Raw genomic sequence first — 72,089 nt, forward strand, 5'->3', positions numbered from 1 at the left:
CATCCTATAATCAAAACCATGTAGTGATTAAAGACATGTAGAAAAAATATTTAAGTTTAAGAAGAAAGTCTACTTTTTGTTTCAGAAATACGCATATGTAGGTAGAAAATATCTGAAAGCTGGAAGGCTCTTCAGAAATACTAACAGTAGCATTCTCTAGATGGAGAGATTAAGTGCTTTCTGATTTCTTCTTTTTGCCTTCTTTAAATAAAATCCTTCTTTGAAGCCCAATCTACAAAACAGACAAAAATAGAGCCATTCTTGCAGGGGGACAGAGCTGATCCTGTCCGCTTAGCCTTCTTCCTTGCCTCTCAAAGGCTGCTGTGCAGTTTGAAAACTACAATTCAATATATTCAGCTTACCCTACATGCCATGTCAGAGCTAGAAGAGAAAGCAAAAACATATTCAATCTAACATTGACGTATTTTATTTAGCTTTTTTTTTTGCAACTCTAAATTACAATCACTAGTACACCTATAATTCTTTATAGTGTGTTCAACTAAAGAGTAAGCAGACACAGCAGAGGTCAATTTAAAAGAAATCACAGTACTTCTTAGTGTAATCTGCAAAAGAGGGAAAAAGTCTTGGGCCCACTCCTCGGAAATAAATATCAAGTAACCATAAAAATATTCAGCCATTTTCCAGGTATTCAGGGAGGTTCAAGCATGGTCCCAGGCAGAGCATCAGAGTTCCTCTTTGAAATATCCCAGCTTTGCCAATGACATCTCTTTTCTCAACTGCATAACTTCCCAAAACATCTGATCAACTATACAAATAGAAAAGGAGACACGTAAATCATAAACTATCATTTTAATTATTTTTTAGCTGTTTCACTGAAAATTTAACATTAGCTGAAATGCCAACTGGGCATTTCCTAACGTCGTACCTAATGCCTCACCATTTTACTGCTAATTCACAGAAATTTTTTCAGGTATTTGTGAGCATCCCAGTTTTGTGAATAAATGAACAATATTCACCTATTTGTTAGATGCATCCATGACCACGTTAGCCCAGCAGCATCTGCTTCAGTACCCTGAGTAAATGGCAATCGTGTTGCCATTTTAAGTAATTACACTCAATCCTCAATTATTCTAATTTAGGGATCTTCTTGCTTTAGTTTGCTACATCTTGGCCATTCCACTGTTTATTAACACCAACACAGAGTAAAACAGGAAAAAATGGAAAACAAAAGACAGTCCAGGGAACTCAGTAACATTCTTTTTGAGAAATAACCGAGAAAAATGGTTTTGTATATGGCTCAAATTAGAAATAAAAATAAATGTAGAGGCTGATCTGTAAATTCAATTATCTCTACTTTGGCAAGCCCTCCCTGTAAGTGGAAAAAAGATGGCTTTATATTTCAGATAAAAAGTCTTCCTCTGACATATCATCAGATTAGAGATTGATTTAGATCAGCAGTTTTCAACCAGTGGAGATTTTGTTTCCTCAAGGGTACATCTGACAAAATGCCTGGATACATTTTTCATTACCGGCATCTACTGAGTAAAGCTTAGCAATGGTGTTAAACATCCAACAATGTACAAGATAGCACCCCCCCCAACCGTCCCCGACAAAGTTTCTCCAGCTCAAAATGTTAATAGTACCAAGCTCGAGAAACACTGCTTTAGATTTAGCTGCCCTAAATCCTTTTTGGCACAAGGCACGGATAATACACATATTTTAAAATTAGTAATATTTATCTGCTACAAACCCACACATTATATGAAATGTACCAAGTACCATGAAGTGGAAGAGTGACAGAAACCAGAGAAGAGGCCACTTTTATCACCATCACCCCCACTACTACTCATGACAGTTTCTCCCTATTTTCATAAAGGAAATTATCTTTCATCTTTCCTACAAAAACTTATTTTAACAAGGAGAAAAAACACACTTGACAATTTAACTTAATGTAAATCATCTGTTCTGTAGCTTAAATCCTATTTATTATCCACCAACAGGTATTCAAAAATATTTCAATTTTATTAAAGTCATAAAAAGTATTGTACACTTTAAAGACTACTTTATGCTACTCAGCCTTTTCAAATTCAACATTAATGAGAGGTTTCACCCTCATTCTTTTAGGCATTAAAATCGTAATTACATGGGATTCCTAAATAAATAGGACTCTTCTCAACATACCAGACCTGTGAAATGCTAAATTAAGTTTTTATCGGCATGACTAACCTTTCCACAGAATTAAGATTCACTGGTTTGTTTACATGACGGAAGATAGCAGGCTCCTTCTAGCTTTTAAATATAAAAATACTTTCAGTCCCTAAAAAAATATGAATAGGAAATTTCCTACAACTTCAAATACAAAATGGGTATGGACTTATCCCTAGCTTAGTATCTGCTATTTGTTTTAAAACAATCACATGTACTCAAGAAACACTGCTTTGGAGTTGTTGGGCCGTATTCATTCTCATGCCTGGCATTTAAGACATTTGGCTACAGAATCATCAGTAAACATGAAAGACTGTATTAAAAATATTCAAACACTTGCATGAGGTTGGCTCTCTTGGATATATCATCTATATGTTTCAGCTGATTGAGAATATAGTAATCTTTATTCCATTCCAAACTATCCTCATGACTGCTTTATTAATTCACATGTGAAAGTACAAAATACAGAAAAAATTACTGTTAGAGCAATAAAATAAATCTGACCATGTCTAGAGCTTACTCATTTTTATTTCTTAGGAGCAATTTCAATAAGCTTTTTACTCCCCTAACTTTCGCCATGTGGTTTATCAATATACCTCCCTTAAGAGTTATATCTGATTCTGCTTAAAACTCCTATCAGAGTAAAATGAGGCAGTTTTAAGGGTTAAATACATTTTAAAAGACATTAGTTCCCAAATACTCCACACATTTTATTAGAACTATGAGAGATTCAATATGAATGTACCAATAATAAAGTTTATTTGAGCAATACTACTGTGTTCTATACTTTTTGCTGAAGGTTTATGTAAATATTTTGTAACCAATGAAGAACACTCACCATCCTGCTGTTTCACGAGCCCCTGCTGAATATATCGAATGTATGTAAAAAAGTTACATACAGAGGTGATCTAGGCCGAAAGGGAAAAAAAGTCATAAATAGTCAAACTTCTCATATCAAAGTGAGTTTTGTTCATATCAAAGTGGTTCAGTTACTTACCCTGTATCTGCAAAAAGGAGAAATATAATAATAGTTGCTTGAGTCCCCTAATTTAATTCTGTGTTTACAGGACTTACTCTGGCCAGTTAGAGCACATTTTCTGTAAAAGAATGACAAAATTTTAGTTTTTTAAAATTGAAAGGGGTGCCTGGGTGGCTCAGTCGTTAAGCATCTTTAGCTCAGGTCATGGTCCCAGGGTCCTGGGATCCAGCCCCACATGGGGCTCCTTGCTCAGCGGGAAGCCTGCTTCTCCCTCTCCCACTACCCCCTGCTTGTGTTCCCTCTCTCGCTGTGTCTCTCTCTGCCAAATAAATAAATAAAATCTTAAAAAATAAATAAATAAATTGAAAGCATTCTGCTCCTACCTTCTGTAGAAGTTTCATACTCACTAAGACAACAAATATTTGAGACCTAGTACATACCAGGCACTATTCTAGATGCCCACAGGCCTGAGAAAAACAAAGGAATAAGCCACCTTACAAAAATACTGACTCTCAATAATTATATAAGGGGTGCACTATATTCAGACATAACATCCTTTCTATTTGCACACTACTACAGACTCTCAGACTTGGTATGATGGCTTTCTGGTTGGAATGAGGCTATTAGTCTCTAAAGGGCAGAGACTGTATCTAATTCAACTTTAACTGCCGGGCACTGAGCAGGTGCCTGGTACACACCAGACGTTCAATGACTGTTGGTTAAGTGATGAGCCACCTGTCACTCTACTGCTCAATATAGTGATGCTGGCTTGTCTATCAGGGCAGACTGTGAAGCAGCCCAGCTATTACCCTCCTAAGCTAGGACCATGGCTGAACACAACTACCACTCCCTATCAAGCCAAAATGAGTACAGCTGTAACTAAAATAAAGTGCCAACAGCATTTTAAATAACATTATAGGGGGTGCCCTGGGTGGCTCAGTCGTTAAGCGTCTGCCTTCGGCTCAGGTCATGATCCCAGGATCCTGGGATCAAGTCCCGCATTAGGCTCCCTGCTCAGTGTGGAGTCTGCTGCTCCCTCTGCCTGCCGCTCCCCCTGCTTGTGCACTCTGTCAAATAAATAAATAAAATATTAAAAAATAAATAAATAACATTATAAATTACAAAGAAAAATATGTTACATGAACATTAAATTTCAGCTATACTTAAAAGAAATGATACAAACGTGCCTCCATATTAAGAAAACAAATGGAGACTGTGTATTTAAAATAGGATCATTTTGGGGGCGCCGGGGGTCTCAGTCGGTTAATCGTCTGACTCTTGGTTTCAGCTCAGTTCACGATCCCAGGGTGGTGAGATTGAGCCCCATGTCAAGCTCCATGCTCAGTGCGTAGTCTGCTTAAGATTCTCTTCTCTCTTCCTCCTTCTCCCTCCCCCCAGCTCACACGCTCTCATTCTGTCTCTAAAATAAAATCTTAAAAAAAGAAACTTTACAAATAGGATAATTTTGGAGATGGCCATTCTGACCACAAAAGAATTCTCATATTTTCAAAGAAAGTCTGCTTCATTGTTCCTTTCTTAGAAAATTCCTTTAATGATCTATAACAATATTTTTAAAACACTAACTACTAGCTTAGGGGGGATAGAAGATCAAGAAATTAAAAAATGGCACAAGTGTTGGAAGTCCTTGGAACTTCCAAAAGTATAATTTACACAAGAAGGAAAAGTAAGCATTTAACTGATAAAAATCAATGTATACACTACTCTTCTGGAAACAGACATATACCTGTCTGTCTAGTATTCTAATTTTGAAAGGGCTTTGCTAAAGTCGTATTAAGCAACAACTTCTGAAATAACGAAAGTGTTTCTTACCTCATTTCTAAAGCCAGCTTTGAACTGTCACTGCCAACACATTCTTATTTAAGCTAAGGTTCAATGTCAAGTCTTCTGATCTCCAAGGCCAGAGTTTTGTTAACATGCTACACTTCCTCAGTACCTCTTAGCAGCTCTAGTCCCCAGATTTTAAACCCTTACCTGGCATTTTCACTTAGTGATGTCAACATGTCTAAATCTAGACCCGCCGTCTTCTTTCCCAAACCAGAGCCCTTCCCACTACGTTCCGAAATGTCACACCATTCTTCCAGTCGGCCATCTTTAACTCCTTTCCTTTTACCAGCCCCACCTGAATCTCTTCCTCTCCAAAGTTCTCTTCAGATTTGTCACATCTTTCCCTCCATACACTTACCATCCTCTGAACACACAGTTTCTTGTTTCTAGGCCTTCAGTCCTATGTACTCTTCTTTACCCAAATTCCACTCCTGCTTCAAAAACCGAGATCAGATTTTCCTCCGAGAACACCCCTGATCACCACCCACGGGATGGGTCTTGGCTTCCTCAAAGTTCCTACAGCATGTGCCATTTACGTTGTGATTATCTTCCCCACCTAGTCCATGAGAGCCTTGGCCAGGGCCGAACTTCACATTTCAGAGAAGAGAGTATCTTCCTGAAGTTTCTCCAACATGTACTCCAAACACCTTGGCATCTAACCCCATTCCTACAAGCACGATATCCCTAAACTACCTAAACTGTTCCCTAAACCTAATCTATATGATTATTTTACTAAAATACTATATAAATCCACTAACTGATATCCTCATTTGTCATCATTTGATATTTGCACGTTATATATAATAGAAATTTAAAATTCTATAATAAAAACTGCTATATGCTATATTTAAAATAAGGTATACATAGACCTTAAAAGCACAAAAACTGTTATCACTGATGATCAGGATAAAAATATTCGGGAGCTTGTGGAAAGAGTAGAATTTAAAGATTTTATTTATTTGACAGAGACAGCGAGAGAGGGAACACAAGCAGGGGGAGTGGAGAGGGAGAAGAAGACTTCCTGCTGAGCAGGGAGCCTGATGTGGGGCTCAATCCCAGGACCCTGGGATCATGACCTGAGCTGAAGGCAGACGTTTAACTGACTGAGCCACCCAGGCGCCCCCAAAGGAGCAGAATTTAGAAATGTAAATCCCTTCCCCTAGATTCAGAGGCCACTGTGCCACAGTCACGGCACAGAGGGAGTGTGGTGGATGTTTGGCTCAGAGAGCAAACATGTGACCAGGTACTCCCCACAGACAGCTACCTGAACACTAACACTGTGTGATCAGGAAGAACCACGTGACTCCTACAACAGGCTTTCACACAGACCTATTAGTTCATCTCAATCAGCCCTTTTCTCTTCTGTCTTCACTGTGACCCAGACAGGAGTCAATTCCTGCTTTCTAGGAGCTTTCTCAGACTTTCCGGTCCCCTATACAGATCTAGTTCTTAACACCAACTAAGCAGCTTCCTCCAACTCTTTCCATCACTTCGCAAACAGCTTTGCCAAAGGTTCTAGGAACCACTGGTTTCAGTCTTTCCTCCTCCTAGGACTGGAGAGTAAAAAGCCTGCCCTGCTATGAAATATGGAAGTCTTACCTCTGAAGGTTTATAACTGCCAAGTATCTGTCATGTATGAAAGATAGAACTGGTTATTTACCAAAGTGAGAATCCTTTATATGATAGTATGAAAGGGGAGGATTACGGAAGTCTTTTTGGCACCCTGTTTTCATGCTTGATAAGACCTGGTCTAATTCACTATCTTCCCAAACTATTTTTAGTGGCAACCCTCAGGAACAAATATTTTACACCAAAACCTATATGTGTATGTGTAACAAACAAAAATTCTGCTTATGACCCACTAAACTGATTTTATGAATTGAATGAGTCACAACATATGGTCTAAAAAAATGTTTCTAATAACTGGTCCAAAATATATGTATATTTTTGTAATTAAAAGGGCTCTCCTTTGATGATAGATTTGAAATGCTATTATCTCACACTGAGGATTTAGGCTGCACAAACTAAATAGAAAGCTAACAAGAAATTTAATCACATTTAAAACTAGAAAAACTAAATATTTACAACATATAAAATTTTTAAAACTCAGTATCTTCCACAAGACATGGTTCTGAAAACGTACTTTGGTCCTCCACATTCGACTGCAGAAGCTTTCACAAATCGAACAGGTTGTAATCCCACCGGTTCAATGCTTAGAGTATTGTTTTCCACAGCCTCCAGAACAGCTGAAGCCAACTTCAAAAAAACAAAAAGTATCAGATACTACGCTGGCGTAAGAATCTTAAAGTTGCATTCTACAGTAAACTGGATTTTAAAAAATTATTCTTTCCCCAAGCTCCACTAGTTTGGTCCTAGGCCAATGAAAAAGAAATTACATAATCTTGGTTTGAATTCTTTTATAATTCAAATATCGTTATGAAAGGCAATTCAGTTATAGCTAAGTAACTTTTCTCATTATCTAGAAGAGGACTGAAGGCATTAATTCCAATCTGTCCACCTCCTACCCACAATTAACATCCATTATTAATGCCACTTCAAAATGAATACCCTAATGCTTTATTTTGCTAAATTTATACATATTTTTAAATACTGGTCATTCATAACACAGCAATATATACAATTACAGCTACATATTTTCTAAACTTGTATTTACATGCACAAGAGTGACCTACAAAAGAACTAGCTGGATTATCAAATATTAAATGCCCAGATGGAGATGGTAGCAACCGGTAAACGATAGACGAAACCAGCAAAGTTCTTCAGTCTGGCAAGACTACTAATCCGGAAATGGACTACCCAAAAACAGACACAGAGCCACAATGAATACCATGTACCTATCAAAAGTGTCTTACTGTCCATTTTAACTTCTCCTTACAAGTAATGTTAAAATTAAATCCTCTAAAGACTTAACATAAGACTCTTAGGATTACATTTCTTAAACAATGATTGACAGGATATTTATAGACAAACCTTCTACATGTGAGAACAAATTAAAATTATGACGTTACATTTGTATAGTACCTTGTATTTTTTTAAAAGTTTTTGTACGCACTTAATTCACTTCATTTCATCCTCTTAACAACGCTGTGACATAAGCAAGGAAGGCATTTTTTATCCATTTTAAAGATGAAGAAATTAAATACAATTTTTTGTCATGTACAGATAAACCTAATAAACGCCTTGGAGTATACAGAACTTCCCTTACACTGAACCTCAGACCGAGAATCAAGAAATAAGCCTGACCCCCAATTCACATTTACTACTTCACTCTGGTGCAACACATACTTCATTGGGAATGAGCCTCTGCTCAAGTTAAGCAAAGATGTTCAGTAACTGAATGCCAAGAAATGATTGTGATCTTTGTTTGGAATGGAGAAAATGATAAAACATGACATGTTACCATAACTTATTCATGTAAGAGAAAATATATAACATGATTTAGCAAAAGGTCAGGAACAACTTTAATGCATTACTATTAAAATTTTTTAAAAAATTACCTCACTTTTTGAGAATGTTAAACATGGAAAGATATCTTCCTGATAAATTTTGTCTAAGAAAGGACACGATCTATCCATTGTAGGATCATCCTTCCAAGATCTGAATTCATTATACAGAGATAAGTCAGCCTGACAAACAAACCAAAAGAAAACACAAAATAATCTTTTTAAAGGTACAAACATAAAACCAAAACCTAATATAAACATTACTGAAAAAGAAATCTTCATTTAAAATAATGAACTGAACCATTCTTGATGAGTTAGAATACATGGTACCAACTTTCTTTTTTAAAAAAATCCAAACCCCAAATGACTGACTAGCTCTTTTCAATGGATCTACTATGGTGTCAAATGATGCTACCTTGATCCCCACCCACCCCCCAAAAATGTTAGAGCTCCTCTTAAGACACATGTGTACACTGCTCTGAATATAAAACAAGTGATGAGAAGTCTTTCCTGAAAATAATCAAAAAGTAATTTGGAGCCAAGTTAATTAAATAAAGTGTCTGAATAAATGGAGACTAAATTGTGAAACCCAGTTTGGGTCAAAAATGACAATAATTGGGGGCGCCTGGGTGGCTCAGTCATTAGGCAGCTGCCTTCAGCTCAGGTCATGATCCCAGGGCCCTGGGATCGAGCCCCACATCGGGCTCCTTGCTCAGCAGGGAGCCTGCTTCTCCCTCTGCCTGCTGCTCCCCCTGCTTGTGCTCTCGCTCACTCTCTCTACCCTATGCTCTCTCTCTCTAGCAAATAAATAAATAAAATCTTAAAAAAAAAAAAATGACAATAATTGTTCTGCTATTACCTGAGGGCATTTTCAAAAGAACTCTGAAAATGTTTACTTGTAAGCAGCAAGACTAAAAGCAGCACATATATAATCTCCTAAACTGACTATCTTAAAAGAGAACATTTATTAAGATATATTTTGGCACAGCGACTGTCTGAATGACCAACAATAATCCAGGCTGGCACCCATCTTCCTAGTCACTCTTCCAGTTGTCCCTCCTTTCCCCTCCTTCCTTTAATAAATTTCCCCAAGTATTCTTCCCTCCAGATGCCCTCTTCTCAGCTCGATCCTACCTGTCACATAGCCACACCTGCCCCCGGCTGCCCACTCACGGCAGTGCCCCTCATCCTCCTGCAGCCCCCCCTCATCCTCCTGCAGCCCTAAGCCACTCTCATCCAGAAGAGCTGGGCACACCATAAACGACACATTGACCACAGCTATGGCCTTTAGGAGAGCCTAACCTCACATGCAGGTGATTTACATGATGGTAATAAAAGGCTGAGTGTATCCGAGCTTTCCTACAGACCTTCTTTTAAGGTATATAATGGCAACTTCAGTGTGAATTTTTTTCATCCCAATCCATAAAATTTTTTGAGTCAAAACTAAAGGCAAAAGATTAAAAAAAACAGCAGACAAATAATACTTACATTTCCAAATTCATTTTCTTTGTAAAGTTTACCCTTCCATGGACATAAACCCCAAAGCAGGTAAGTGGTACTCTACGAAAAGATTCTAGTTCAAAGGCAGTCATTTAAACTATTAATAGCTGACCCTGCAACAGGAACTGGCAAGCGCTCCACAGACACTTAATCCTCACAGCCGTGCAAGACAGACACTATGATCTTCATTTTTTTAGATAAGAAAACTAGGGCTTAGAGAGGTAAGTAACTTGCCCGAGGTTACAGATCAAGACACCTGTAAAAGTTCAAATTTGTGTCTAAGTAACTCGATCACAAAGCCTTGCATAATGCGTGTGTGTGTACTTGCACAGACATGTGTTTTAAGTGCTTTCAGAAGCTACGCTGCAAATGTCGTTTCTGACTGCCTGTCACATTTTCTACAGAAACAAGGACATGGTTCACTTTCTTTCCAACTCTTTTACCTTTTTCTAAGGCTTACACAGGTCAACCTTATGTGTTTCCTTTGTCTAACAAAACTTTTTGATAAGTTTTCATAAAACATTAGAATACAGGATATATCTGAAAAGCAGAAAAGTTATCATTCTGAAGTTGCTTGCTGCCTATTCATATTTCATGAGACCTCATAAATTAAAAACAAAACTTTAAATAAAATGTCCCATGAGAAAACATTTAAATTTTGTTAGTGTAAACAACAGAAAACAAGGCATATAATCATACACACTGAGAAACTGCAGCAAAATACAAGTTGTACCAAGCAATTAAAAATGCTAATTAAATTCAAAGAAATTAAAGTTATGACTAAAAAAAGTTTCTGAAATATTTAACCAACATGGATTTTAGATTCTGTCACATTCAGATTTGGCCACGTATTCAACTTCTCTCTCACTAGCACCTTTTTTATTAATAAGTAAACAAAATCCAATTCAATTAAAATAAGTAATGACCTCGGTTATTCAATTTAATAAAGTCCTGGCTTCCACACAAAAACTTAACCAAATGAGCAGATTCAGCTTCTTAAAGATCAATGATGAACCTGAATACAACAATGTAAAATATAGCTTTCAGGAAAAAAAAGGGGAAGGGCTGCTCCATGATCAATCCCCTTGGAAATGCCTTCTCATAGTATGCAATGATAAAATGAAAAAATATTTTATAATTATACAATTTTTACTAAAAACAGCTCAAAATATCTCCACAGTATCTCAGTTACCTTCACAACATATCTTTTAAAATGATAAGGTTACCATTAGTTCTATTTTTTGTTGCTTAATTATCTGAATTAACTCAAGACCCTCTTACTGATATAAAACTCTACCTCCCCCAGAGTTTAAGTAAAAGCAATGTACTGTTCAAGAAAATCACCTTATTTTCACACATTTCTTATATTCATATTGTTAGAATATCTTACCAATAAATTTTGACTAGCCAGATCATTAAAGCCACCCACTATCCTTTATACAACACATGACATTTGCTCCCTAAATGAAATATCAAGGTTAAGAAACTCACCAAGTTTCCAGCAGGTAACTCCAGGTCAGCCAAGTAGAGAATGGAACTGAAGATTCCCTGAAAGCAGCCAGCTCTAGATAAAGCCTCCCCCATCTTAATATTGCATATTTTGTACTAAAAATTTTGCTGGCAAAAATCACAACTGACACCTCAGTGATGAGAATTAGTAAGTATCAACAGAGTCAGAGGGGACAGTCCTTGACGAGTTACCTCTTTGCAGTCTTTTACAATTGGCTGTATCACACTGAGGTCCTGATGACCGCCACTCATAGCACTGCTTGTACTTTTATTTCTCGTATGCCCCTTTTTAAAAGGTGTCTTTCCACCTGGCAGAGGCTCTTGTGTAGGTGATGTTGGAGAACTGGACAAGACAAGTGTCTTCAATGCAGCTACTTCAGCTTGAAGGACATCGATCTTGAAAAGAAATCAACATAGTTCCATGTACTAATTATGTTTTATGACAGATGCAGCTAAATGCTAGCAATCTAGTCAAAACACTGTCCTTTCAAAGATGATATGTAAGTTTAATTTGTATTTGCTGTGGAGTAATAAAAAGAAAGTGAAACCAAGTTGTTTAATGTTTCTATATGGCTTAAATTTGGAGACTATTCATGATGTGGAATGAAATTTTTAAAATTATCAAAATGTCTAACATAATTCATGTGAATGTTCAAAATCTTCAAAATATAAATAGCTTATGAATAGTTGTGGTTCATTCCTAAAATAAAAAAAATCTAGGAACAGTTTGGTGGTTTTTTTCCCAGCGACTTAAAAAATATGAACTTTAAAATGTGTTTATATAATCCTTTTGATAATACATGTGATTCACAAGACTTAAAATCCTTTGGTTCTAATATAAATGAGCACCGACTGTTCACTATTAGTTGTATCTGTGTGGTAGCTGTTTTCTATTTATAGTTTCCAGATCTTCTAAAATAAGCCCTAGTTTACAACAGGAACAAAATCTAATAAACGTTTAAGTATCCTTAAAACAGTAATCACTGATTTTACATTTTTTTTTACTATTAAAGCAGCAAAAACTTACTTTTCCTTGTGCTTCCTTTAGCTGTTTCTCTGCGGCTGCCTGCTTGACATTTGCTTCTCTCACCATCTTATGAGCTTCCTGAAAAAGTTGAAATCTCAAATTTTGGAAACAAAGTATTTAGCCTTTGTTTTCAAAAATCTCTCAACAAACGTCTATGACTCCAGCAAAAATATACTACCAAAATTTAACCTGAAAATAAATATTCAATGTCAACTCTTGAAATAGCAATTGTCATCTGATAGGTAAACTGGTAGGAATTAGGAATAGGTTCTTTCTTTTAGTACTAATATCACTGACGTAGCCAAGTTGAGTTCAATTATCCTGATCAATGTTTGTGTAAAGACTATGAATGTGATGAAGGAAAACAAATATCCCACATGTCAAATCCAACTTCTCTGTAATGAGGTTTCTGTAATTTGGCCACAATATATATATTCATATTATTAGTCATAGTAAAGACACACAGAAGGAACAAGTAAAAATATTAACACATCAATAATGTTGCAGTTTATAGCAATGACAGCTGTGAAGCCCTTAGAGCTTCCAATAAAAACATTCACAAAATGATATTAAGTGACAATTCTATGCAGAACAATCGAAAAAGGAAAATCAGAGATTAGCCTTTAATAAGGTCTTATTTTTTCAGTACCATAAATATGAAACTCTAGGTATTTAATTCCTTTTTTTCTTATATTTATTCATCAAAATTTACTCATGACATCTCTTTGTGAGGTACTATTCCAGGTGTTGATAATATACTGGGAAAAAAAAAACAAGGTCCCTGTTTCTTAAGGAGCTTACATTCAGTTTACATTCTAATAATCAAATAAAATAACCAACTAAGAATTCTGGGTTTTACTATAAGTGCAATATGAAACCTTATGATCTTTTAAGGAAGAAAGTCACTGATCTCATATTTTTAAAAAATTACTCTGCTGTATGGAATAGTCCCATAAAAGATTAAGGCTGGACTGGAACCATATACAGGGTGCTTGAGATAATCCCCTGGGATTTAAGAACACATACGTTAGAATTTCAATTTACAGTTTATGAGAGGGAAGAGAAGGAGGGAGGGAGGGAGGGAGGAAGGAAAGGAAGAAAGGAAGGAAGGAAGCAGGGAGGGAGGGAGAGAGGTTGGCTGGCTGGAAGGAAGGAAATCAGCTTCAAAGACATTAACATGTTTGACAATGGCAACTTTACTAAGTCTGTCAACTGTTCAGTGGAAGAGTAAACATTCTCCACATCAGAGTCCGACAGCAGCACTCCGATTTGCTTTTACAGTAGTAATGAACTGCGGCTTGTTTATATGCCCATGAACATGAATTTACAGACCACATTACCTTAAATAAGAGATGCTTTACTACCAATGCTTTATAATGAGATGAGATTAAGTGTGAAAATCTTCCATGCACAATTATGCTGGTTATCTTGTATCAAAGTCCTTAAGAGCTGCCAATTTAATGAGGTTTTCTTTTTAAAATAACAAATGTTTCAGATTTGCTGAATTTTTCTCTGATGACAAGTGGGTGTCAACAGATCACTATTTGGCAGATATTTTCTATTTTTATAAACATATCTAATCTGACCCTTCAGGATAAGTGACATTTTAACTATAAATGCAAAAGTAACTCATGCTAAGGAGAGATTATTTGTTTAAATGTTTGGAAATGGACTCTGCTTTCCTTAATAGTGGACTGTGCAACTTGGACCAAACCTCCCATGGAGAATAACTAGAGAAGCTGGACAAAATTTTTTTAAATGTGTCTGACAGTATTAGAGAGCTAACAAAATAGTGAAGAACTAGGGGACCAATATCTAGGAGAAGATGTAAACCCAGATAAGAGAGCTGGAATTTGGGGTGACTTTTCCTCTAGAGGTATGAGGGACACAGTGTGTGAAGAGGTGTAACCTACGTGTAACTGGAGTTCAAGAGGAGAGAAGAGAGCGCTAGAAATGAGGCAGAAGCAGTAACTGAAAAGATAACACACAGGATTTTGCAAACTGACAAAAGACATTAAGTAGTAGATTCCAAAAAAGTGAAAATTTTCCATCACTCTGTTATTCTAAAGGTGAAGATGATACAAGTATCATCTATACCAGGAGTCAGCAAACTTCTTCTGTGCAGGGTCCGCCAAGTACGCAGTTGGGGCTTTAGGAGCTAAGCGGTCTCTGTTGAAGTGTGGAAGCAGCCACAGACAGCACAGTAACGGTGAACGTGGCCATTTCAATAAACATTTATCAGCACTGAAATCTGAATTCCAGTTTTCATGTCACAAAGTACTCTTCGTTTTTTCCACTAACCACTTAAAAATGCAAAAACCTATCTGAGCTCAGAAGGCTGCACAGAAGTAGGCACAGCTAGTTCTGCCCTGTAGGTTGTAGTTTGCAGACCTCTGATATAAACATGCATGTCTATTCACTTACAGACTTTGAAAATGGAATTTTCTTCCTATCTGGTTAGCAGGGATTCAAACGAAGAAGGTGTTTTTCTTCTTTCTTTCTTTAAAATAATGTTTAAACTCAACATCTTCTCATTAATTTGCAAAGACAACTTGTTGGTATGAGAGAAGACAAATTCACTACAGAATATTCTGGAGAAACCTTCACATAACCAGCAATGGAAATGAAAATTCAGTATAATGGTTTCATACAGGGAAAGATGTACTTCTTCCATTTGGATCCATATATTTGTAAGTTATCAGCCACATTACATCTGATTTAAAAGAAGGAATTTAGACCAGAACTTCCTCTGAATCATAAATTGTTAAAACAAGATTTTCGAAAACAAGGTAACATGACCAAACATACTCCTCTCACTAAATATATACACACACACACAATATATTCTAGTGAGAATAAAATATATTTGTGCTATAATAAAAAACTTAGTATTACTGACTTGCTTTTTAAAACTATTGTTTTATAATTTATGTAACACATTATTAGTGTATACATAATTTATAAGTATATACGCTTTTAAAACAGTGCCTACCACATAGGTAACCCTCAATAAATATTACTTATTTTCATCATAATAAAGGTATATGCTCAAATTTTTCTTTTACAGATTGAGTACATGATGTCAACAAAAGTTGGGCATCTATTGGTCTAGGTAAGAAATAATGATGGCGTGTAAAATGCTGTTAGCAATATCACAGTAAAAAGGCAGATGGATTTGCCTTACATTCTGGAGGTACTGTCACAAGATTTTCCTTGTGAATGTGGGATAAAGGAGAGGCCTCAATGAGGACTCCTTTTCTGCAGCCCGAGACAAACGGAAGTACCACTTATGATCTTCATAGTACTTAAAGCAAGGATCAGGGTTATGAATTTGAATCCCAGCATTGGTCCTTAACCTTTTATGCCTCATTGTCTTCACAGATAAAATGACAGTAATTTGCTCTATATGCCTCACAGCATTATGAAGAGAAAACTCGGCATATCATAGACATTTACTAAAACTGGGCTGACAAAATGTAAAAGAAAAAAATGTTAAGGCTACCTATCTTTTTATTTTCCATGCCAAATGAAACTACTTTGTAAAGCATTCTTTCACCTGACTTCATTTTTATATTATCTCAAAATCTGAGACATTAGGTGGGAATATATATATATATACACACACACATACATATATATAATTTTAGAGTTCTTGTATATGATAATTTTAAGACCCAACTTTGCTACAAAATGTAATTATATTCAAGATTATTCATACACAATAAACTCCTAATTTGAATTTACATGTTAAGTTTACCAAAGCTGTGCACATTGTGTTTATTCGAAATAATCTTTAATTCTTAAAAAACTATATATACATACACCTAAAATACAAGCAAAAAGTCTTTTCATAAGACAATGGGAAACTGAGATCATGAACACACAAAAGACCACAGAAAAACTTCTAGCATCTTTTTACAAAATTCATAAATAACTGGTCTGAATACAATTTTCTTCATTACTGAAATCATCTTTTGTCAGTGTAACTTCTTTCCCAGAAAGTAGATATAGTGTCAACGCTATTAGCCATTGTCAGGTCGGGGACAGATCAAGGGCCCAAAATCTTTTTTTTTTTTAGATATACCTTTTCACTTATTGCAAAAACTGCATTTCTGGTCCTTCACATTCTGCTATGGAGAGGGATAAGTTTCCTCCCATTTGTTTTCTTCCTACTTCATCTAACAGAATATACGTGGCAAGTGCAGACAAGAGGAACTAAGTAGGGCTAAAATTATGGGCAGGCAAGTGAGAAGCTTAATATATTTGCTTTCTTATCTAGTATCCATATATCATTATAAAATTCTCTTCTGGCCAGACAATACTGGAAGAAAAAGTCTAAGGTTTCTGTCTACCCCTTCTACAAACAAAAATGTAGTTAGTCGTATAGCTCTTGTCTTCTAGTCTTTGATGACTAGCTAACAAAAAATAATAATAAATCAGTTTTTAAATGTTCATGAAAGAAAATGACCCCCCCAAAAAAGACAGAGGACAGGGCAAAGGGGCGTGGAGCAGAGGGGGCATGGAAAACCCACATCTGAAGAAACCCACATGTAACGTGTTAACAGGGTTACTTGTAATGATAGAAATGGTGGAATATGCAGTTGGTGGGTTATGACTCTCATGACAATGACCAGGTACGTCAACATGAAAACATGTTATTTGAAGAAAAAAATACAAAATGTATTAGAATTACAATTATGTAAGAAAATATGCATACCTCTAAAACTGAAATAGATGTTGTATAAATAAAAATAACAAAAGGGGAAGAAAATTTTCTAAAATCTTTTACTACACTCAAACTTTTAAAAACAAGCTTTTAGAGGAAAACAAGGTAACATGATCAAATTTTCAAAGATGAAAATTAGTATTATCATCTTTTTAAGATTTTATTTTTTTTTAAGTAATCTCTACACCCAACATGGGGCTCAACTTACGACCCTGAGATCAAGAGTCAGTCACATGCTCTACTGAATGAACCAGCAGGGCTCCCAAAAAGAAATTATTGACAATTGATAATGGCATTAGTCATTCCAGTAACACATCAACTGTTTTGACAAGGAACCGTTTTTGTTTTGTTTTGTTTTTTTTCAAGTAAGCTCTATGCCCAGCATGGGGCTCAAATTCATGACCCCAGGATCAAGAGTCACATGTTCTACCAACTGAGCCAGCCAGGTGCCCCTGAATAAGGCACTTTTAAAGGCTCGAGGTCTTAACCCAAGAAGGGCATTCTATGACAGTGGTTCTTAATCAAATTAAGTACCATCCTCTCCCCCTCTCCCAGGTTTACAACTTATAAAAGCTTTCAAAATGATCAAGGAATATGACTAGCATTTGGGGGCCAAAGCCAAGTATGGTGGTTAATTTTATGTGTCAACCTGACAAGGTCACTGGATGCCCAGGTATTTGGTCAAACATTATTCTGGGTATTTCTATGAAGGTGTTTCTGGATGAGATTAACATTTGAATTGGTATGTTAACTAAGGCAGATTGTTCTCCATAATGTGGCTGGGCCACATCCAATTGGCTGACAGCCTAAATAGAACAAAAAGGCTGATCCCCTTGGAGTAGGAGAGAATTTTTCTGCCTTCACACTCCAAGTGAAACATCAGCTCTTGTTGGGTCTCAAGCCTGTCAGCCTAGGGACTAGAACTGCACTATCAGTTCTCCAGTTCTCAGGCCTACGGACTTGGTCTAGAACTACACCATCAGCTCTCCTGGGTCTCCAGCCTGCTAACTCACCCTGCACATCTTGGGAATAGTCAGCCTCCATAATCACCTGTGCTCATTCCTTATTATCAGGCTCCTTCTATATACTGTGTATGTATATATACACATCTTATTGGTTCTATTTCTCTGGAGAATCCTGACTATAACATCAAAAATACAAAATGACAATGTCAATGGCACCCCTCATGAGAAACACTGCTCGAGCTGGGTAGAAATTGTGGTCCTGTTGGCAGGCTGGAGATAAACAGGTGGGCCTTCTAACAAGTAGATGTGCCTTCTAACAATCCTCAAACCATCATCGCTCAGATAGCTACCTCAAGGGCTTGCTATCTTTGTTGTGGAGTCATATTATAAGATTACCCTAAAGCAGCCCCTAAATACTTGATAAAAACAAAATTAAAATTTACCTCCTTTCTTTCCACATAGGCATTTTTTGAACAACCTAATACTGGTAGCCCACAGGGTCTTTTCCTTTTCCCATCATTTTAAGACTCTACATTTCTTAAAGATTTAATTTTTCTTAGATGACTTAGAAATTATGTGTGAAGCTAAGCATATCTTTTCCAAGATTCCCTCAAAAAAACAATTCTATCAATACATAAAAATCAAGATGTTGCTCTTGGCCAAGACGTAAAGAGACCAACCTCAAACAGACTAGCTGTGAGTTCCTCCAATTCCTGTCCAAGTTGATCTCGTACTTTAGAAAGCCTTTCACACTCTTCATCTTTTAACTTCAGTTCCTATGAGAAATTGATCATTTTATTTTGAATTTCCATAGTTTGAAGTTAGATTCAGCAGACTATATAATCTTTACTAATAAAATTACAAAATATTAATACTGTCCCCTCCTACGATGTTCACACTGAAAATGTTTATTTAGCACTTGCTATGTGGAAGACAAACAGGCAAATCTAAAATTATAAATAATTCTAACTCATATATTAAATTTTCATGTTTCTTCCATGAGACATCCAAAGATTAAGTATGATTATATATTACATGTGAAAATAAACAATTAAATGACTTCATTCTTTTTTCCCTCTTCTCTGAACATGTTTGTTTCCATCAAGCAAGGAATTTAATTGCATTTATCCATTTCAATAAAAACTCAGTGGGTTTTTTTCATATTTACTTTAAAATTTGTTCACTTATAAATAACTTTATGTACCATATGGCAATTAGTCTAAAATTTCCTTTAGGAGACTATACCCTTTTAGTACTGCAACCAGAGGCAAATTATACATATTTGCACTTTAAGAAAAATGTTAACGATAAAATCACACCCGCATTTATACATGACTTCTCAAAAGGTATCAAGTAGATGTTTAAAAAAATCCTTTAAGATGTGAATAATATGCAATTTTGTATGTTGCCCTAAATTAATCTTTAAAATTTTGGGATTAAAAAATCCAAGCTTCCTATATATTGGTCACAATTACATTAATAAAATAATGGGTTAGTTGTATTGTAATTGTGGTAGCAGCATAGTTTTTGAATCCCCCAAAGTCAACTCCTGAAAACCAAATATACCAACTGAAATATCAGAAGAACCCAAAGACCACATCGTCAACAACACTAGGTAAAGGAATCCCCACAAATCTTAGACTATGAGAGAACGTGGCTACACTGCCAAGACAGCAGGATCAGCAACTATGCGGAAGGGACAGCACGAAGCTGAAGGGACTACAGAGGTATCCTATGAAGCCTCAAAACCCAAAAAATCATTACATTTACCCCAAAGGAGAGGACTTGACCAAACTATCCTGGATAATACTACAATGGTTGATACATGTCATAATACATTTGTCAAACTGTGCAAATGGTTGATACATGTCATAATACACTGTGTCAAAGCCGTGCAAACTGTGGAAACTGGAGAACAAATATGAGAACAAATGGAGAAAAAGGAAAAGGGTTCCACAGGCTCCAAGCTGCCGGTGGAGTATGAAACCCTACTTGCAGTCCTGAAGCAGCAAACGGTACAGTAAAGCCCTCAATTCTCAGAAACTGCAGAGCATCAAGCAAAGAGACCCTTCCAGGACACAGCCCACCCCAAGGGAAAAACTAATGGAATCCGAAACCAAATTGCATGGCAGGAATAATGGAGACTGACAGAGAGAAGGCTCAGACATCAAAGGAGAAAGAGGGTGGCAAGGCTGCAAAGCAAACAGATCACAGAAGGTAGTATAAAAGTATTTTTCTTCTATTTCTAGAAATATCATTTCTAGACATAATGTTACACCTGTAAAGTTTGCAGAGACACTGGGCTAGAGGAGAAAACCTTCTTGAAAAAGGTTTACCTCCGGGCGCCTGGGTGGCTCAGTTGGTTAAGCGACTGCCTTCGGCTCAGGTCATGATCCTGGAGTCCCGGGATCGAGTCCCGCGTCGGGCTCCCTGCTCAGCAGGGGGTCTGCTTCTCTCTCTGACCCTCCCCCCTCTCATGCTCTCTATCTCATTCTCTCTCTCAAATAAATAAATAAAATCTTTAAAATAAAAAAAATTAAAAAAAAAAAGAAAAAGGTTTACCTCCAAGAGACAGAAGTGGCTACACAGAAACACCAATAACAACGGAAGGGAAAGCTCCTGAACATAAAATTGAGAAAGCTATCTTGGTTTATCCTACTCCTTCACAGGAGCCGCCTCCTAATAGTCCAGGGAAATCCAATCCATTTAAACATGGAAAGCAAACACAAATATGTGAAGCTACCATAATAAAAAAGTTAAAGGCAAAGCCAAGTCACCTTTATAAGGTAAAGACAATCAGATTGGTATTAAATGTCAATAGCATCTTATGCTAGAAAACAACAGAATAACATTTTGAAGATACTCAAAAAAATGGGCAATGAGGATTTTATATCCAGCCAAAGTGTCCTTCAAGTCCAAGGCCAGAGACAAAGAATTATAAACCTGTAAAACTTTAGAGAATATCTCTTGTATAAGCATGACTCAGGGATCAAGCAAAGAACAGAGATTCACATAATCCAGAAGAAGCTGTCGAAGCTTTAACACTAAGGACTGGGGGTGAGAAGCAAATATATTTCACTGTAGAACTACAACTAAAAGATGGGCATATCAAGGGAATGAAAAGAAAAGCCAGAGACTGGAGAAAATACTTGCAAAAGATGTATCTGATAAAAGACTGTTATAAAAAAATATACAAATTCTTAAAACTCAACAGTAAGAAAACAAACAACCTGACTGCAAGATGGGCAAAAGATCTGAACAGACGCTTCAACAAAGAAGATATAGGGAAGGCAAATACGCATATGAAAAGATATTCCATATTATATGTCATCAGAGAAATGCAAATTAAAACAACAATGATACACACTGATTAGAATGGCCAAAATCCAGAACACTCACAATACCAAATGCTGACAAGAATGGGAAGCAATAGGCACTCTCATACATTGCTACTGGGAATGCAAAATGGCACAGCTATTTTAAAAGACAGTTTGGCCATTTTTTAATCAAATTAAACAGACTCTTACCATACAATCCAGCAATCGCACTTCTTAGTATTTACCCAAAGGAGCTGAAAACTTATGTCTACACAAAAACCTGCATACAGATGTTTATACATTCATAATTGCTAAAACTTGGAAATAACTAAAATGTCCTTCAGCAGGTGAATGAACAAACTCTGGTACATCCAGATAATGGAATATTTTGCATTAAAAGGAAATAAGCTACCAAGTCATGAAAAGACATGGAGGAAAATAAATGCATATTATTAAATAAAAGAATCCAATCTAAAAAGTCTACATCCTGTATGAGTCCAACTATATGACATTCTGGAGAAAGTAAAACTATGGAGACCATAAAAAGATCAATGATTGTTAGCATTTAATGGGTGGGGAGGAATAAATGGAGTATAGAGGATTTTTAGGGCAGTGAAACTATCCTGGATAATACTACAATGGTTGATACATGTCATAATACACTTGTCAAAAACCAATAGAACATACAACAAAGGGAACTCTAATATAAACTCTGGACTCTGGAGGATAATGATATGCAAATCTAGGGTCATCAATTATAATAAATGTACAATTCACAGTGTTGAGGGGCTGTGCAAATGTGGGGACAGAGTGAATGGAAACTCTGTACCACCCTCTCAATTTTACTGTGAACTTAAAACTGCTCTAAAAAATAAAGTCTATTTTTTAATACGGATAAAGCTGACAAAACAGTTATTTAAATGTTATAAGCTTTAGAAATATAAAAATAACACATACAAAATATAAGAGAAAGACGAAATTAAATTCACAAATTTCTTAAATATTAATGGGAGGTAAAGGGCTATAACTTGAGATGCACAACTCAAGTAGTATAAACCTAAATATATCTAAAAGCATAGAGATTAACACTGAGATAATAGTCTGACTAAAATCAAATGATATAAGAGAAAAACAGTAACTAGATAAGTTTAGTATTGCTTATGGTAGGGCACAAAGGCAATATCTAAAGAAAGGCTAAGATAGATAGATAGATAAACTTTGATTAAAGAAAGGTAACAACTAGAATGGAAATCAAATCTTCCAAATACCAAAAAGGAAGAGGACACAAAGAAAACAGAACACATAGGAAAAGGTTTGTATACACACACAGTAGACATCTGAAAGCTATGTGACAGAAACAAATGTAGCATGTTTATCAATAAATGTGCATAGATGTAACTCACCTAATTAAAAAGAAAATAATTTTCAGATTGGCTTAAAAAAGCAAAATCCATCTCTATGTTCTAGATAAGAAACATACCTAAAACAAAGTGATTCAGACAGATTAAAAATAAAAGAATGGAAGAAATATACTAAAAAATATAATACAAATAAAAATAAAATAGGAATCTGAATCTTTTTTTTTTTTTTTATTCTTATGTTAACCCCCATACATTACATCATTAGTTTTAGATGAAGAATCTGAATCTTGATATCAGACTAGACAGAACACAGGGCAAAAATCATTGAAAACAAAAAAACTTCATAATGCTTAAGACCACAATGCAAAATGAAAACTTTAAAATACTGCCACATACAAAAACACAAAGGTAGTCCTAAACAAACAGAAGAAGGACATACCATGTTCTTGAGTAGAAAGACATCATAAAGATGCCAATTCTCCCTGAGTTAATTTATAAATCTATAACTGCATAAACTTAATGCCAGGTTCTTTCAAACTCTAAAATTGCACTACTTTATAATTACATATGGAAACTAAGTCAATTCATTCAACATTTCCTGCTAGGTGGTCACTATGGTACAAGCTACAAAACCAAGTAAGATACTGCTCCCTGAGAAATCCGCACAATCAGTTAGAGCAATACATAGGTCATTCATGAAGGCAAAATTCTTGAATAGCTCCCTATCATCTATCAAAGTGGTATAAGCCTCACCCTAAATACTAAAAGCCCTCAACAACATGTGCTCAATTTCCCTTTTCAGAGTTTTCTAGGAGAAATCCATACTCTAAAAACTCTAGATCCATACTCTAAAGCTAGAATTTAAACTGATCTGATTCACTGGTTTCACTCCCCAGTCTGAGCCCATCTGTCTGGTCTAATCTCTTCCCCATGATTATCTGACTACTTTCTCTCTATGCTTTGAGATCTATCCTCAATCTACGTCTAAGAAGTCGAAATTGTATTTCATGTGAATATTTTTTTTTAGAATCTGTACTTTTCATGATCAGAATCTTATATTGTAATATAGTTATTGAAAATTCATTCCTACAACAAACATTATTTTTGTGTTGATAGAATGTTAATTTTTCTCTTAGCATCAGGCATTCATCTAGGTGCTGGAGACACAAAAAAGGAGTGAGATCCAGTTAATGATTTTTACAAACAGCTTGTTGAGGGCAGCAAATCTTTAAACAGATTCACGAGGCAATTTGATAAGGGCTACAGTAGTGATGTATAAACACCAGAAAAAGTAGTTTACCAAATGTAAAGGAAGGAATGAAAGAGGAGATTTTATGATGAGAAGGGATGTACACCACAAAAAGATAATGCCAGAAAATTAGGTTTATGGCCCATCCTAAAAAGCACTGGCTTGGAAATCAGGTCCTCCTTTAAAGACAAGGGGAGATTATCTCAAAGGCCATGGGAAGTCACTGAAGGATTTTAAACAGGATAGCAACAATCAGATTTGCAATTCAAAATTGTTACTCTGAAGTATGGTGAGGTTGCTGAGGTTTAAAATTAAAAAAAAAAAAGACTAGAGAAAAGAAAGACAGTTCACTGATTACTGCTGTATTTTAGGCAACAGATATAAATTTAGAGCGACTGTACTGGCGAAAAGAAATTTGAGAGATATTCAAGACAGAATATCAGGACTCTGATCAAGTATATTCCATCAAACTTAAGTCTACGGTTTTTAAGATAAACATTTTTATATCAAGAAAGAAAAAATGCTGTCAATGAAACTACGATACGATTTTTTTTTCACTTAGAATTTTCATTTTATACTTACAGTAAGAACTCTTTTAAGCTGATTTTTGTGTTAATACCTTTCTGTTTCAACGTCCTATCATAGTGAGGTCATTTTGAAGATATTTAAGCCAGTAATTAAGACCAACAAATACATAACCCAACTGACATAATTCAATTGTATAAATCACAACATGAACAACTATGACCCAAGTTCACACACAAGTAGGCAATCATGAGTGTCATGATGGTTAACATGGGGAAAAAATGTACAATTCAAATCAGTGAAACATGACCATGTATACATGTCTTTTCTCCCCAACTAGTAAACACCTAAAGACAGGGTCAAATCTAATTTATTTTTGCCCCCTACAGGGCCTTGTACAATGTTGTCAGTACTATGACAAAGAACTATATCTGTTTATAAAAGAACATTGTACATGTTTATGAACATCCATGGCTACACAATTGGTAGGACCATGCTGAATATGAATTTGACACAGCTATGTGTTTCTGAGTGACTTTATCTGGCTGCAAGCTATTCCACTGAATTTTATTTTCCAAGTTATTTCATTCTTTTTTAAGGAAAAATAATTAAAAATTGGAAGTAACACATTATACCAGTGGATATCACACTTAGCAAATAAAATAATCAACAAGGGAGTTTATTAAAAATGCATATCCTCAAGCCTCAACACAGTAATTTTATTTCAGCAGAATCTGGGGTAAAGTCCAGGAAGCACCATTTTAATAAAGGTAAACTAAGGCCCAACTTCTACCTCAGAAGTCCATCAAAACTGGTCTTCAGCAATGACCTGTGGAAGGCCAAATAAGTGAAGAACTACATCATCTCTGGAATCCCTGCACCTCAGAATCAATGATCACATGGGTATTCCCCCTATAAACAGTATGGATTTTTTGCCGGGGAGTGATTGGCCAGCCAGGGACTACATTTCCCAGCCCACCACACATGTATCAGCAGAAAACTGGTTTGCACCAATGGAATGTGAGCAAATGTATGTGTCACTTCTAAGCCAAGGCTTTTTAGAAAAAGGTGTGCCTTTTCCAAGCTTTCCTTTCCCTTCGTCTCATTGGTTAGATACAGATAATAAAATTTGAAAAGATTACGAAGATCCATGACAGAAGAAACACAGATCCCTGAATTATTTCATAAAGAACTATGTATCAACTATGTGCATCTGCTGCAGAATGCTCAATAAATAAAAATTAACTTCTTTTAGGTTAAGTCACTAAAATTTAGGGGTTGCTTACAAGCAGCTAGCATGTCCCTAACTAATATGTGTGTTTATTCTACAATAATGTAACTATACACACATGTATATATTCATTTAATCAACAAAATGTATTAAGAACCCATTATGTGTTCAAAATATAATCATGAGCAAAAAACACTTGCAATCTTTATCCTCATGAAGCTCAAAATTATTGGAGCACGTGTGTAAATGTATGTAAACTCTGTGTTAGGGTTACTGGGATGGTGCAGAATAAACAATACAAACAGAAATAAAACTTTGATTACCAATCAAGATAGAGTAACAGGGATCATATTTACAACCCCATCTGATACAAGTAAAAAACTGGAAAAAATACATAAAACAATTTTTAAGACACTAGGCACTCAGCAGCACAGTGATCCTCCAAATATGAGAAACAAATTAGGTGAGCCCTACGATTTGGCCCAGCTTATCACCCAAAGAGATGAAAGCATTATTACATAAGGATTAAAACAGTTATTAAACTGAATTTCATATGTTTGAGAAGCTAGAGGAAAGACTGAACTTATTAAAAAGAGCAAAAAAATATTAAAAAGACCCAAATCAAACTTTCAGAGATGAAAACCACAATGTCTGACATAAAAAATACACTGTATAGGATTTACAGATTAAATCTGCAGAAGAAAGGAGGAGTGACACTGAAGAAAGAGACAGCAACAGAAATTATCCACAATGAAACACAAGGAGAAAAAAAAAAAAATTAAACCATAAATGAACAGAGCACCAGTGAGCTATGAGACAACTTGAAGAAGTGTCTTGAATGTGTAATAGGAGTCTGGAAGGAGAGCAGAGATGGGGGTGGTATGTAAAAGTTTTTTAAGAAATAATGGTCCAAGTGCTCACTTCGGCAGCACATATACTAAGAAATAATGGTCCAAACTTCCCAAATTCAATGAAAATTAACAAACTACAGATTTGAGAAGCTCAACAGACCCTAAGTACAAGAAACATGAAGAAAACTACACCAAGGTACACCATAATCAAAATGCTTACAGCCAGTGCTAAAGAGGAATCTCACATCACAGGCAGAGGACAAAAGAAAACACCTCACTTCTTGTGAAAAACAATGCAAGCTAGAAGACACTGGAGCAACATCCTTAAAGTACTAAAAGGAAAAACTATCAACCTAAAATTCTTTACCAAGTGAAAATATCTTTCAAAAACAAAGGTGGGGAAAAGATACCTTTTCAGATACATAACAACTAAAAATAATTTATCACCAGCAAACATACACAACAAGAATGTTAAAAGATGTCCTCCTGGTAGAAGAAAAATAATTATAAGATGGAAATCAGGATTCACATGGAGAAATGAAGAGCGATGGAAATGGCAGCTACATGGGTAAATATAAAGATTCTTTTATCATCTAAATCTCTTTAAAAGATAATCGTTCAATGCAAAAATAGTAACTGCACTGTAGAGTTTAAACATATGAACAAGTGAAATATATGACAACTGTAGCACAAAGGCTACAGACAGTACACTTTTGTAAGGTTCTCACATTATATGTGAGGTAGTATTACATCATCAGAAGGTAGAGAGGAATAAGTTAAATATGCATACTATAAACCCTAACCACTGAATTAGCACAACAAAGATATATAGCTAATAAGCTAAAGGAAAGATAAAATCATAAAAAAAAAAAAGTGGAATTAATCCAAAAGAAGGCATAAAAGAAGGAAAAAGAAGAAAAAGGAATAGATGGAACAAACAGAAAACAAAACAGTACAATGGCAGATTTAAACCAAACCATATCAATATCACATTAAATGTAAATGGTCTAAATATACCAATTAAAAAGTAGAGATTACTGGAACAGATAAAAAAGCAAAACCTAATCATGTATCACCTGCAAGAAACTCACTTTATATAGGAAGACAAAAATAGGTTAAAGAATAGAAAAATGGTAACTATCTGGCCTCTCTTAAAAGAATAATCAGGGGCGCCTGGGTGGCTCAGTTGGTTAAGCAACTGCCTTCGGCTCAGGTCATGATCCTGCAGTCCCGGGATCGAGTCCCACATTGAGCTCCCTGCTCGGCAGGGAGTCTGCTTCTCCCTCTGACCCTCCTCCCTCTCATGCTGTCTCTCATTCTGTCTGTCTCAAATAAATAAATAAAATCTTTAAAAAAAGAAAAAGAATAATCAGAATAAAGAGAATGGCTGTAGACATAATTTTGATTCACCAAGTTGCTATAATTCAAGAAGTATTTTCATATTCAAGAGGCATTTTCAAGCCTTGAGCTCTAAGTATTAATACTATCGTGTACTCTTCATAATTCACCATATGTATGTGTTCACATGTCATTATTATTTCAATTACCTCAACAGGAACTCTTAATACAGCAAATTAAAGATTTCAAAAGAAACTCCCAACTTGAGCTAAGAAACTAGCAATCTGTTCTGATCAATAAAGAACCACCAAAGTATTCTCAATGATGGATATATATATGCTCAATAGTTTACCTCTATATAAACTCTGATTTCACTTAATACTGTATATTAAAACAACAGAGTGTGATCCAGATGACAGAAGCCAAATACAATCACATCTCAGCACACCCCTTCCCTCTAGAAAAAGATAAAATGGCTATTAATTTTTCTTTATGATAAAATATATTTAATCAAAATGTTTTAACATATCTGCATGGCTATTTAGTTATCAGCCATTCGCTGAAGCATTAATAAGAAGACATATATGCCAGCCATCGTATTGTATTATGCTAAGCACCAAGGATACAAAAATCAATGTTACACTCTTAAGAGACAAGTCTGGTAGCAAAGACGGTGGGAATATATGTTTGTGAAATGTCATAACATGCTAAAAATCACACATATAAAATGTCCTATCTTCTCAAGTTTCTAAACGTGAATTGGTCCATTTGACCCAAGTTGTTAAATTTATATAGAGTTGTTCATATTATTCCTTTATTGTAATTTTGACATCTGCAGCATCTGCAGTGATATCCTGCTTCATTCCTGCTACTGATAATTTGTCTTTTTTTGTCAGTCTTGTTAGATGTTTGTCAGTTTCGTTGATTTTTTTTTTTAAAGAATCAGCACTTTCATTTTCTCTAGTTCTTCGATTGTCAATTTCATTGATTTCTGCTCTTTATTCCTTCCTTCCTTCTGCTTGCTCTGATTTTGCTATTTTTTCCTAGGTTCTTAAAGTGAGAGTTTAGAATGCTGATTTAAGACTTTCCCCTTTTTCTAATTATAAATATTTGGTGCTGTAAATTTCCCTCTGAAATTTAATTACAGTCACATAAAAAGAATAAGACATAGCCACAAATTTGGGAATAGACAGCAGGAACTTTAAAGATGACCAAATGGGAAATACAACAAACTACGAAGAAAAGAAAATTCTCCAAGATAAGATACAGAAAATATTCAAGCCCAGCTGAATGGCAAAGGTAATTATTACTAAACAATTCCTCAAAACAAAATGACCTGGACTAACTGACTTCAAGTGAAGGACCATAAAGTCAAGCACAAGAAGAGGAAAACCCACACATGGAACATAACCCACCAAATTTGCATTAATGATAAGACAGGGAGCAGGCAATGTAGGTAACACAAAAAGAGTTTCAGATTCTCATTTTTCCAGTGAGTACTCTTAGATGAGCTTCTTTACTAAACCACCAATTTCACAGATGCCTAGATGCTGCCCAACAGGAACTGAGGTTGTACACATGGGAAGATAAATGTAGAACTGCAATGACTTCATTTGGGTTGCCCCACATCATGAATACATGTTAATTTCAAATACAAAACAATGAAGAATAAAGCATCTTTTTTGCTTACCCTCTGAGCTTTTGCAAGTTCTTCTTTCAATCTTTCATAGCCCTTTTCTCTGACTTCCAAAACAGATGGGCTTCGTAAACGGGACAGACTATCAGTACTCAACCCAAAAATATCATCACTGCCATCATAAGCTTCTGTTATAGTAGCACCCTGTAAAAACTCCCTCTCTGCATTACAGTTGTCCTTTCTGGTAGTTAATTTAGTTAATCCAGCTGTGACTCCAGAGGTAGAACAAGGCGCTGGATCTGTAACATGGATGCTGTAAAGATGAGTTCAGAAAACATCAGCATATGCTCACACAGAACTGGCATAAACACAAAGGTCTAGAACTGCATTATCCAATGCGATAGCCACTATCTTTAATTAATAGCATTAATTTAAAAATTAACTTATAAATTATTAATTAAAAATTAAAATCAGTCAAAGCTAAAGCTAACATATTTCAAGTCTAGCAGCCACACGCAGCCAATGCTTATCGCATTTTCATCTCACAGAAAGTACTATTTAATAGTGCTACTCTAGGGGCGCCTGGGTGGCTCAGTCGATTAAGTGTCTCTCTTCGGCTCAGGTCATGATCTCAGGGACTCGGGATCAAGCCCCGCATCGAGCTCCCTGCTCGGCCAGGAGCCTGCTTCTCCCTCTCCCTCTGCCCACCCCGCCCCCCAGCTTGTGATCTCTCTCTTTCTCTCTGTGTCAAATAAATAAATAAAATCTTAAAAAAAAAAAAAATAGTGCTACTCTAGAACAGGGGTCAGCAAACTAAATGCAGGCTAAATCCAGACTGCTACCTGTTTTGCAAGGCTCGTAAGCCAAGATTTATTTTTACATTCTCAAATGGTTAAAAAAAATTGAAATAATAATATTTTGTGGCATAGGAAAATTATATGAAACTCAAAATTCAGTGTCCATATGTAAAGTTTCATTGGAGTTTATTCATTTACGTACTGTCTGTGGCTGCTTTCACACTTTAACAGCAGAGCTGAAGAGCTGCAACAGAGACTATATGGCCGACAAAGCCCAAAATATTTACCACCTGGCCCTTTACATAAAAAGTTTGCTGACCCCTGCTCTTGAACATTAACAGGTATTGCTCCTCTTCATGGACGAGCTTATTCAAAATTTCTAAAATATTAAAACTTTAGGCAACCAAGCAAACTGTCCCTTTGTTTAACATGATACTCCAAAATAAGGATCTTGATGATCTCCTACCTGATACTAGATATTTCTGCACAATTTAAACGTCTGGGGGATGAATAGACAGGTTGTGTGGGAAGGTCGGAAACATCTAAGGCATTAGCCTGAATAGGAGCAGAGCACAGAGCTGAAGGATGTGGCCGATAGATGACACTTGGTGAGGTAGTCTGCTCTTGAGTTCCTGATTCACACACACCAAGAAGGTCTGGAGAAGTAGGTGAAGCAAGGTTTACTTCATGGAAGCCTTCCAAGGGGTCATTAGCCATAGCAAAAGCCTCATCATAAGATAACCTATGTTAAAACAAAAAGCAGGCTGTTATTTTGATAGTGACATTTAAAATTAAATTAAGACAAATAACTTACAAAACGTATCTAACAGTCCATTATAAAGTATAAACTTAAAAGAGCAAAGAAAAAATACTATTATCATTTAACATTTATTAAGTGACCTCAGAGTATAAATATTACAAAAGGCAAACAATCTGACTTGAAATAAACTTGAAAGTTATAGCTAATGCTGTTAAACTGAGTAAATTAATAAGTACAATGAGGAAGAAATAAAAATTTGCTTGAAATTTCTAACTTTTCTATCATATGACATTGGTTAGAGTAAGTAAGAGAGGCAGTAAAGATATGTACATATACACACATGCTTGGAATGAGATATATGCATTGCACTATACAGTTGACACTGGAACAACACAGCGGTTGGGGCACCAAATCCCCACACAGTCGAAAATCTGCATATAACTTTTGACTCCCCAAAATCTTAACTACTGTTACCCTCCTGTTGACCATAAACCTTACCAATAACATAAACAGTCAACTAATACGTATTTTGTATTTATACGTATTATATATTGTATTCTTACAATAAAGCTAGAGAAAATATTAAGCAAATCATATGGAAAATACATTTACGGTGCTGTATTGTATTTACCCAAAAAAATCCACACATAAGTGGAGCCGTATAGTTCAAACTCATGTTGATCAAGGATCAACTGATAATTTCAAATTTAGGTAAGAGCTGCAGAGTTTTTATATACCTTTCACCCAGATTATGAAACTGTTAACATTCTGGACCATTTGAGAATAGGTTTTTCAGACATGATGCCCATTACCGCTTAATATCTCAATATATATATCTTAAGTACACAAGGACATTTTCCTGTCTAACCACAAAACCATCAAAATCAGGAAGCTAACACTGATTGATATGACCATCCAATCAACAGACTCCAGTCAGATTTCATGGACTGCCTCAATAATGGTCTTATTTATAGGTCCAGGATCCAATCTAGGATAATGTGTTGTCTTTCTCTAAGCCTTAAATTTCTCCTCTGATGGGATAAGAATGGGAATGACAACACTCTCTCCATTCTCCAGAGAGCTGTAAGGATTCAAAGGGACAATCCAAATAAAGTACTTAGTAGTGTGCTGTGTACTTGGCACACAGTATGGCCTCAATAAACATTTGTTACCATAGTCAGCCATTAGCAATAACATGTACACTTCAGTTTCTCCATAAGGAAAAAGTATTTCATAACTACTCAATTACATCACATTAAAACTAAAAAGTGTACCACTCAAATTTTTCACTTGAAGAATGTAAATCTTATAAATCCTTTATTGATTTTCCAGTGTCTACAAAATAAAGTCCAAATTTAACAGCTTGAAAATCAAGTCTTCTATGATCGGAACCCAAACTCTCTTCCCAATTTTTTCCTTCCTACAATAAAAATGTGCTAATCACAAGTGATAGCAGAACTTCCTAAATTCCCAAACACAAGCACCAATGCAGCACCTAATTTCTTCATAATACAAAAAATTTCATTCATTAAACTGAAAAATTCTACTCTTTCATATCCTTAATAAAAAGTGTTTAAAATAAGACAAGTAGAGGGACTCCTAGGTGGCTCAATCGGTTAAGCATCTGCCTTCAGCTCAGGTCATGATCCCAGGGTTCTGGGATCTAGTCCCACATCGGGCTCCTTGCTCAGCGGGGAGCCTGCTTCTCCCTCTACCTGCTTGTGCACGTGCACACTCTCTCCTTCTTTCCCTCTCTCTGACAAATTATTTCTTTAAAAAAAAATAAAATAAGACAAGTAGACAACAAAAAGCCTGCAGTAAAGCTGGGAAAAAAGAGAAGTGACCCAATATTTATACTCTTTCAAAAGTACAATTACATCATGTCACAAACCTTTCAAGGATATATATGGACAATGAAAACTATAACTATTAAATCTGCAACTGCCAAATTTCAAATCCAATCAATGTTTTCTTTGTTGTAGCAAACAGTCTGAGTCCTCAAAATGAAACTAATTCTCGTTTTTTCACCCAAAATATTCACCTGCCAAATGGAAGAGCATATTAACAATGAACTTAAAGTGTTTAATGCTCAATTTATTATTTTTCATCCAAAAGAATATTTTTCAATCCTTATTCACAATACACACAAACACGCCAAACATCCAACCCTGAAAATTTCATTTTCACTTGAATATAATTTACTGATCAATTCACTTTCAAGTAGAAAATAGGCTTTCATTAAACTCTGACATTTTATCAGTAACTATGTGATACTTCCTTTCTTTTAATTCACATCTTTACACCTTACAAGTTTACTGAATCCTAGAATGTAAAAGCATTTGCATTTCTGGAAATGCAAAATGGTACAAATCCTATGGAGAAAAATTTGACAATATCTGGCAAAATGACATATTCATTAGACCAACATGCCCACTTTCAGGGCTTTATCTCAAAGATAAACTAAAATAAAGAACAGATACATGCATAATGCTAGCAACATTAGCAAAAGACTGACTACAGTCTTGTTATAACAAAAGACTCAATGAGCTAATATACATCTTCATAAGGAAGCACTATACAACTGTAAAAAGAAATGAATCGTATCTACATACTGCTATGAAGGGACCTTGAGGATATACTGACAAATTAAAAAACAAGATAAATAACTATGCACAGGAAGCTTTTACCTAAGAAAGAAAAAAATACAAATTTATTTCTATGTACATATATAATTGTAATTGTATGTGTATATATGACATGTAAATGTATTACTATGCATACAGACTTACATTTTAGAAGTGGAAAGGTAAACCAAAAACTAATAGAAACAGAGAACCTATAGGAAGAGGGAGAGAACAGGAAGAGGAGATAGGCATAAAGCTAGACTTTTCCAAATGGACCTTGCCTTGTAGATTTGAATTTGAGCTTGGAACCATGTAAGTGATAAAACAATACTAAATTTTAAAAAAGAATGCCTAAAAATAAAACAAATAAACTTAGCTGTGTATTGAGACAGTAGCTTAACAACATAGGAAAGAGCTATTGCAAGTGGATTTAAAACATAAAATTATACACACTTACCGAATATATTCTAAAGACAAAAGGATGTGAAGAAAGTTAGCTATTTTCAGTAATCATATTAATATTGCTGTTATAAAACTATAATATTAATGAAATAAGTTATTATGTTAATGTCATTCAGAATTAAGGTTTTAGCATACAAGAAGAGATACAAATATAAAATCAAAGAAGTAAAAACTCTGAAGTTCTAAATATGAATCCATCAGAAAAAAAATTTCTATTAAAACAAATAATTCCTAAATTTATCCACTGGGGTGGTAATAACAACGGTAACCAACTCAGGAGCAATGAGTAAGTACCCCTTGTGCCCAACGCAATACCATTTGCTACAAAAAAAGAACAAGGGCTCCTCAGAGAAAATGGCTGATTTCCAGGCCAAGGGCAGTAACGTACAAAAAGACCCTGGAACATCCTGTTATACCAGGAAGCAAGAAAGCTATCAAAGACTACTGGAGTGGTATCAAAAGGATTCCCACTAACCAAAGACAGGACAATCTGAACATCAAAAAGATAGTATCTGTAAGGAACTGAAACAAAAATATTTTTAAATTGTTGAATTCATGATGATACTAAAAATAAAAACAAAATCTCACTGGTCCCCTTTGATAGGTGCTAGGGAGTCAATTCATTATTTTGAAACCTGGTAAAATTAAAGAATCAGGTACAAGTAGGAACTAATGAGAAAGAAAGCCCTCCCGAGGGCTTTTTGGGCACGTCTAAGGTATGAAAGCAAAGCATTTACGGAGAATACAAATATGCTATAAACTGAAGCAAAAGTAATGAATATAAAATGCAAGTCTCAGAGGTGGGTTTGAAGCCTGCTTCTGTCAAATTATTGGGCCAATCTGTGCCTAGGTTCTCTCATCTGGAAATCTGTGCCTGGGTTGTTTTGTTTTGAGAGAGAGAGCACGCTCAAGCGGGGGTCATGAGGAGAGGAGGGAGTGAGAGAATCCCAAGCAGGCTCCACAACCAGCGTGATGCGGGGCTCAATCTCACAACCCTGAGATGATGACCCAAGCTGAAATCAAGAGTCAGGTGCTTAACCAACTGAGCCACCCAAGCGTCCCCTATGCCTAGGTTTACCTTTCATGATGAGAAAGAAAAGAAATACGCCCATAACGCTTAGGACAGCACCTCTGGGCAGTGCCTCTCCCTACAATGTTCTCATTCTGGAGGATACATTTAACCTTTGTTTAAATTCAAGTCACTTCTGAAAAGATTATTTTAAGATTAAATTCAGTCCCTTTTTCAAGCATATGCAATTTCCATAAAATGTAACTTAGCTGGTAATGAGCCACCAATCATACTCGTCTGAAAATCTTTTGCTCTTTAAAATATATGGAAGCTTTAAGATTTATTTCATATTCAAAGTTTTTATATGAGTAAAATAAGCTGCTATTTTTAAGCAGTCAAGTAATGAGTAATTCAAAAAAAACTATTTTCTTTTGGAGATTATCCCAATTCATAAACTAAACCTGTTAAGGATCACTACCAATGCATGAAAAAGTTGACCATATTATATTCTTATGGGTGAATTACAGCCTATCTGGCTTTATTATTACTGAATTCTAAGCCATAAAGCTGACATTGAATCATAAGGAAAAGCTGACCAAGACAATTTGCTTCTGATCACCCATACGTATTTCATGTTTTTTCTTCTTTCTAGAAGTCACTATTATCATAGCAAAAACAGCAGTCAATATTTACTGAAAGTTAACTATGTGTCAGATACTGTTGCTAAGAATTTCACATGTATTAACTCATTTAATGAATGCCTAGAGAAATCCTAAAAACATGTCATAAAATTCTTTTTTCTAATTAAAATGAATTTTCTAACTGAAAATAAAAGGCATCCTTAGGATAACTCAAGAAATTAAGATGAATTGCTGATACAGTATTTTCAATTAAAAACTTAAGCACTTGGATAAAATGGATATGCGTATATAACTTAAATGAAATCAAGAAACTCAACTTATATTAGTAGTCCAAAATTAGTAGTCCAAAAGAACAAATAAAATCCATTTTCCCACAAAAAGCACATTCCCCTTATTTGACTTACTTAACAAGTGAAAAACAAACGATTTACTTCTAGGAAAAAAAAAAACATACTTTAAAGTGTAATCTTAATCTTTTTCCATATCAACTTAGTATCTGAAAATTAAATAATTTTAATTCTATATTTACTACAATTCCTCCAAACACACGCTTTGGAAAGTAAATCATTTCCAACTAGGGAGGTTATGTGCATCACAGCAGAACAGAAACACCAGTACCTGAAGAAAAAAGCTAAGGTTTTAGTTTTGACCAACTTCTAACTTATACCTGCAAACTTGGGACAGGTCATTAAACTTCTCTGAGCCCAAATACCTTCATCTAGTTAGTGACAGAATTGGACCCAAAGATCCTGATTGTAAGGTGGTAAGTGTATCTCTGTCTGTTAGAAAGAAGACCAGGGTCTGACTTCCCAATGGGGAGAATTAACTAGTATTTGCTACCTCACCAAAAACCCTGTACTCTGGAACTGGACTCAAGTCCTAGCTCAACCAGTTACTAACAACGTGACCTCAGAGCTCTAAGTCTAAATTTCTCACCTGAAAAATGGGGTTAATAACTGTACCAATCTCACAAGGTTGTCTGAGAATTAACTTAGACAACACTCATCAAGGGCTTAGTACCATAGCTGCCAATGACCAATTAAAATTAGTTATTACTAATTATAATGATCTCTAAGGTATCTTCTGCTTAATACTTGCCAAATATTCTGTCACACTATCTTAGCACAAACATCATCATCATCAAGGAAAAAAAAAAACAATGGTTGTTTGGTTTGGTTTAAAAATACCAAAAAAAAATTAGGGGCGCCTGGGTGGCTCAGTTGGTTAAGCGACTGCCTTCAGCTCAGGTCATGATCCCAGGGTCCTGGGATCGAGTCCTGCATCGGGCTCCCTGCTCTGCAGGGAGCCTGCTTCTCCCTCTCCCACTCCCCCTGCTTGTGTTCCCTCTCTCACTGTGTCTCTCTCTGTCAAATAAATAAATAAAATCTTTTAAAAAATTAAAATTAAAATTAAAAAAATAAAAATACTGTTAAAATTATAAGTGTATTGTTCTAAATGTTCTTCCTCAACAAAGCAAGCACCTATATATTATACTATATATGTGTGTGTGTGTATATATACATATACATCGTATATAACAGGCATAGATGTTTGCATATGTATTATTTTTCTCTTTCAATTTATTGACAGACTGCTGGAGGATGGAAGGCAGGGAGGAAGGTCCAGATGCTTTTATTAATTCCCAAATGACTTCTTAATTTAGCACGAATTTTGGAAGAAACAGCTTGTCATTAAAAATTAGATTGCTATTTCAATAGTGTATAATGAACTAAAGTGTTACAAATTCCAACAATTAACTCACCTCCTTAAAAACCATTAACATTTAAAACATATTCACTATATACATTTTACCCATATATAATATTAGGCATTTAATAAAATTTTTTTATCAATTGTGTTTATTCTATTTAGAATGGAAGAATGATCGCCAGCTTCAGCTCCTCAGAGCAAATCCTGGCACCAAGTTCTAAGAATGGCGCTATGAAAATGGACTAAAGAGATGGCGCACAGCTGTTGTGAGCCACTAAAGGATTATCCTGAGGGCTTGGGGAGGAGAGGCGGGGGAAGGAAATGTTTCAAGGAGAAGGAAAATATAAGTTAGATTTTAAATGCTGAGTAGGAATCCAATAGATAGATAAGAAGGGCAATAAAACAGGACAGTCAGGGAATAACGGTTTGGCACTAATGAAACTAACAAAGGAGAGAGTGACAGAAAATCAGGCTGGAGAAGCAAATATATGACAGATCATTAAAAGCTTGCTTCATTTAACATGGAAAATGCTGCCTGTAGTTTATCCTGAAGAGACGGTCAGATCTACATTTTAGCAAGTGCAGATACATTGTGGTGTAGTCATTAGAAAAAAATGACTCCCAAGGCAATAAGGACTTTAGAGAGAAGAGACTAGAGGCAATTGGTTAAGAGGTAATATTACAACAGGCTAGCCCAGATGTTATAAAGGTCTGGTCTTTTTTTGTTTGTTTGTTTATTATGTTGTTAGTCACCATACAGTAATTAGTTTTTGATATAGTGTTCCATGATTCATTATCTGCGAATAACACCCAGTGCTCATTGTCAAGGTCATACTTTAAGATTGGAAGGGACGGAGGCGCACATATATATATACACACACATGAAAAACATTCGAATAGTGCCATCTGTATTTACACATACACACATATACATAGTATACATTATTCTAGTTATTCCTCAGAGCATCCCTTTGAACTGGGATTTTTTTGTAAAAAAAAATTTTCTGTAGAAAAAGAAATAGGCTCGGAGAGAATAATTTTGTCAAGGTCAAATGGTCAATAAATAACAGCCAGGATTCAAACCCTGGTGTGTCTGATTCTGCCACCTGACTCCACTACATCCAAGAATCACTTCAGGGCGCCTGGGTGGCTCAGTCGGTTAAGTGTCTGCCTTCGGCTCAGGTCATGATCCCAGGGTCCTGGGATCGAGCCCCACATCGGGCTCCTTGCTCAGCGGGGAGCCTGCTTCTCCCTCTCCCTCTGCCTCTCTCCCTGTTCATGCTCTCTCTCGGTCTCTGTATCTCTGTGTCTCAAATGAATAAATAAAAAAATCTTAAAAAAAAAAAAAAAAGAATCACTTCAAAGGGAAAACTGACCGGGGAGAAGAGGCAGGATACAGACAATGGGTAGGTCAAGACAGAGGCTCCCTAGGGCAGGTCTCACTCAATGAACCATGAGTGAGTGTACATTTTAAACAGAGTACTGTTTAGGGCGCCTGGGTGGCTCAGTTGGTTAAGCGACTGCCTTCGGCTCAGGTCATGATCTTGGAGTCCCGGGATCGAGTCCCGCATCGGACTCCCTGCTCAGCGGGGAGTCTGCTTCTCCCTCTGACCCTCCCCCCTCTCATGATCTCTGTCTCTCATTCTCTCTGTCTTAAATAAATAAATAAAATCTTAAAAAAAAAAACAAAAAAAACAGAGTACTGTTTAATCTCTGAACCCTGTCTTACTTCCAGAAAGGCAAAACTAAAGTTTCTCTAACTCACGGCTACTGAAATAAGCATTCACTATTGCTTTGTGAATGCTTTTTTCCTATATTTTCTTTTTTCCTATATTCTCTTTGCTATCATCATTTCCTCCTCTATTTAGCTGCTATGTGGGATTTAAAATACTTATTCAGCCTCTTATAGAACTTGGGTGGGGGGAGCATATAAGTAAAAATAGAAGCTTGATTTTATTATTGTGGTCTTACTCTTATGTGAAAAGTGTGGATATTTCATACTAAGAAATTACTGTTAATTTTTTAAAGTGTGTAACAGTATTGTAGCTAACTGCCTTTCATTGTTTAAAAAAACATACTGAGATATTTACAGACGAAAGTATACAATGCTTGGAATTTGCTCAAAATAATACAAGAAGGGGCAAAGTAGATGTGGCAGGACTGACACTTCTTGCTGAGTCCTGGGCTAAATGACAGGAACTTTGAGGTTCACTACGTTTTTGTATCTACTTATTTTATTTGAAATTCTCCAAATTTGACAGCTTTCAAGTTTATTCAAATACTATATAAATAAGGGGGGGGGACAAAAAAGTATGTATGCTATATATATATATATATATATATATATAAATCATTTTCTCATTAACATTCACTGTAATTTTAAAGTTGGCTTCCTAAACATTTTGTTATTAACAAAAAAAAAATCACATTTATATTTTAAGAAGCATTCTATGTTGGTAAGTATAAATTTAATTAATAACCAAAGGGAAAAATTAGTAAGATGGTCAATCAAGCTACACAATCTTCCCACTCTTATTAAAACAGACCACAAATTAAGTTCCATTTACTAATTTTACAGGACGCAAATGCACAACCTGACATATTTTAGAAATGCTACTTATTGCAAATTCTTTAAATTAAGGATTTTCAGAAAATGCTCATAACTTAGCAATTGGCTTACTAATATTGTATTTAACTACAAATCCTTAGAACAGAAACATAAAAAATGTTTTCCAAGTTTCTTTTTCTTAATAATGGAAGCCACCTTATTTTGCATATGCAAGAATATATGTCAACATTCAGTAGACACTGAGGTGTATACTGATTGGATAAATAAACAGTAAGAGTCTTTAGAGAGAGAATGAATAGCAAAGCAGAAAAAGTAGAGAGAGTGATTCCAGGCTACCTTTGTTTCAAAAATAAAGATAAAACAGTAAGTACCTTGAGAGAATATCAAGACTAGAGAAACTGACTTTTTAAAAAGTTTGGGGAATCTGGAGCATTTTATCAAAGTAGTTTCAGAAAATCTTTCTAGCTCAGGTTTTGTCATTAACCAGCTGTGTAAACTTGCACAAGTCACTTAAGTTCTCTGGGTCTCAGTTTCAGCATCTCTAATGGGTGGTATTACCTCCCCTGCCTATATCTGACAAAATCAAATGACTTACCTATCAGTGTAAAAATGCTGCATAGACTGCAAAGCACAATACAAACGTGAGCTATCTGTAAAAATCTAAGACGGAATACACAGTAGTGAAAACCTAAGGGGTCTGTCTTATAATCAGAAGGGATCCTTAGTTATCTGACATAAAAGGAAAGAAAAGGGAAAACAAGATTTTTTTCTGAGGTACAGAGTTCAAATACAATTCTCTTCCCAACAGCAAATTAATGCACTTTTACTTACTGTTTTTTGAACTTACTTTGGTTGTTTTTTTATATTTTACCCTGATCTGTCAACCTAGGTGCTCCCAACAAATACTCAATACTATTATCTAGACACATCAAATTACAATTCACTTATTTAATTTGCTCTAAGCTATCATCTGTATGCTCTTTTAAGCTTCTAAGGTACTCTCACATTCTTGCAGTTTCTTCATATCAGATTGTCAATTCATTTCTGTAGAATTCTATCAACTTCCGTTATGTTTATGTTTACAACCCTGTTCTTAACTACAAGAAACAAATCCCCCACAAACTTGAACTACTTCAAAATTTTCCATTCTTTTCCTCTGATCTAAGTAATCTCAGCTAATGGCTACAGCTATCTAATTTTCTGTTGCCAGTATTCTAAGATAAATCAAGATTACTTTTTCACTTTTTTCTAACCATGACTAGGTAGAATTTAAACTTATGAAACTACCTCATTTAGTTGTAAGTTGAAAGGGAAAACAGAAGGGAAAAAACAGAGATAGCAAGTTAATGTTAGCTGCTGGAAGTATATCCCTCTCTTCCTTCCCTTAGTCCCCGCATTTCTAACTCAATACAGTTCCATTACTACTGTAGATCAATTTCAATACATCCTAACATTCTTCCACTGACACCCATCACCAAACACAGCCCAGTACCTATGGGTTCCAGGCCCAGTGCTAAAGCTATAAAATGGGGGGGTATGATGGACTTACGCCCTGCCTTCAAAGCACGTGTACACTAGAGGAGGAGAACTCACTCTCAGCATTTACAAGGCAATATGAATACCAAAACTAATAAATACCCTAGGTGAGGCATGTACTCGGTACTCTGGAAGCATAAAAGAGAAAAACAAAAACAAAAAAAAAACAGAACTACTACCTGGCAAAGCTAGGGAGAACAGCAGAGAAAAGGAGGAATTAGCTACCAAGGAGTTTTCAAAAGCTCAGATATTTTATTTTTAAAATATCCAAGTGTGTTTTGGGGCACCTGGGTGGCTCAGTCATTAAGTGTCTGCCTTCGGCTCAGGTCATGATCCCAGGGTCTTGGGATCCAGCCCCGCATCGAGCTCCCTGCTCCGCGGAGAGCCCTCTTCTCTCTCTCCCACTTCTCCCTCTCCCTCTCCCCCTGCTTGTGTTCCCTCTCTCGCTGTGTCTCTCTCTGTCAAATAAATAAATAAAACCTTTAAAAAAATAATTAATTTAATTAAATATCCAAGTGAGTTTAAGTAATTAATTTAGTAACCAACCAACTTTAATGAACTACACCCTAACCAAAACTCTAAGACAAAGCTTTACACTTGAAAAAGTATACTCCCTCAGAATATCCTGAAAGTTTTCGCTCATTACCTCAACACACAGTATCTCTACCCACGACTCATCCTTCCTCCCCACTCTCCAACTATTCTAATGCTTTGCCTTATTTGGCATGCACTTAAAATTACAACAACACATATATGTGACACATGCCTTCTAAATTTTGAGAACTTATCAAAGATACAGGAATGATTATAAGGCCTGCCTTCCAGACTCCATGAATACTTTCCTTTAACACCCCCGCCCCACCGTGACTTGCAGAGTAGATGCTCAATCTCTGGTGACACATAAAGAATTACTTATTATACTAATATTAAGTATCTCATAAAAGCTTAATAAAAAACAATTCAGCATTACAACCTACACACGAAGTAGGAGAGCGTAGTGGTGAAGAGCATGGACATTAAAGACAAACTGCCTGACTTCTTTAATCTAGTCTGTCGCTTTATTAGCTGTACAATCTTAAAGCAAGCTACATAACCTTTCAGTGTCTCAATCATCTCAACTATAAAATGGGATAAAGCATTAGCTAACTCTTAAGACACTGTCGAAGTAAATGACTTGGTGTAGCACGTAGAGCAGAACCTGACGTGTGGTAAGCTACAAACTCAAAAGTAGGAATAGCAGTGGTGGTATCACCATCACCAGAAAACCTGGACACTTTTTCGCCAGAAATACAAATGGCAATAACACCTTTCATCTGCTGTCTCCTTCTAATTACAAAGTTCTTCTACAGAAGATGTAGAAAAGAATGGAAGGAGCAAGCGTGTGAGGAGTTCCATTTTGGGCAGCAACTCAGTTTTCAATCCTGGCTTGGCTCTGCCATTAATCATCTATATGACCACTGACAACTAAGTAACCAGAGGGAAGTTATTTCACCTTCTGAGCCTCAACTTCCTGATCTGTAAAATGTAATACCACCTATATCCCAGGAATGTCTTGAGGACCAAAGGAATCAAAGTACCTAGAGCAACACAGTGTATGGCCCACTGCCAAGCTAATATTTGTTCCTTTCCCCCACCCCTCACATCTCACATGGAGTGTCTCATTTAATTCTCATCCCACCATTATGATGTTCGTATTAGTTTGAACCATGTTAAAAACAGTCGAAAACTGGCATTACGTTTGACCTAATACTCTATCCACTTACAAATGGAGAAAATAAGCTCTGAGAGGTTAGATGTACTCAGGGTCACGTGCACAGTAAGTAATGGAGCTAAAACTTTAAAACCGATGAATAATTTTTCACATCGCCAGGTAACTAATTGGTTCAGTCAGTCCTGCTCAGGAAAGAAAACAAAAGGTGCACTAACTACAATAATACATGCAAAACCACTGTCACCTACAAGTTTTTGCTCTGCCATATTAAGAATTGATGGGGACCCAGATTTCTAAGAAACCCTCCATTGTAAAAATTATTTGTGGAATGTCTGTGTATGTGTTGTGTGGAATTGAGGGTTTAGAGAAAATCAGAAGAAAAATATACTAACGGAAGCATATGCATAACTATACTAATTCAAAAAGTAAAAGTGTATCTAATTAGAAAACCCACAAGTGGCCAAACAGCAAATATCCATCCTAGCAAAAGGTGAGAGGTATTCAATACTACAGTTGAATTGTTTGCCAAACACACAAGGAAGAGTTATATTAATGTGTCCACTTCGGTTAATAAATGTATGGACTAGTATATAACTTTACTGTTACACATACATACACACATATATATGTTTATATATATACACACACCATAAGAAACACACTGTTGTTGTAAAATTGTAGAACTGCTAAACTAACTTCTATGAATTCCACAAGGGCTTTAGGACTAGATCACATAAACCATAGCTGGGATTCAATGTCTGTCCAACATGAAAAGTTCCATCAAAACGCACAGGACTAGTAAATAAATAACAAATGTTAACAGAACAAGGCCCCATAAAACTGGTGGAATATTTAACAGTATCAAATATTTACTATGATCAGCCTACAAATCTATTCTGTCTCTTTTCTCCTTGATTTGTCATTCACCGTTTTTTAAAGACACCATATGAACAAAATAAGAATGAGGATAATGAACAGAAACTGGGTCTTTCAATCGATTTAAAAAGAACAGTTTTGTTTTAATCCGCTTATCTGTCTCCTCCAATTATGTAATCATTCCATGGCAAAAGATTACACCGCTTTTTTCCCTACACTGAAAGGAAAGAGTTGGAGGGGGAAACAGGAGTGTGAAACAGGTAGCCTCGGAATATGCTGTATTTCCACGAAACTAAATTGCTTCTTAGGGGTCAGTATTAACTCAGCATTCTTAATTTTCAAGACCTTACCCTTTAGCCATTACAGATTTGTTTTCTTAATGCCGTAACAACTGGCAACTCTTCACGTGCTGCAGATTCCACCTAACATCATCACTTCCAGAGTCCATTAGAGCTGCCTGGTCCCCGGGCGGTCGGAGGGAGTTGTCAACGGTGGAAGGGCAGTGTAATTACAATTACGTCCGTGCAGCTCGTCTTAACTCCCCGAAACAAAAGTCGGGCCGAAATGCGCGGTAACCTAAGGCGCGACTCCTGGAGCTTGCTCGGGCCCCCCAAGTTTCGCCGAAACCTGCCGAGGGTGACCTCTACGCCTCAGCACGGAGCCTCGCTTGTCCTTTACTAAGACTCCAGGTCCAAGCCTACTGCTTCACCCCACTCCAGATCCCGCGCAGCGCCGGGCTCCACACTTGTTCGGGAACTCTCTTAGAACCAGCCCCCCCTCCGCGGCCGCGGGCACCCCGCTCTGAGTCGCGCGCGCGCCCCGCCGACAGGTAACCGGGATTTGGGTTCACAGCCGCGGGCGCTCGAGACCGCGCAGTTAATGAGTAACGCGCCCGCGTCCGGGGGGCGGGGGAGGAGCCGCCGCCGCCCGACGCCCCAGCGGCCCCAGACACTCCGAGGCGCCGAGCCCTGCCGCCGCCTCTGCCGGGGGTCCTAAAGCCCGCGTGCCGAGCCGAGGGAGCGCGCCTGCCGGTCCGGGGCTGCTGGGCCGGGTCCTCGCGCGCTGCGCCCGCACCTGCACCTGCCACGGTTGCCCCTCCAGACCGGCTCGCGGGAGGGAGGCGGGCGCGCGAGCGCCGAGGGGGGCGGTGCTCCGCGCCCGGGGCCTCTCCCTCCCGCAGCTGCACTCACCTGACGAAATCACCGCGGCCACTGCCCGCGCCCAGGGGCGCTCTCAGGACTGTATGGAGCGCGCCCTGAAGCAGCGAGAAGAGGAAGAGGACGGCCGGCCGACGCCACTACACTCAGGCACGGTGGGCGCGCTGCTCTGGGAGCCGCCGAGGGAGCGCGGGACCGCGCCTGCGCCGGGAGCGGGGCCAGGAGCCGGGAGAGGCCTGGCCCGAGGGGGGGGAGGCGGGGCTGGGGGCGGGGCGGGGGCGGGGCTGGCGTGGGGCGGGAGGAGCCGACGCGCTCCCGCGCCCCCTGGCGCCAGGCGGGACTCTTCGCAGGTGCCGGGGTGCGTGCCCCAGGCGCCTCCGTGGGCGGTTGCCCTGGGAACGAGCACTCGACTCGCTGGGCGGTGTTTCCCTGGGCTCGACAGGCGGCTTCGAGTTAACTTCGTGGTGGAGTGTCCAGGAGTTGGAAAATGAACCTTCGATGTGAGTTGAGGACTGCTAGAACCAACCTGAAACTTGGCGTCCATATATGTCGTACAACGTGTGCGTGCGTGTGCGACTGGGGCTGGGAGCAGAGGAAGCCTGATAGAGCCAGATTGCATCATTTGAGCAGCGGCTGGAGCATTCGAGAAAGTCCTTCTGTACTCGCCTTCTCTCATCTTTTGTGTCAACTTTTTTTTTTATCAGACGTCCACCCCACTTTAGGTTCTCCAGGTAGGAAAAGTGAAAAATACAGGACCGAGCTCCCAAAATCGGATCAAAAAGAGGCGATCACCATATGCGTCTCTATGTTTAGTAAAAGACATGCAATTTATGTGACAGACATTGAATAGGATCATCATTCTAAATATTGATCACATTTGTTAGAGGCAGTGAAGAAGAGTAGATTATGTGTATGACTACAGGAATCAGAATTCCTGGGATTGAAATCGCTATCGCTAGCTGGGTGACTTTGGGCAAGTTGATCTCTAATAGTCCCGATTTTCTCATCGGTAAGTAGGAATAAAAAGCCTATCTACCTCACTGAGGCGTTGAGAGATTAAATGGTCTAATACATGTAAAACAGTGTACTACATGATGCAGACTTCCTAATGAATATCAGCTGTTACTAATAATAACATTATTACTGTTATTGTCTACCTATAATCCAAACAGAAATCTGGAAAGTCATTATTTACTCTTTTATACCCCATCGCCAATATAGCAAGTCTTAGCCATTCTAATTCCCAAATAATTCTTAAATCTATCCCATTTCCTATTCACTGTCACTAGGTAATACACTTCCTCCATTAATGGACTCCTAACATTCTCCCTTACCCCCTGTCATTCATGTCATGTCCTAAATGAATACTGTTATTCATCATTTACTGTGGTCCATCTTTGTCCCCATGTAGGGACAAAGAAACCATTACACACAGTCTCCACCCCAAGAACTGGAACATAGCGAGGGAGACAGGCATAAGAGTAACTAGGTGGAATAAATAAACTCAGCATGCAGCAAACTACTGGGGTTCTACAGCCTTGTCATACTGTCTCATACATGTCATGTTTACATATGCTACTCCTTTTTCTTAAGTCCTAACCCTCCTCCTTTTCCTTATCTAATTCCTGCTTATCCTTCACTATTCAGACTAAGCATCAATTCTGTTGTGAACCCTTCTCTGTTAGCTTGCCCCCCAACCCTATCCCACCCCAGTATGGGTTAGGTGCTCTTAACTGTGCTCCCATAGGACCTTGTCTCTTTCTAGCATTTATCACATAAAATGATAATTGTAGTTTTGTCTATTTTCCTAATAACTATGAGCTTCTTGAGAACAAGCCTAAGACCTGACATGTAGTAGGACTGGCTCAATATATACAGATAAGTAAATGACATATATGCAGATGTGCTGTCTTGGTATATAAATGTTTAGAGGATGGGCGCCTGGGTGGCTTAGTTGGTTAAGCGTCTGCCTTCGGCTCAGGTCATGATCCCGGGGTCCTGGGATCAAGCCCCACATCGGGCTCTCTGCTCAGTGGGGAGCCTGCTTCTCCCTCTCCCTCTGCCTGCCACTCTCCCTGCTTGTGCTCTCTCTCTCTGTCAAATAAATAAAATCTTAAAAAAAAAAATGTTTAGAGGACAGGCCCTATGATATGTTCTATGTAGGAGTTAAGATATGGAGCATCTACAGGAAATAGTAAGCAGTAACCTTATGCCTGAGTCCCAGGCTGGTCCATTTGCAAATCACCTAGCATCCAAGAGGCTCTTTGGAATGTACTTAGAGGTGTTTCCTCTCACATACTTAACCTGTGAGCACTGTTTGAGAATGAGAAGAGCGATATGAGTAGTTACCTATGATAACATTTCATCGTCCTTGCAGCACAGAGACCAAAATAGATTACAAAGTGTGAGACACTCAGAATCTCAGCCTGCAAAGTATATAAAGTGTTGTAAGCCTCTTAGGTTAGATTGCTCACCCATATATTAAAGGGACAGACCCTTCACAAACTTTAAAAATGTGATGATAGATTTTGTGGTGTGCTTAAATTTGCCTTCTTTTCTTTCATTAAAAAATAAATTATACAATTAATGTCAAATACAACATGTAAATAGTATTGTATTTTTTAAGAAATCTTAAGACTTTCCCATCCATACCTGATGCCGGAAAATGAAGATGATTGCAAATATGTAGAAATTTTAAATTGAACAAGTCATTCTAGGGTTGTTATCCTTAGTTACGATTTTTTATTGCTTGTTTGCCTCTTTTGTTTACAAAGTCCAGAAAATGTACAGGGTACTTTCCAGTTTCAAACTGACTTCACGCTAATTATCTCATGAATCTTTTACAGAGAACAATTTGACATAGGTAGAAGGGTAGTCTTCCTCTTTATAGAGGGGAACTTGGACTACCAAAGTTAGGGCTTGGGTCTTCAGAACAGGGTAATATCTTACAAACAAATGAAGTTAAAACTCTAAAAAGCATACTGGACTTCATGTCCAGTAGTATGACAGACTAGAGAATGGCTAATTGTCCCACCAAAAGCAACTCAAAGTGCTAGGTAAAATAGATAAAACATATTATCAAATATTTCAATAGGCTGACAAGAACGTAAGAAATCCTTAAGGGCAAAAAACTAGGTAAAAGCAGGAACCCAGACAGTAAATAAGAACAATGCAAAATGTGAAAAAACAAAAACGAAGGGAAAAAAAGCTGGTTACAGGGAAAAATAAACCAAAAATAATCTATCATTTCCTTGTCTAGCAAAATAATTATTTCTGAGCCAGTGTTGGCATTCCCATAGAAATTTGCTTTTGAAACTCCTGTACAAAAACAGAACTGTCTCTGAAATGTCTTTTATTAGATCAGTTATGGACAACTCTGCATTTCAAGCCCTTTTTCTGATGTTGGAATAAACAACTGCAAAAAATTGGAGGGCTTAGAGAAAAAGGTTAACAGAAGAGCTTAGACTCTGAAGAGTATGGTTCTCTTCAAAAGAGTCACTTTAACAAGCTACATACATAAAGGAAAAGTTTGGTAATTGGCTTCAGATCCATATTATCTCACTGATACCCAAATTGCCATCTATTAAACACATAGTTATTGCTTCGCTCTGCCAAGTGCATAAATAATCTGCAGTGAGAGAGAAGAGAAGGAGGGGTGAGACACAATGAGGGGACTTCGTGGCTTCCCCAGAGTCCCAGATTCCAATCTATTCCTGAGGCTTCCTTCATCCCCACCCATAGGTTCTGTGACAAATCCTTGTATTCTTAAAAGAACTCCCCCATTTTGCTTAGATTTTGAATGGATTGCTATCAATGGCCACCAGAAAATTATCCTAAACTATGTATTTTAATGGAGGGGTTGGTTTCTGTAGCAGTTAAAAACCCCAAATAGCAGTAGCTTACACAAAATAAAATGATTTCTCTTATATAAGTATAGACAGTTCAGGGTTGATACGATGGCTCTTCAATCAGCACAGACACAGGCTCTCTTTATCATGTTGGCTTTACCATCCTGAACATGCAGCTTCTACCTCATGATCCATAATGGCTGCTCAAGCTTCAGCCATCACATCCTTATTTCCAGCCAGCAGAAAAGAGATGGGGGTAGAAAAGGACACACCCCTCTTATTTAAGAACACTTGCAGGGGCACCTGGGCGGCTCAGTCAGTTAAGCATCTGACTCTTGGTTTCAGTTCAGGTCATGATCCCATTGGTCTTGGGATTAAGCCCCGCATCAGACTCCACATTCAGTGAGGAGTCCGCTTGAAGATCCTCTCTCCCTCTGCCCCTCCCCCCACTCACTCTTTGTCTCTCTAAAATAAATGAATAAATCTTAAAAAAAAAAACAAAAAAAACCCCTTCAGAACTTGTATACATCACTACACTTGCCCCTTATTGGTCAGAACTTAACTATAAGTAAGGTTGAAACATGTCATTTCTATTGAGTAGCAACGTGCCCAGTTAAAAATCAGTAGTTCTAATACTAACGAAAAAGAGAAGAACAGATATTAGAAATAACTAGCAATCTCTGGCTCATCATCTGAGATCAGACTTAGGAGGAGAGAAATGGTGATGGGGAAGAACATACAAATAGAGCAAAGGCATTATAACGAAAACACGCAGTGTGTTCAGTGATGGGGAGCACGGCAGATTAGGGGCGCATGCAACAAGAACAGGTAGATAGTGCCTGGAAAGATATGTGGCAGCCAGACCCTGGGAGATTATAAATGCCAACTGAGGAAGTGGCATTTGGGAGTCAGAAGGGAGTTCCTAAAAGATTTTGGGTTGAAGGGTGAAATGATGAAAACAGTGCTTTAAGAAGAGTAATGTGGTGGCAATGCCTTGAATGTACTCGAGGGGAAATGGGAGGAGAGAAGATTAGATAGGAAGCTACTTTGAGGTAACGAGTGCTTATACTGTAATAAATACAGGAAAGGAGAAACACTTCAAAGGATGAATTTGTTTAATGCAAGATGGGATTAAATATCCTCTCTCTTTCTCCCTCTCCCTGTCTCTCCTTCATGTTCAGCATTCATTATACCTTTTTGAAATCAGCACAATGATTTTATTTGAAGAAGTACCCTTTCACCATGTTCAGTCCGTATGATTCAAGTGGAACTGAATTCTGCCTCTTCAAGGGCAAGCGTGTGACCCAGGCTTAACCAATCAGATAAAATGTTGATGGCTATAGCTGTCAAAAAACATCAACAAAGCACACTTTCACACAAGTAAGTGACTTACCTTAAGGGCAAAACCAACAATCCTGCATTTGAAACAAGGGAATCAAGTATATGGGTTGGCAGCAGTGCCTCCAGTCAACCTGATTTATTATAAAAGAGAAGAAGAGAAGGCACAGTTGAAAGAGGAATGTTCAAACACACCATATACTCGGGAAGCATTCTGTTGGTGAGGCAAGATGGAAAAAAGCGCAACTGAGCAGTCCTGCAACTGCCAGTCTCTTAGAAGGAGAAATTAAAGGTAGTCATGCACAATGTTTGTGTCATAAGGATTTCTGTTAGTCTGGAACATGGTCCAGGCCCCTCCTCAGCACAAACTTTTTGCACATAGCACATCTTAGAAAACTTGGAAAACCGGGCGCCTGGGTGGCTCAGATGGTTAAGCGTCTGCCTTCGGCTCAGGTCATGATCCCAGGGTCCTGGGATCGAGTCCCGCATCGGGCTCTCTGCTCCTTGGGAGCCTGCTTCTCCCTCTGCCTCTCTCTGTGTCTCTCATGAATAAATAAATAAAATCTTTAAAAAAAAAAAAAAAGAAAACTTGGAAAACCTCTTCTTCAAAGATGAGTAATCAATCAAAAAGGAACCACCATGCAAAGATACCATAAGAAAAAAAAAAGGGAATAGGAAAAAAAAAAAGCCAAATTAAAATTTTCATTTAAAAAACTTGCCATTGGGTGCCTGGGTGGCTCAGTCAGTTAAGTGACTTCCTTTGGCTCAGGTCAAGATCCCAGAGTCACAGGATTGAGTCCTGCATCAGGCTCCCCGCTCAGTGGAGAGTCTGCTTTTCCCTCTGACTCTCCTCCCTCTCGTGCTCTCTCTTACTCTCTCTCTCAAATAAATAATAACTTTTTAAAAAATCAAAAATAAAAAAACTTGCCATTAAGCAAAAGAAAATTTTAACCAAACATAGAGCCAAAATCAAGAGTTGGACACTTAACCAACTGAGCAACGTGGGCGCCCCCAGAGAAGCTTATTTAAATACAAATGTAATATACAACATTTTTAAACATGCAAGCAGTATGGTTTTCATGAGCCCTTTTGTAGGACAGGAGTAGAGAACGAACTTCAGCCAAACAAAAGATGAATTTAGGACCAACAAAACAAAACAAAAAACACAAAAAAAATAACTGACAGTGATCATCGAATCCATTTAACTGTAGAATTAAATCTAAAACAAGTGTGACAATTATGGTCATGGAACAGAGAGTAAATAATAAATCCTGACAATGTAGCAATGAAACAACAAAAAGAAGTTGAGAGGGAAAAGAAATAAGGTGAACACTACAAAAAAAAAATATAATTAGGGAATGGGATAGGAGGAAGAGGAAATATACTGCTTATTGCTTTGGATAATATCTAAAAATACAGTTATAAAGTTATTAAGATACCCACTGAAACAGAAATACATGCCTTCCAAATTAAAAAACATGCATACCAAAGAGTATACAGGCCATATAGTGACAAAAAGTTAAACAAGTAATATAAACTAAAAGTATAACAAAAAAAAAATGATAGGTGAACTAAAATAGAGCGTAACTTTCATTTCGATAAACCTAAAAAGATTAAATGTATCAATTAGTTGAAAATTTTTCTCAGATGGAATATCAAATCAAATCCCAACTATATTCTATGTACGTAAGATTATGAAAGCAAAGTGCTTTAGAATGAAAATAAAAGGAGAGATGAAAGGATACTAAGCAAATGAAGCCAGTATCAGAACTTTATCTCAAACAAAGCTTAATTCAGGGAAAAAGCATTAAATGAGACAAAGACAGGCACTTTATAACAATGAAGCATGAGATACGAAATTAAGATCTCACACTTATAAATACCTATATACAAAATTGCATAGCATTTAAATTTATAAAGAAAAACTACAGCAGTTTCAAGGAGGAATCAAGAGGAAACATGACGAATTTACCTCTCGTGCAGAACAGATCAAGTGGTAAAAAATAATAAGTAAGGATAGAAAAGCCCTAAGTAACATAATTAATATGGTAGATTATATATATGTTTATAAATTTATATAAATAGATGTAAGAATAAGAATATATCTCCTATTCTTACACTTATGCTCTATTCACACAAATTGACTTTCATACAGACCTTAAGGCAGGGGAACGCATTTTTGTTCTCTGCCCCAATTTAGTACAGCTAGCTGCTCTTTATTTCCCTGACATATTAAATTTCCAGATGTCAAAAAAAAAGTTTGAAAACCACTGTGACACACACACACTTAACAATGTTAACATATTTATTTTATTTTAAATTTAAGATGCCCACCTGCCAAATGTATGGAATGGAATGTTATAAAGCAGCACCCCACAGGTGACCTAATTGACCCTGGTTAGCTAGAACACAGCTTTCAAAGGCTCTCTCTGCCAGCAAGGAATTTGGGAAGTTTGGCATAAGCATGGGTGTTTGGTCTAGGTGGGGCATCTGCAATGACGTGGGGTGGGAGGGAATGCTTCGGTACTAACTCAAGACAAAGGAGAAGTCTGGTGCACCTTGCAACCTTCATCAGGCAAGTTCGTGACCTGAGCTGCAGAAGATTCTTTTCCCGGTGTAAGAATGGAGGTTGTCATGGTTGTCAGCATGTTTTATGCCTGTGCCCTTCAGCATCAGCTGATTGGACGAAGACAAAGCTGTGTGTACAGTTGGGTTTGTTTTAATGCAGTCAGGCTAGATAATGGGAACTAGTTAAAGAGATGTTTTGAGGTCAATGACTTGGGGGAATTGAAAGGGCTCTCAGAGGCCCAACTTACTCAGCATGCCAGGCCTGAGAGATTGTGCTTTCTTGCTGATCTGATGAAACACCTGAAGACACTGAGCTTGAAACCAGAGGGGAAAGGAAGGGCTTTGGTTTCAGGATATGAAGAGCTCAGGCTCAAACCAGGCATGTGAACTGAACTCATGGCAACTGGGCTTAATGGAATTATAGATTTTGAGGCATTGCTGTACGATTTTGGTAGGCATAAAGCCCAGATTTCCAAAGACACATGTTTTGATGAATATGAACCATACTTTACATTTCTGCAGCTGCTTTTGGCACGCAAACCTCAAGATGTGTTCGAATTACCAAGTAACTCTTCTATCTGTGCAGCTTGGTGACAAGAAGAATTTAATTTCCCAGACCTGAGAAGAAACTATACTATCAAAAAAGACACCCTTTAATTAGAATTTGAGAAGTGGCCTATGAATCACAAAATTGTCCTAAATTTCTGTCTACATGGCTCTCTTTCCTGAAACTATTGTAATCCAGGCTGATGGCAACTATCAGTAACAACAATTTGGAATAGAAATAACTGTACGCTGCTTGAATACAGTCCGGACATCTCAAAAATTATTCAGTCACATTCCTAACTATATCGTCATTGTCATAATAAAAGTTAATCAGTGAGTTTCTGTTTTAGGTAAATATTTTTCAGGACCAGAAATACTCTGACATCATCCCCATGTGAAATAAATCTTTCCAGACAAGCAGGCACTTTTGGCTGCAAGGAATGGACTTCTGTCCCCAATTCAGTGCCAGCAATGCTCAGTACCCAAACAATTCAGATAATTGTAGAATCTGACCTTGAGGCAAACTGGAAGTAGTATGGGAAATAGCTGAATACTGCTTAGCATGGTATTTTATACAGGGTAAATGAATAATTATAATATAAACCCTTAATTAGGCTGTCTCTTGGGGCCTTGAAGTTTGCCGCATATCATAATTCTGAGGCTTTAGTAAGGCCTAGCCAAGAGACATGAGTCATCCCTAATTTTGGTAGGCTCTTGCACATTTTCTTAACAGTTGACTAAGTAATTTTGAAGGACGCTTTTAATGTTTTCCTAAAAATCCCTAATTTTGAATATCATTAGGAGAGAATTCAGGCCACACACATGAGTTTCTGATTATCCATAAAATGTGGCTATCACGATTCTAAGGAATTAGAACTTTTGGTATGAGCATGACTAGCTATATTAGTATTTTCTTTTTCTATCTTTGGAAATCATTTGAGAGTGACAAGGATTATAAACACAACCTACACCGCCCTCCCCCCCAAATCCACAAACCATTTTTTTTCTTCTTTTGCCAACTATGATTCTAGTATATTGCCCAGATTCTAGAACATGTATAGGAGTTGCCAAAAGCAGCTGAAGTTGAATAGAAATTATGTGGGAGAAAGTAGACAGAAAAAAACACAGGGATGGATCTCAACAGCAAAAAGACCCAGCTAGACACTTGCTAGCAAAAGCGTAACATGTAAAGGTAAGGAACAGAGCCTGAGCTAAAGAAATTTTATCCATTGTTTTGCAAAAGGGGGTATGGAACCTGGGGAAAGCCATGCTAGGATGGAGCCCTGTATCAGCTTCTGCACTTAGTGAGGAGTCTGCTTGAGGATTCTCTCTCTCCCTCTGCCCCTCTCCTCCTAAAATAAATTTTTAAAAAATCACACAGATAAGCCATATTTGCAGGGAGCGATCTGTTCATGTGGTAGGAGAAGAGAGCCCATACCTAGTGAAAATGAGCTCCCTCCCACCCTTACTGGAGACTTAAAAATCGCTAGTCCAGGAAAACACATTTCATTCACTGATGAGAAATAAGAAAGGAAGTAACACAGCACCAACATAAAGAAACAATACACAAAAATCTGGCGGAAAAGGAGCAAAACTTAACATGGGAAGCACACTTTACCAGTAAAATGTCACTACGACATAAATTTTTTTGAAAACTATCTTTCCCTGGGGTGCCTGGGTGGCTCAGTTGGTTAAGTGACCGACTCTTGATTTCTGTTCGGGCCATGATCTCAGGGTCATGGGATCGAGCCGTCTGTTGGGCTCTCGCTCGGTGGAAAGTCTGTTTGAGATTCTCTCCCTCTCTGCTCCTCCCCCCACCTGTGCACTGTCTTTCTCTCTCTCTAAAATAAATAAATAGGGGCCTGGGTGGCTCAGTCGTTAAGCGCCTGCATTCGGCTCAGGTCGTGATCCCAGGGTCCTGGGATCGAGCCCCGCATCGGGCTCCCTGCTCCGCGGGAAGCCTGCTTCTCCCTCTCCCACTCCCCCTGCTTGTGTTCCCTCTCTCACTGTGTCTCTCTCTCTGTCAAATAAATAAATAAAATCTTTAAAAAAATAAAAAAAATAAATAAATAAAAAAAAATAAATAAATAAAATAAATAAATAAATAAAATCTTTTAAATGACAAATAAATGAATCAATCACCTCTATGAAAAGAAAACAAACAAAAACATAAAGCAGAAATGCAAGACTTCAAGAAAGATTATAGTGAACCTCGAGTTAGAATAATTCAGAAGAGAGGCAGTAGAAAAAAAACAAAACCTTCAAAGAAATAAAGACAAAATGAGAAGGAAAGTAAAAGAGAAAAGAAACTTGAGATAACAATATAGAGAAAAGAAATGAGAACAACAAGCGAAATAAAATGACAAGAGTCAAGAAGATTAGAAACAAAATCATAGATATGGAAAACAGGCAAAGGGGATTTTACAAAACTTATAATTTATGTCCCTCCCCCCGCCCAAGAAAAAGACTCAACATAATGGAAGAAAATAAATATTTAAAGATACAATTGAAGAAAACTTTGCTCCATTAAAAAACAACTCTTCAATTGAAAAACTGTATTATAATCCAAGGACATTTTACCTAGAATAGCTGCTGACTACAGAGAGGAAAAAAATAATCCTTTGGGGTTACAAATAATCAAGTCACTTATAAAGGGAAACTATCAGGCTGGTCTTATATTTCTATACAGTAATGTTCATTATAAGAAGACAGTGGAGCAACATATATAAGATACTCAAATATAGAAGGTGGACACAAAGACTTTAAGTCTAGCCAAACTGTCTTTCAAGTATAAAGACTAGAGACAAAGAGTTTTTAATATGCAAAAACCCAGGGAACATTGTTCCTATTAGCTTTTCTTAAGAAAACTACTAGAAGATGAACTTCAGGCAAAAAAGGAGATAACTGGCCAAACTATAGCAGAAGTTCTGCTTATGAACATTGTGTAGTTAAATGGAATCCTTCCACTGTGCCCTCTGGAATTCAGCCATCATCAACCAAATTCCCTGTATCCTCAACCTCTTCTCTCAGCATTTCATTCACCTCGTTGCTCTAGAAACCTGACTCTTCCCTGAGGATACTCCTTCCCCTGCCACGATCATATGTAATGACTGTTTCTCTCCCACGGTCATATACCGGGGCCTCGGGTGGGGTAGGCCACCTCTTTGCTCTCATTGTCACTTTCAGACTTTTCTCACTCCACTCACTAAAATTCCGCAGTTTTAAAGCCCTTGTTATCAGATTAGTTCACCTAATAATGTTCATTTTTACTGTCATCCATTGACACTTAGGTCATTTGCTCTTGTTTCTCAGTGATATTAGCTACAATCTGGTACTCTCCTCTTTAGTCTTCATTCTCGGTGATTTTAATAAATATTTTTGGTGATCCTTCCAACACCATAGTCTCTTGGTTTTTTTAATTCCTCCACTCAAATAACATTGTTCTCACCATACCTCAGACACTCACCCCGCAGTCATGCTCCAGACCTTGTCATTATCAATAACTTCATGATCTTAATTCCATCATTCTGTTTTCTGACATCTCACTTCCTATCTTTCCAACTTACTGCCTTTAGTGCCCCGACTCCCAATAATCTTTTGATCCCTAATCAAGGAAAAAATGACATATATGAAGTTATTCACTGCAGCATTGTTCTTAATACAATACTGGAAACAAACCAAATGTACATCTTTAAAGGCCTCATTAAATGATTTGTTTAAGGAAGGAGGCAGTTACTTGAACCAGGAACAGAAAAAGGACTGTATGTATAAGGCTGCCTGACAGGAGTTGTCACCTGACAGGGGATGCAATCAGCCTGTGGTGACTCACCATGGAAGGAACTATGGAAGTAAGTACCCACCCTCTCGCTCTTATTCTCTGTTGTTTTCTGCCATTGACTCAGAATTAAATAATAATTATTAAATTGCCTTTTTAAGGCCACTATAAGAAGAGTATTAGGCAGGGTACAAGTTTCACAACATTAGTACCATCTAGGAAATGATATCAAACCTGCCTAAGAAAATGGCTACCAACCTGGGGTCTCTGGAAACTTGAAGATGTGCAAAGGTGATTATGGGGATCAATAAACAATTTTCAACATTTCAAAAAACGTATCACATAGAAATCGTATCACAGGAGAAATTTCTCCTGCACAAGCAAATAGAAAGATCATGCTTTCTAGCTTTAACTGGTATAGTGCGAACTCATGCTGATCAGAAATGTGATAGGTGATAGGCATTTCCTGATCTTAGAAATCACTGAATCTAGAAGGTATAGTCTATAATTTTTGAAATTATTTTATCACTAAGAATCACAAAATATATTCCATAATTAAACTATCCTAAAAAATGGTGGTTGTAATTTGTTCACCTGAAATTATCAACTAATTCTCCAAGCTTAATATGATAAATAACCAATACAGTGGTATAAGATGTGTGCGTTAAAATATTAAATGGTATCATATAAAATAAAAACACACTGTTTGGGTTCTAAATTCAGGGGTCAGATTTGTTTTTTTAAGATTGTAAAAGCATTCTTTGGTTCATTCAACATTACTAGTCAAACACTTTTAAGGGCTAAATTACACTAATAATTTTGTCTTTTCTATTCGGTCTGATCAATTTTTTAAATGGCTTCATGTAAAATTTGATTTATATTTTACAACAGGCCCATGTTATTAAGATTCTCTGAGAAAGAAATCAAAAGGATACTAGAACAAAGGCTAGTTTGTATCCTATAATATAATTAAATCTACTGTCTGAAGGGGTTAGTTGACTTTTAAAGTAAAGTGATGGGTTTATTACAGTCAGAAAAATTGCAGATTTGAGAAATGTCATAGGCAACCACTGCAGGATTAGTAAGGATGGACACCAGAGTGATCTTCAGAGGGTGTCGCGGTGCACTGGAGACCGACGGGGATGAGCTGCCTGGAGAAGAAAAGCAGATGGAGTCCCTGTTGTTCCCCATCAGGGGTCATTACCTTCAAAACCGTCAAGATGTCAAAGTATAACAAGATAGGCAAAAGAGTTTTCCTCCAACATATGCCTGAAACCTGAGATAGAAGATATGTAAAATTTTCCATGTGGTGTTTTTCTTATCAATGAACACTTTAAACCCCTGGTCAGAGAATGCACAGTCTGGTCCAAGTTCTCACCCGTAGGCCATTGCCTGACTAATTACGTCTCCCTAGATGATAGGGCTTGGGAAACCCAGGCTGGGCAAGTCAGAATGCATAGAATTTCATTTCTCTATTTATTCAAGACACTTAGTCACTGGCAAAATAACTCAAGTGAAAAGGCTTTGGACATATGCAAAAATGGAAAGTAATCTCCTCTCTGAATTAGGAGGCTCCTGGGAGGGTAACCTCCATTTGAAAACCCAGCAGATTGCAGTCAGGGGCATAAACTCAGAACTGCCTGGCCCTGGGCAAAATGCAATAGGGGCATAATTCATGCAGTCACAAGGATCAGATCAGTAAACCTCCAGACGAGTGTGGTGACTGATTTTAAATAAGATCTTTCTTTTCAAATTATTTTTAGCACTTTCAATATGTCCTCCAGAGAGACTCATACATAGTGCTTAAGGATAATTACTATAATGTGGAAAATTGGGAACAACGTGAATGTCCATCAATAAGGAAATGGCAAAATAAATTACAGCATATGCATTGTCTGGAATCTTAGGCATTTGTTAAAAAGAATGATCACAACATATTGATGGGGAAAAAATGGTTGTGACTTTTTATTTGTTTTATTTATTTTTATTTTTTGGCTATGACTTTTTAAAATAAAACAAGTATCAGAACAATATGTACGATTTCATTTTTGCAAAATTTCCATTTTGCAAAGCAAGGGTATTGGATGCAATCTTTGTGCACCTTCTCAGATTTCCTCTACTGCCTCTTCTTGCTGCAGGTAACCCTGACACCCCTATTGTATTTTTAACACAACCATTGCCTTTGCTGAACTCCCTGAGCTGCCTGGAATTCAAGTTGGAACCCTGGTCCTGCATAGCCCTTACTCCCCAGACTCTAAGCCTTATCTCATCGAGTTGTCTCTCTAGATTTGGATGAAACGCCACACCATGGAGCATGGGAATTGGCTTCCTGAGTGGCTGCCAAGGGCTGAAAATATAAGGATTACCTCCCGATGGGGTGAACATTGGCCGATGGGAAATGAAAGACAGAAGGGATCTGAACAGAAAAATCTCCCCCCCTGCATTCTTGCAGAGGATTACTCTGAAGTATGGCTTTTTCTTGCAGCCTTTCCAGAGGAGTCTGCATACCAAGCAACACACCTGCCAAGCACCTGCCATGTCTTTGCCAGGCCTGTTAGGAACCCCTGGCCAGTGTGGTGATACACCACGTCCCAGTGCTTTGCATCTTTATTTTTACCTCGTTTCTGTTGTTTCTTCACCCTCACTATCTTCGGCTAGCATTTTCCAAATAAAGTGGCCACACTTTCCTCCTTGCCTCTGATTGTCGTGTCTTGGAGGACCCAGACTAAGATCACAGCAAACTGAATATTGAAGCTATACAGTAGTCCCCCTTTATCTGTGAGGGATCCCCAGAGGATGCGTAAAACCACAGATAACACCATACTATGTTTTTTTCCTGTAAATACATACCTATGATAAAGTCAATTTATAAGGGACAACTCCCCTTATCTGTGGTTTCAATTTCCAGGGTTTCAGTTACCCATGGTTAGGGACAGTCTGGACAGACGATCTTCCTTCTGACAGATCGTCAGAAGGTCAGTAGTACAGTAACACTACGTCACAGGGCCGACATCATTCACCTCACTTCATGTCATCATGTTGGCCTTGTATGATCTCACATCATCACAAGAAGGGTGAATACAACACACTCAGATATTCTGAGAGAGAGACCGCATTCACAGAACACTTATTACAGTTTATTATACTTGTTCTATTTTATTACTAGATTATTATTGTTAATCTCTTCTGTACCTAATTTATAAATTAAACTTTATCATAGGTATGTATATATAGGAAAAAAGATAGTATGCATAGGGTCCAGTTCCATCTGCGGTTCCGGGCATCCCTGGAGGTTTTGGAATGTATCCCCCCGCAGATAAGGGGGGAGGGGACTACTGTAACCAACTAAACTCAACTTTAAAAAGAATTCTGTTCTTGGTAGGGCAGCCCTAGTGCTTGAGGAGAAGAACATAAATAAGATGTCATGACAGCAGAACTTGACAAGTCACCAACAAAGAATTGAGGTTGGTGGTAGAAGTAGCAATTACCACACGTGAGAGCTACCATTTCGTGACCTGGAGCAGGGCCCTCCCCCTAAACCTGGTCTGACAGCCCTCCTTTTAGTAGCTTCAGAACTGCAATAACAAAATTAGCCAACTTTAAATTACAGCCATGGGTGGGGAAAACAGGCAAATACTTCTCTATGCAATTTTTATTATCCTGGTACCATGTGCCAGGAAATGTCTAAGTGCTTGCAATTCAGCGGTGAAGCAAAGGGACAAGAATCCCCACCCACATGGAGTTTATGTTCTAGAATGGGGGGTGGGGGGAGTTGGTTGGGAGGGAATATAACCAAAAATTACAAAAATTAATTTTAGCCCTTAGTTTCCTAGCAAGGCTAGCTCTGAAAAAACTTGTCAAAACAACAGAGTTCTATTATTTTCTCCCCCCTCTCACTCTCTTTATAGCCCTGTCTGCTCCCTTTTGCATCCTGCCTGGCAGCTTCCCCACCCCCATCCTGCTTCCTCAGGGCTGTGTGTCTAGTCACCGAATCTCAGGCTCTTGGGATGAAGCCCACCAAACTTTTTTCCCCCCTAAAGCCCTCTCCAGGTGGTTCAGATGATCAGCCAGCCTGCTTCAGTCCTCTCTCTCCTCCCTGCTGCCACCCATCAAAATTTGCCCAATTTGTGGGGTTTTTTTTCCCCCAGGACTTGCTCACTGCATTCCAAAGTGATGCTATTAGCTCAAGCTGATGCATTACTTTATTTTAAAAACTTCATGATACTAATAGTCTCTGATATTTGCAGAGTGCTTTTGTATTAGCAGAGCATTTTCATATACAGTAATCATTTTGGTCACATTACTAGCCCAAGGAATAGGCAGGGTAGGTTTTGTTCCCCTCCTTTTACTGCTGAAGAGACTGAACCTCAGAGCAGTTGAGTCCTTTGTTCAGGGTTATTCCGCTCGGAAGAGCAGAGTCGGTATGAAGAGCCTTCCAATTCCTTAACTGTCCTATTTCCCCGGTTCTTTTGCACTGTTCTCTCCAGATGATAATTTGAATTATTTTGCTAACATTTCATTATAACTCTAAAGGTGGAAATGCCAGGTACCAGAGTGGGCTGACAGGAAAGAACCCTGGGACAGGTGTGTCTTTGGCATCTTAAATCAACTAGACAGATTTTCTGGTCCACCTTCAAGAAGAGCCAATGCTGTCAGAATCAAAATCACTATCAAGTGATAGCTATACGGCTAATTAGACTAAGTGATACAGCCCGTGGGCCAGTGTTTATTGGCAAGTGGGCTACTTTCTGTCCCTTCAGCGTGCTGCTTCTGGCTCCTTCTCCGGCAGGCTGGCTGTCAGGAGCCAACTGTCCCTCCCACACACCCCCTCCACTCAAGAGTCAGCATCCAGATGGTACCACTCTTTCCTCCTCTCTCCCCGTACCCGAAATCGCTAGGGTGACCATGTAACGCATTCTCTGAAGCAGAGCAATTTTGAGAGAAAACGAGGGCAGTATTAATAATTATGCCAGGACCACAGGTGTAGACCAGGATTGTCCCGGATAAACCAGGACCCTACTTCTCACCACCAAATAAGTGGTGAAAACTTTTTGAAAAGCAACTGACTGAATCAAAAGTTGTTTATTCTTTCTTGGTGCGCTTCTGATAAAGGTGCCAGTACATACAAATGTATCCTCACATCACACAGAAAGAAAATATTCCTGAGACGTTGCGTGCTATAGAATGCCTGAGAAATCTGGCTAGTTAAGGAAACTTGTGAATTCTTTGGAAATGTAAAAAAAAAAAACCAAAAAAAAATCCTTTCACAATGCCTTTCCCGTGTCCTGTATAAGGTTGTAAAATTTAAATTTTCTATAACAGTGTCTCACCAGGTAGCAATCTATACTGGCCACAGTTACCCATAGTAGAATATTTAATTCTCACAAAAACTCCAGAGAGCAGCATGGTATGGAGCACACAGACAGGACTCCACTGTGCTGAGGCATCCTACTGGAACGGATGCTGCTGCCCATCCCAGCAACGAAATCCTCAGTCACATAGCGTTTGCTCTGGGTTTTAATATTATAAAATAGTGTGCACTCATTGTGACAAAAATTGAAAAATCTAGAAAAGTGAAAAGCAGGAAAACAAATCATTCATAATCATTACCTCACTAGTAACTATTATTAGCATTCTGTATATTTAGTTCCAGATATTTGTATTTTTTATAACTTCTTTTTTACTTAGTTGGGACCATTCTATATCATTCTTGCTTTTCACTTAAATTATATTACATGTATTTTTCCATGTCATTATAAATCATTTAAAGCGTAATTTTAAATAACTGCACAGTAATCCATTATGTAAAGAACATCTTGTTCACTTAACTATTCACAGCTTATAGGGCATGTAGGTTGTTTCCCACTTCTTATAAATAATGCCACAATGAATGCTTTATCCTAAAGCTTTTTCTGTGCTTCATGTTATTTCTCGAAGCTAGATTCCAGAAACAAATTATCTTAAAATACATGAACATATTTAAGATTCTTGTTATATGTTATAAAAAGCCTTCCAACAGGCTTTTATCCGGTTTATATACCCATCAATAATAAATATGACCCTCACTAGCTCAGAATATATTCATATGTAAAACATGATATATGTCTTTTGTTTTGCATTTCTTTGATCTCTAGAGAGGCTTAGCTATTCCCATACATGGCTAACTAATTGTATTTTCTATTACACAAATTGTTTATATCATTTGCACACTGGGATTTTTGCTAATGTCACAAATTAGAAACATGTATAGTGTATGTTAAAAAAGCTCTGTATGTTCAGTATTGACAAAAATAGCAAAAAGATCCACTAAGAATTATTATGTGGATTATAGAATTAGAATAATATACAATTTTCTACTGAGAGCATTCAAGACATAAGTATATAAGCAACAAAACAGTGATAGTCAGTGAGATCCATCTTCATCCAGAACTGGCAAAACTCTGAGCCAGGGAAGCAGCAAAGACGATGCCGTCAGTCCTGGGCACTGTGTGTCACATTCTAGACTCATTGTCTCACTTCCCTGAGCGTCTTCCTCTGTGCTTGAATACTTGATCATCACATGCCTCCTATCTGAAGCAGATGTTATCGTCATCTTTACGGATAAGAAGACCAGAGTTCAGAGAGGCACGTAACTTGCTCAAGACCACGCAGCTAGAAGGGTCGGACGCTTTCTCATTCTAAACCTCATGATCTTTCCAGAAGTCAGATGCTTAAAAGCATTCAGAAAAACAAGAAAGCAAGGGACCTGAAAATGTATTGCAGTAGCAACTATCAAGGATTAGAGATGCCCTAGCCAGACTACGCTGAGCAATAGTAACATAAAAACATTTATTTCACGCTCTGCATTATACTTTTCAGTGTTTATAAAAATTCCTACCTAGCCACAGGCTGGCTCTTCCGGGCACTAGCTTACCTGAAAGGCATATAGCACAGTGGATAAGGGTGCAGGCTCTGAAGCCCACCTGCCTGAATGTGAGTCCCCCGCTTTGCCATTTGCCACATTGTAACCTGGGAACATTACTCCAAAGCTCACCCTCAGGTTCCTTGTGGGGAGGAGGTGGTAATAACAGGACTTACCACATAGAGTTTTAGGGAAGAGTAAGCGTAGTAATACACGCAAAGCACTCAAAGTGATACCCGGTACATAGAAAGTATTCAAGTAACATCAGTTGTTGCTGTCATTATATGTATTAAATCATTAAACTCATTACAACCCTGTGACTTTATGCCTACCCTACTGTGATCTCCCATTTACTGATGAGACAACGGAAAATTTATACTAATTATAAAAACATAACATAAACACTTTTCAAACCTAAAAAGGGATCCCTGGCTAAGGTGTGAACCAGATTAGAAAAACACAGTATATTTTCACTTCAGTGAAGTATAAAATGCGAAGGGAACAAAGTTACATTTTACATCAAAAACAAAATTAAGTAACATTAGACACTAACATAAAGTGTTTTTTGTCAACATTGAATGTGCAAAAAAAACCAAACAAAGAAAACTATTAAATGTGCAAGAAATATTGCAGAGGTTTGTAAATGGTTTTCTTCGAAGTCAATGACCTGGAGCAGTCAAAGGGATGCTAACAGATGTAGCAGTCATCCTCCTTTGTCCTTTTGAAATGCCACTTATCCCTATTCTCAGTAGGCTTGAATAGGCTTGGTTTCAGAAGCCTGTGACTCATATTTGTAAATACTAAATGTATTAAAAACATATTTTGTGCATCAACCTATACTTTCACTTTGAATGAAAAGTGCACACACACCCAAACATTTCTATTTTAAATCTTTATCCTGAGGGGCGCCTGGGTGGCTCAGTCATTAAGCATCTGCCTTCTGCTCAGGTCATGATTCCAGGGTCCTGGGATCGAGCCCCACATCGGGCTCCCTGCTCCGCGGGAAGCCTGCTTCTCCCTCTCCCACTCCCTCTGCTTGTGTTCCCTCTCTCGGTGTCTCTCTCTGTCAAATAAATAAATAAAATCTTAAAAAAAAAATAAATCTTTATCCTGAGAACAACCATACATCAAAATCCTAGGGGAAGTCAGTATAACTAAAGTATTTTTATGAATGCTGGTCTTAAGAAATATGACGCTGGGGGAAATGGTTACACTCCTCTCCTGCCTCCTCTTCCAAATATGGGGGTAACCTCAGCTGGTGGATGGCCTCCTGTCGTGCGCTGGGCACCCCAGGCCTGACTCAGGAAGGCAGGTAAGGGAGGGGAGCAGAGGATGAATTGCAGATGTAAAGACCTAGAAGAAGTTACCAATGAATGGCAATCCAAATGTGAGAAGCCTAAAGAAAGAGGAGACAGTGGTCAGTGAAGAAAGGAAAGATACAGCAGAAAAAATGAGGGGGATAGAGATGAGGACTAAAATGGCAGGCAAGCCACAACAGATAGGTGAGATTCACCTTTGCAAAAGGAAATCAAGCTACTGAAGAGACCTTTGGGCTGTGGTGGAGACAAATGAAGGGGTTTCTTTCTAAGGGCACTGAAACTCTTACGTCCAAGCCAAGAGGTATAAAGTATGGCAAAACAGACAAACAAACAAAAAAAACAAAAAACACCACAAAAATAAGCTTCTCAGCCTATTGCTGTGTGTTTACAAGATTTACACACTCCACGCGACAGCAAGCAAACTACTCATCCACTGAAGTTTACTTATATGTAAACTTGGCCTGTGGTTTCTCCTGGTTTTCGTCTCCCAGAGTGATTGAATAGCTAGGACATCTGTATCTGCAAATCTACACAAGGAAATGTTATCACCAAACAACCTAGCTGCATCGCGCGTTGTAATCTTAGTGATTTCTTGAACCATTTGGCTTCCTCGATTCCCTTTAGCCATCCTGGAGATGGTTGAATTTCAAGTCAGTATTGAGTCTCCCTGAGAAGTTAATACTGTGTAGAGGGAAGGGAAGAACATTCAGATGGTTGGGGCTGGAGAATGGGCCGTGTGAAGAGAGCAGGTTGGCTAATACACCTCAGGGAGGATGGCTCTCTCCTCCTGACCACTACCCTTCGGTCACACGGACCCCCTGAAGTTCCCTGAGTGTGTGCTATTTCACACCTTTGTGGTAATGCTGCCCTGGGAGAGCAGACTGTAGTCTCTCCCCACCTGACAATGACGTGTTCGTATGCCTGACTCTCCCTCTAGACAGTGAAGCCCTTGAAGGAAGGGATGGAGCCTTACTCATCTTTGTATCTCTAACTCCCAGCACCAAGACGGACACATAGCTGTTTCTCAATATCTAGTTGTTGAATGCTCGAATACATTTTTCTTAACCTATGAAATTTTTTGTTTATGAAACTTTCTTAAAGCCTGTAAAGTAAGATGGAATGCATTGTTTTGTGTTTAAAATCACATCAGCCCCTGTGGCAATCAATGGAAATTTATGTAATCTGATTATTTACTATGTCACCAAACCTCCAGAGTTAGACAAAGACTGGAGGGTGAACCAATTAAGAGACAGAGAGATATATGAGTACTTCACACAAGTGAAAAATTAATATAAATAAATTTAAAGGCTATTAAAATTTATATCTTGAAGTTAACCCTAAAGTAGGTATTCTTAATTTGGGGGCCAGGGATCTTTAGCAAGGATCCTTAGCAGGGATGAACTTTGAGGGGCGTATCTAGGAACCCTACAAAAAAGTCAGTCAAAATGAGGTCTATGAATATGTGTATTTCACAAGGGAGGTGGTACATAGCTCTCGTGAGATTCTCAAAGGTGTCTACAATATAAAAATAATACAATCCATTAATGCAGAGACACTTGCAGAAACATGAAAAGAAATATGCACAAGGATGTTTGGCACAGCATTTTTTGAAAGTGAAAAATTGGAAACAATCTAAATGGACTTCAATAAGGGAGTGTTGAACGCATACATAAAACGTGTGTGATGTGTAGCATACATATCTAGGCATATTGTTCAGTGAAAGAGCAGATTACCACACAGCATGTATAATAAGGTCTCATTTATGGAAAATAATGTGCATGTGTATCTAGGCATAGAATGTGTCTGGAAAGACCATCACCAAATGTTAACAGTCATTGTTGATTGGTGGAATTTGGGATGTTTCTGTCCTTCCTTTTTACTATCCTGAATTGTTTGAATTTTTACAGTGAGTATGTTATCATTTTCACAAAACAATAATACTATTTTCAAGAATTGGAGGGGATGTTTAGAGAAATACAAGGAAGGCAGAATCGTAACTGACAACTATTGAAAACTTGGAAATTATTAGCCGTAAAGTTGGCATCGGAAGAGATCACTGCTGCTCCTCAAGTAGACCCCAGAGTAAGATAAATCGTAAGGCTGAGCCAGCATGGCAATTCCTACGTCTGAGTTCAAGAGTGTTCAAAGGAAGTGACAACTGGTCTGAGAAACTCCTGGCTCCACCTAGCTCACCATAAACTGGTTTTTCTGTGAAGACGCAAGAGCTCCGTACGATAATACAACCATGTGTGTAAGAAGTAGGAACAATTGCATATTATCACTTACGGTTGTGCCAGTCAGCCCGGTATGTGGCGCAACCCGTTCCTGAAAGAGTTCAAGTTGCTCATCATCTGAATCAGAATCAGATTAGAATCTTTTTTCATGTTTTTAATAGCTTTATCAAGGTATATTTGACACAACTTTATTTTTTTATTTTAAAAAAAAATCTTAATTCCAGTATAATTAACGTACAGTGCTGTATTAGTTTCAGGCATACAATATAGTGTTTCAACAATTCTTTTTTTTTTTAAAGATTATTTATTTATTTGAGAGAGAGAATGAGAGAGAGCACATGAGAGGGGGGAGGGTCAGAGGGAGAAGCAGACTCCCTGCCGCGCAGGGAGCCCGATGCAGGACTCGATCCCAGAACTCCAGGATCATGACCTGAGCCGAAGGCAGTCGCCTAACCAACTGAGCCACCCAGGCGCCCTAGTGTTTCAACAATTCTATACATTACTCAGTGCTCATCACCATAAGTGTGTCCTTAATCCCCATCACCTATTTCGCCAATCCTCCCCCATGTCCCCTCTGATAACTACCAGTTTGTTCTCTATGGTTAAGAGTCTGGCCTTTTTGTTTGTCTCTAGAACCTTCTTTCCCCCTAAAAGGACAAAGACCTACTTTCAACCTTAGGTTTGAAATGTGAAATGTTTATTTGTAAGACTCAAAACCTTCGCAGAAAGACTGTGTATGAATGCATATTTGCCCTGAGTTAACTGCTGCCCCTTTCAACCCTTCTTCATTGCAGCTCTCTGGCTCGTTGTCACAGGTATATGCCTCAAAAACGATGCATTTTCAAAATGTCCCTTCATTTCGTGCCCAAAATTTCACATCTTGAAATAATGCATTATAGTAATATTTGAGATGGCCAAGAAGAATGCTTTTCTTTTGTCAAGTGGAAGAACAATTATGAAAAGGAAAGCACATTAATTTTAGGAGAGAATACACGTGTATATATATATAAGGAAGTTGTGGGTCTAAAAAAATGATTCACTTAAAACTATTCATGCCCTTTTACCTCCTCAAAACCCTCAGGTATATACTAGGGGTATGTGTACCCCAATTTGAAAACCATTGCTTTAGTCTATCTCATTTATTCATAGATATGGAAACTGAAGCCCAGGGTAGTGGCCAAACCAAGACTGAACTTAGGTGTTTCAACTGGCAGACCAATGGGTTTTCAGCCCTACCATACTGCCTTTTACTGTGACAGGGGATGCATTTTTTTCCCCTCTTTGAGGCTTGTTTTGCTCATGTGCAAATTGAGAGGGATAGACTAGCTGATCTCAATACTTGAGCCCCTTCCTTTTTTCCACCAGATCCACTTTCCAAACTTCTGTACTCTGCTGTGAGTCCCTAGAGGTGGTTATGTTTACACTGATCTCTAGCTTCTGGTTGGGTACTGGCAGGAGCTTAGAAGACAGAAGAGAAGTAAGACTGGGCCATTTTATTCATCTGGCTCCGCTGCTTGGTTACAGTCGGTTGGTTGTGTCCTACCCCTGAAGGCACCTGCAAATCCCATCCAGTGTCCTTTTCATTCAGCTACCCTCTCTGGGTTCCACTAACTTCTCCCTCCCCTCTCTCATTCAGGCAGAGGGGTGGTAACATTTTCCCAGATCATTCCATCCCACTGGACCCCCTCACCCACATCCTGCCCCACCATTTTCCTATTCCAATTAAATCTTTTCTCTAGGAAGGGAGAGGGACCTGAGCCAACTTAATTTAATAATCCCAGTTTCCTTCCTTAATCCTTTAAATTTTTTTTAAAGGGAAAGTAATGTTGTCACTCTATCCATATTTTCAAAATCTTGGCTCAGCTAAATGTGAAAACAAGCAAAATAAACAAAAAGGTTTTAAGTGAAAAAGACTTTTCTTCTTAACTTATTATTTTGAAGAATTTTAGACTTAGAGACAAGTTGAAACAATTCTACAAAGTTCCCATATACCCTCCACCGGGCTTCCCCTAATGTTAACGTCTTACCTAACCACAGCACAATGGTCAAAACCAGGAAGTTAGCTTTGATACAATACTACTAACTAGTCTGCGACCTTATCCAAATTTGACCAGTTGTTCCACTCATGTCCTTTTTCTGGTCCAAGATCCAGTTGTCATGTTTCCTTAGTCTCTTCCAGTCTGACCATTTCTCAATCTTTCTTTGTATCTCATGACCTTGACACTTTCAAAGAGTACTGGTCAGTTATTTTGTAGAATATCCCTCAGTTTGTCTGATATTTTCTGTTATTAAATTGAGATTATGCATTTGAAATAAGAATACACAGCAATGGCCAGGTTTCATCTCTATAAAGTTACTATTTACCCTTTTGTAAGTAAAACTATCTTGGGAGGAAATACTTTGAGACTACGCAAATATCCCATTTCAACATTCTTACCTTCACTACTTTTAGTGTCCATTAACTATTCTTGTCTTTGCCTTTTGGTGATTTTTCTATTCCTATCATTCCTTCTATATTTATTTAAGAAGAGCTGTTCCTTCTCTCCATTTATTTATTCAATTATTTACTTGTATCAGCATGGACTCAGGGATATTTATTTCACTTTCTGGGTTATAATCCATTACTATCATTATTTATTTTTTAGCTCAAATTGTCCCAGTTTTCATTAGAACCTCTTTCAAGTTGGTTCCCATAACATTTTTACACATGCCATCATTTTTTAGTACTTCCATATTTTCTGGCACCATAAGATATTCCAGACTCATATTTTCCCTGGCATCAATCATTTCTCAAAGAAGCTCATTACTTATTTGTTCAATCCTAGTATACATATAAATTAGTTTCAGAATTGTTAACCCATACCCCCAAGGAAAAAAATTTACTAACTAGAATCTAATATTTGCAGGCAGTTCTGTCTTTAGCCTTACATTATACAGTCTAAATACTATTTTCCAGAGTTAGTTCGTTCTTCCCCAACTTCTTTAGTATGGTTATGATATTCATCAGTAATACATTTACATCCATTTGTTACTCTTTGTATTCCATATTGGGGTCCTCCACATCCTGGTTGATTTTAATTCTTTATTTTGGGGGTGTGTGAAACAGTACTATGGTTCTAAGAGTCAGAGCCATCCAAAACTACAGAACAGAGTATCAGGTAAATGTCATTCTCCCAACCCTGCTACCCATTCCTACTTCCTCCTTCTTCCCACCCCACTCCCACCCAATCCTGAGTAACCAATTTCATTAGATTTAATCCTTTTGTATCTTTTGCACAAATGAACAAATACATGTATATTTTATCTCCCCTTTTTCTTTCATGAAAGGAAGCACACTATAGGAACTCTTTCTTCTATTTTTGAGATACAATTCACAGAATATAAAACTGTCCATTTTAAAGTGTACAGTTCACTGGTATTCAGTACCTTCACATGTCATACAAGTACCATCTCTGTTTTAGTTCCATAATATTTTCACTACCCCAAAAGGAATCCCCATAACCATTAAGAAGTCACTCCCCATTTCCCCATAGCCCCTGCCAATGACTAATCTGTTTTCTGTCTCCATGGACTTCCTTAGTCTGGATATTTAATATAAGTGGAAATATACAATAAGTGTGACCTTTGGATCTGGCTTCTTTCACTTATCATAATGCTTTTGAGGTTCATCGATAATGTAGCATGTATCAGTACTTCATTTCTTTTTATGATTAAGTAATATTCCATTGTATGGATTTACCACATTTTGTTTATCTGTCCATCAGTTGATGAACAGTTGGGTGGTTTCCACCTTTTGGCTAATGTGAATAGTGCTGCCATGAACATTCATGTACAAATATCTGTTTGAATATCTATTTTCAATATTTTGGGATAAAAACCTAGGAGTAGAATTGCCGGGTCATAGGGTAATTTCAGTGTTTAACTTTTGGAAGAACCACCAAACCGTTGTCCATAGCAACCACACCATTTTACACTCCTACCAGCAATGTACAAGCGTCCCAATTTCTCCACATCCTTGC

General features: G+C 37.6%; 1 protein-coding gene across 4 annotated transcripts; it reads right to left on the reverse strand.

The window, feature by feature from the left end:
* Positions 1 to 416: 416 nt before the first annotated feature.
* Positions 417 to 45,692, reverse strand: LOC110570552 (RAB3A interacting protein). Of its 4 annotated transcripts, none has more exons than XM_021678596.2 (11): positions 45,575 to 45,692; positions 30,953 to 31,228; positions 29,744 to 30,002; positions 18,862 to 18,957; positions 12,491 to 12,568; positions 11,656 to 11,859; positions 8,509 to 8,637; positions 7,134 to 7,246; positions 3,164 to 3,263; positions 3,005 to 3,074; positions 417 to 766 (listed from the first exon to the last, which is right to left on the reverse strand). In XM_021678596.2, exons 2-11 carry the CDS (start codon positions 31,201 to 31,203, stop codon positions 684 to 686), a joined length of 1,383 nt encoding a protein of 460 aa, XP_021534271.1. In that variant the 5' UTR covers positions 31,204 to 31,228; positions 45,575 to 45,692; the 3' UTR covers positions 417 to 683. The 4 variants fall into 4 exon arrangements, with proteins under 4 accessions (XP_021534271.1, XP_021534269.1, XP_044770695.1 ...); XM_021678594.1 differs by lacking the exon at positions 45,575 to 45,692 and adding an exon at positions 44,735 to 44,949; XM_021678595.1 differs by lacking the exons at positions 417 to 766; positions 45,575 to 45,692 and adding exons at positions 2,536 to 2,596; positions 44,735 to 44,949.
* Between the last annotated feature and the right edge of the window lie 26,397 nt (positions 45,693 to 72,089).

Source organism: Neomonachus schauinslandi, chromosome 5 (assembly GCF_002201575.2).
Source record: "Neomonachus schauinslandi chromosome 5, ASM220157v2, whole genome shotgun sequence".
NCBI classification, from domain to species: Eukaryota; Metazoa; Chordata; class Mammalia; order Carnivora; family Phocidae; genus Neomonachus; species Neomonachus schauinslandi.

Bases quoted from the DNA above. Each gene is read 5' to 3' on its own strand.
- LOC110570552 (XM_021678594.1), bottom strand. The intron at 30,003-30,952 runs GTAGGAGATCAT...TCATCTTTACAG, and splicing joins GCAGAAATATCTAGTATCAG to CATCCATGTTACAGATCCAG. The intron at 767-3,004 runs GTGAGTGTTCTT...CTATTTGTATAG, and splicing joins GCTCGTGAAACAGCAGGATG to TTGATCAGATGTTTTGGGAA.